Raw genomic sequence first — 72,089 nt, 5'->3', positions numbered from 1 at the left:
CATTCCCGATGCAATTTCTGTGTTTCATCAACACTTTGAAGGTCCACTGATTACAGAATTCCTCCAGATGTGCATCGGAAACTACTACTGGTCTTCCAGGAAACGATAAAAGCATAGAGTGTTGAGACATTACTACCATGGAGGAAAGTGCGCATGGTGACTGTTGTATTCAATCCCGATGTAATTTATGTGTTTCATCATACACTCTGATAGTCCACACATTACAGATGGCCCCCAGGTGTGCATTGGAAACTACTATTGGTCTTGCAGGGAACGATCAATGCGTAGACTGTTTGAGACATTTTTCCCATGGAGGAAAGTGCGCATGGTGAATGTTGTATTGAATCCCGATGCAATTTCAGTGTTTCATCAACACTTTGATGGTCCACAGATTACCGAATGCCTCCAGATAGGCATCGGAAACTACTACTGGTCTTCCAGGAAACGATCAAAGCGTAGACACTTTGAGACATTACTCCCATGGAGGAAAATTGCGCATGGTGACTGTTGTATACAATCCCGATGCAATTTCTGTGTTTCAACAACACGCTGATAGTCCACACATCACAGAATGACACCAGATGTGCATCGGAAACTACTACTGGTCTTCCAGGGAACGATCAAAGCGTAGACTGTTTGAGACATTACTTCCATGGAGGAAAGTGCGCATGGTGACTGTTGTATTCAATCCCGATGCAATTTCAGTGTTTCATCAACACTTCGAAGGTCCACAGATAACCGAGTGCCTCCAGATGTGCATCGGAAACTACTACTGGTCTTCCAATAATCGATCAATGCGTAGATTGTTTGAGACATTACTCCCATGGAGGAAAGTGCGCATGGTGACTGTTGTATTCAATTCCGATGTAATTTATGTGTTTCATCAACACTCTGATAGTCCACACATTACAGAAGGCCCCCAGATGAGCATTGGAAACTACTACTGGTCTTGCAGGGAACGATCAAAGCGTAGACTGTTTGAGACATTTTTCCCATGGAGGAAAGTGCGCATGTTGACTGTTGTATTCAATCCCGATGCAATTTCTGTGTTTCATCAACACTTTGAAGGTCCACAGATTACAGAATGCCTCCAGATGTGCATCGGAAACTACTGCTGGTCTTCCAGGAAACGATCAAAGCATAGAGTGTTGAGACATTACTCCCATGTCGGAAAGTGCGCATGGTGACTGTTGTATTCAATCCCAATGCAATTTCTGTGTTTCATCAACACTCTGATAGTCCACACATTTCAGAATGCCCCCAGATTTGCATCGGAAACTACTACTGGTCTTCCAGGGAACGATCAATGCGTAAACTGTTTGAGACATTACTCCCATGGAGGAAAGTGCGCATGGTGACTGATGTATTCAATGCCGATGCAATTTCTGTGTTTCATCAACACTCTGATAGTCCACAGATTACAGAATGACACCAGATATGCATCGGAAACTACTACTTGTCTTCCAGGAAACGATCAAAGCGTAGACTGTTTGAGACATTACTCCCGTGGAGGAAAGTGCGCATGGTGACTGTTGAATTCAATCCCGTTGCAATTTCTGTGTTTCATCAACACTCTGATAGTCCACAGATTACAGAATGACACCAGATGTGCATCGGAAACTACTACTTGTCTTCCAGGAAACGATCAAAGCGTAGACTGTTTGAGACATTTCTCCCATGGAGGAGAGTGCGCATGGTGACTGTTGTATTCAATCCCGATGCCATTTCTGTGTTTAATCAACACTCTGATAGTCCACAGATTACAGAATGCTCCCGGATGTGCATCGGTAACTACTTCTGGTCTTCCAGGGAACGATCAAAGCGTAAACTGTTTGAGACACTACTCCCGAGAAGGAAAGTGCGCATGGTGACTGTTGTTTTCAATCCCGATGCAATATCTGTGTTTCATCAACACTCTGATAGTCCACAGATTACAGAATGACAATAGATGTGCATCGGAAACTACTACTTGTCTTCCAGGAAACGATCAAAGCGTAGACTGTTTGAGACATTACTCCCATGGAGTAAAGTGCGCATGGTGACTGTTGTATTCAATCCGGATGCACTTTCTGTGTTTCATCAACACTCTGATAGTCCACACATTACAGAATGCTCCCGGATATGCATCGGAAACTACTACTTGTCTTCCAGGGAACGATCAAAGCGTAAACTGTTTGAGACATTACTCCCGTGGAGGAAAGTGCGCATGGTGACTGTTGTATTCAATCCCGATGCAATTTCTGTGTTTCATCAACACTTAGATCATCCACAGATTACAGAATGACACCAGATGTGCATCGGAAACCACTACTTGTCTTCCATTAAACGATCAAAGCGTAGACTGTTTGAGACATTACTCCCATGGAGGAAAGTGCGCATGGTGACTTTTGTATTCATTCCCGTTGCAATTTCTGTGTTTCATCAATACTTTGAAGGTACACATATTACAGAATGCGTCCAGATGTGCATCGGAAACTACTACTGGTCTTCCAGGAAACGATCAAAGCGTAGAGTGTGTGAGACATTACTCCCATGGAGGAAAGTGCGCATGGTGACTGTTGTATTCAGTCCCGATGCAATTTATGTGTTTCATCAACACTCTGATAGTCCACACATTACAGAAGCCCCCAGATGTGCATCGGAAACTACTACTGGTCTTGCAGGGAACGATCAAAGCGTAGACTGTTTGAGACATTACTCCCATGGAGGAAAGTGCGCATGATGACTGTTGTATTCAATCCCGTTGCAATATCTGTATTTCATCAACACTCTGATAGTCCACAGATTACAGAATGCTTCTGGATGTGCATCGGAAACTACTACTGGTCTTCCAGGGAACGATCAATGCGTAAACTGTTTGAGACATTACTGCCATGGAGGAAAGTGCGCATGGTGACTGTTGTATTCAATCCCGATGCAATTTCTGTGTTTCATCAACACTCTGATAATCCACAGATTTAATAATGCCTCCAGAAGTGCATCGGAAACTACTACTGGTCTTCCAGGGAACGATCAAAGCGTAAACTGTTTGAGACATTACTCCCGTGGAGGAAAGTGCGCATGGTGAATGTTGTATTCAATCCCGATGCACTTTCTGTGTTTCATCAACACTCTGATAGTCCACACATTACAGAATGCCCCCAGATGTGCATCGGAAACTACTACTGGTCTTCCAGGGAACGATCAAAGCGTAAATGTTTAAGACATTACTGCCATGGAGGAAAGTGCACATGGTGACTGCTGTATTCAATCCCGATGCAATTTCTTTGTTTCATGAACACTCTGATAATCCACAGATTTAATAATGCCTCCAGAAGTGCATCGGAAACTACTACTGGTCTTCCAGGGAACGATCAAAGCGTAAACTGTTTGAGACATTACTCCCGTGGGGGAAAGTGCGCATGGTGACTGTTGTATTTAATCCCGATGCAATTTCTGTGTTTCATCAACAATCTGATAGTCCACAGATTACAGAATGACAATAGATGTGCATCGGAAACTACTACTCGACTTCCAGGAAACGATCAAAGCGTAGACTGTTTGAAACATTACTCCAATGAAGGAATGTGCGCATGGTGACTGTTGTATTCATTCCCGATGCAATTTCTGTGTTTCATCAACACATTGAAGGTCCACAGATTACAGAATGCATCCAGATGTGCATCGGAAACTACTACTGGTCTTCCAGGAAACGATCAAAGCATAGAGTGTTGAGACATTACTCCCTTGGAGGAAAGTGCGCATGGTGACTGATGTATTCAATCCCGATACAATTCCTGTGTTTCATCAACACTCTGATAGTCCACAGATTACAGAATGCTCCCGGATGTGCATCGGAAACTACTACTTGTCTTCCAGAGAACGATCAAAGCGTAAACTGTTTGAGACAATACTCCCGTGGAGGAAAGTGCGCATGGTGACTGTTGTATTCAATCCCGATGCAATTTCTGTGTTTCATCAACACTTAGATAATCCACAGATTACAGAATGACACCAGATGTGCATCGGAAACCACTACTTGTCTTCCATTAAACGATCAAATCGTAGACTGTTTGAGACATTACTCCCATGGAGGAAAGTGCGCATGGTGACTTTTGTATTCATTCCCGATGCAATTTCTGTGTTTCATCAATACTTTGAAGGTACACATATTACAGAATGCGTCCAGATGTGCATCGTAAACTACTACTGGTCTTCCAGGAAACGATCAAAGCGTAGAGTGTGTGAGACATTACTCCCATGGAGGAAAGTGCGCATGGTGACTGTTGTATTCAATCCCGTTGCAATTTCTGTATTTCATCAACACTGTGATAGTCCACAGATTACAGAATGCTTCTGGATGTGCATCGGAAACTACTACTGGTCTTCCAGGGAACGATCAATGCGTAAACTGTTTGAGACATTAGTGCCATGGAGGAAAGTGCGCATGGTGACTGTTGTATTCAATCCCGTTGCAATTTCTGTATTTCATCAACACATTGAAGGTCCACAGATTACAGAATGCCTCCAGATGTGCATCGGAAACTACTACTGGTCTTCCAGGGAACGATCAAAGCGTAGACTGCTTGAGACATTACTCCCATGGAGGAAAGTGCGCATGGTGACTGTTGTATTCAATCCAGATGCAATTTGTTTGTTGCATCAACACTCTGATAGTCCACACATTACAGAATGCTCCCAGATGTTCATCAGAAACTACTATTGGTCTTCCAGGGAACGATCAAAGCGAAAATGTTTGAGACATTACTCCCATGGTGGAAAGGGCGCATGGTGACTGTTGTATTCAATCCTGATGCAATTTCATTGTTTCATCAACACTCTGATATTCCACACATTACAGAATGCCCCCAGATGTGCAACGGAAACAACTACTGGTCTTCCAGGAAACGATCATAGCGTAAACTGTTTGAGACGTTGCTGCCAAGGAGGAAAGTGCGCATGGTGACTGTTGTATGCAATCCCGATGCAATTTCTGTGTTTAATCAACACTCTGATAGTCCACAGATTTCAGAATGCCTCCAGATGTGCATCGGAAACTACTACTGGTCTTCCAGGGAACGATCAAAGCGTAAATGTTTAAGACATTACTGCCATGGAGGAAAGTGCGCATGGTGACTGCTGTATTCAATCCCGATGCAATGTCTGTCTTTTAATGAACACTCTGATAGTCCACAGATTTCAGAATGCCTCCAGATGTGCATCGGAAACTACTACTGGTCTTCCAGGAAACGATCAAAGCATAGAGTGTTGAGACATTACTCCCTTGGAGGAAAGTGCGCATGGTGACTGTTGTATTCCATCCCGATGCAATTTCTGTGTTTCATCAACACTCTGATAGTCCACAAATTACAGAAGGCCCCCAGATGTGCATCGGAAACTACTATTGGTCTTCCAGGGAACGATCAAAGCGTAAAATGTTTGAGATATTACTCCCATCGAGGAAAGTGCGCATGGTGACTGTTGTATTCAATCCCGATGCAATTCCTGTGTTTCATCAACACTCTGATAGTCCACAGATTACAGAATGCTCCCGGATGTGCATCGGAAACTACTACTTGTCTTCCAGGGAACGATCAAAGCGTAAACTGTTTGAGACATTACTCCCGTGGAGGAAAGTGCGCATGGTGGCTGTTGTATTCAATCCCGATGCAATTTCTGTGTTTCATCAACACTTTGAAGTTCCACAGGTTTCACAATGCCTCCAGATGTGCATCGGAAACTACTACTGGTCTTCCAGGGAACGATCAAAGCGTAGACTGTTTGAGAAATTACTCCCATGGAGGAAAGTGCGCATGGTGACTGTTGTATTCAATCCCGATGCAATTTCTTTGTTTCATCAACACTCTGATAGTCCACACATTACAGAATGCTCCCAGATGTTCATCGGAATCTACTATTGGTCTTCCAGGGAACGATCAAAGCGTAAATGTTTGAGACATTACTCCCATGGAGGAAAGGTCGCATGGTGACTGTTGTATTCAATCCTGATGCAATTTCATTGTTTCATCAACACTCTGATAGTCCACACATTACAGAAGGCCCCAAGGTGTGCATTGGAAACTACTACTGGTCTTGCAGGGAACGATCAAAGCGTAAACTGTTTGAGACATTTCACCCATGGAGGAAAGTCCGCTTCGTGACTGTTTTATTCAATCCCGATGCAATTTCTGTGTTTCATCAACACTCTGATAGTCCACACATTACAGAATGCCCCCAGATTTGCATCGGAAACTACTACTGGTCTTCCCGGGAACGATCAATGCGTAAACTGTTTGAGACATTACTCCCATGGAGGAAAGTGCGCATGGTGACTGTTGTATTCAATCCCGATGCAATTTCTCTGTTACATCAACACTCTGATAGTCCACAGATTACAGAATGATACCAGATGTGCATCGGAAACTACTACTTGTCTTCCAGGAAACGATCAAAGCGTAGACTGTTTGTGACATTGCTACCATGGAGGAAAGTGCGCATGGTGACTGTTGTATTCAATCCGGATGCAATTTCTATGTTTCATCAACAATCTGATAGTCCACAGATTACAGAATGACAATAGATGTGCATCGGAAACTACTACTTGTCTTCCAGGAAACGATCAAAGCGTAGACTGTTTGAGACATTACTCCCATGGAGGAATGTGCGCATGGTGGCTGTTGTATTCATTCCCGATGCAATTTCTGTGTTTCATCAACACATTGAAGGTCCACAGATTACAGAATGCCTCCAGATGTGCATCGGAAACTACTACTGGTCTTCCAGGGAAAGATCAAAGCGTAGACTGTTTGAGACATTACTCCCAAGGAGGAAAGTGCGCATGGTGACTGTTGTATTCAATCCAGATGCAATTTCTTTGTTTCATCAACACTCTGATAGTCCACACATTACAGAATGCTCCCAGATGTTCATCAGAAACTACTATTGGTCTTCCAGGGAACGATCAAAGCGAAAATGTTTGAGACATTACTCCCATGGAGGAAAGGGCGCATGGTGACTGTTGTATTCAATCCTGATGCAATTTCATTGTTTCATCAACACTCTGATATTCCACACATTACAGAATGCCCCCAGATGTGCAACGGAAACAAATACTGGTCTTCCAGGGAACGATCATAGCGTAAACTGTTTGAGACGTTGCTGCCAAGGAGGAAAGTGCGCATGGTGACTGTTGTATGCAATCCCGATGCAATTTCTGTGTTTCATCAACACTCTGATAGTCCACAGATTTCAGAATGCCTCCAGATGTGCATCGGAAACTACTACTCGTTTTCCAGGGAACGATCAAAGCGTAGACTGTTTGAGACATTACTCCCATGGAGGAAAGTGCGCATGGTGAATGTTGTATTCAATCCCGATGCACTTTCTGTGTTTCATCAACACTCTGATAGTCCACACATTACAGAATGCCCCCAGATGTGCATCGGAAACTACTACTGTTCTTCCAGGGAACGATCAAAGCGTAAATGTTTAAGACATTACTGCCATGGAGGAAAGTGCGCATGGTGACTGCTGTATTCAATCCCGATGCAATTTCTGTGTTTCATGAACACTCTGATAGTCCACACATTACAGAAGCCCCCAGATGTGCATCGGAAACTACTACTGGTCTTGCAGGGAACGATCAAAGCGTAGACTGTTTGAGACATTACTCCCATGGAGGAAAGTGCGCATGGTGACTGTTGTATTCAATCCCGATGCAATTTCTGTATTTCATCAACACTCTGATAGTCCACAGATTACAGAATGCTCCTGGATGAGCATCGGAAACTACTACTGGTCTTCCAGGGAACGATCAAAGTGTAAACAATTTGAGACATTACTGCCATGGAGGAAAGTGCGCATGGTGACTGTTGTATACAATCCCGATGCAGTTTCTGTGTTTCATCAACACTCTGATAGTCCACAGATTTCATAATGTCTCCAGATGTGCATCGGAAACTACTACTGGTCTTCCAGGGAACGATCAAATCGTAAACTGTTTGAGACATTACTCCCGTGGGGGAAAGTGCGAATGGTGACTGTTGTATTCAATCCCGATGCAATTTCTGTGTTTCATCAACAATCTGATAGTCCACAAATTACAGAATGACAATAGATGTGCATCGGAAACTACTACTTGACTTCCAGGAAACGATCAAAGCGTAGACTGTTTGAGACATTACTCCCATGGAGGAATGTGCGCATGGTGACTGTTGTATTCATTCCCGATGCAATTTCTGTGTTTCATCAACACATTGAAGGTCCACAGATTACAGAATGCCTCCAGATGTGCATCGGAAACTACTACTGGTCTTCCAGGAAACGATCAAAGCATAGAGTGTTGAGACATTACTCCCTTGGAGGAAAGTGCGCATGGTGACTGTTGTATTCCATCCCGATGCAATTTCTGTGTTTCATCAACACTCTGATAGTCCACAAATTACAGAAGGCCCCCAGATGTGCATCGGAAACTACTATTGGTCTTCCAGGGAACGATCAAAGCGTAAAATGTTTGAGATATTACTCCCATCGAGGAAAGTGCGCATGGTGACTGTTGTATTCAATCCCGATGCAATTCCTGTGTTTCATCAACACTCTGATAGTCCACAGATTACAGAATGCTCCAGGATGTGCATCGGAAACTACTACTTGTCTTCCAGGGAACGATCAAAGCGTAAACTGTTTGAGACATTACTCCCGTGGAGGAAAGTGAGCATGGTGGCTGTTGTATTCATTCCCGATGCAATTTCTGTGTTTCATCAACACTTTGTAGTCCACAGATTACAGAATACCTCCAGATGTGCATCGGAAATTACTACTGGTCTTCCAGGAAATTTTCAAAGCATAGAGTGTTGAGACATTACTCCCTTGGAGGAAAGTGCGCATGGTGACAGTTGTATTCAATCCCGATGCAATTTCTGTGTTTCATCAACACTCTGATAGTCCACAGGTTTCAGAATGCCTCCAGATGTGCATCGCAAACTACTACTGGTCTTCCAGGGAACGATCAAAGCGTAGACTGTTTGAGTCATTACTCCCATGGAGGAAAGTGCGCATGGTGACTGTTGTATTCAATCCCGATGCAATTTCTTTGTTTCATCAACACTCTGATAGTCCACACATTACAGAATGCTCCCAGATGTTCATCGGAAACTACTATTGGTCTTCCAGGGAACGATCAAAGCGTAAATGTTTGAGACATTACTCCCATGGAGGAAAGGGCGCATGGTGACTGTTGTATTCAATCCTGATACAATTTCATTGTTTCATCAACACTCTGATAGTCCACACATTACAGAAGGCCCCAAGGTGTGCATTGGAAACTACTACTGGTCTTGCAGGGAACGATCAAATCGTAGACTGTTTGAGACATTTCTCCCATGGAGGGAAGTGCGCATGGTGACTGTTTTATTCAATCCCGATGCAATTTCTGTGTTTCATCAACATTCTGATAGTCCACACATTACAGAATGCCCCCAGATTTGCATCGGAAACTACTACTGGTCTTCCAGGGAACGATCAATGCGTAAACTGTTTGAGACATTACTCCCATGGAGGAAAGTGCGCATGGTGACTGTTGTATTCAATCCTGATGCAATTTCTCTGTTACATCAACACTCTGATAGTCCACAGATTACAGAATGATACCAGATGTGCATCGGAAACTACTACTTGTCTTCCAGGAAACAATCAAAGCGTAGACTGTTTGAGACATTACTACCGTGGAGGAAAGTGCGCATGGTGACTGTTGTATTCAATCCGGATGCAATTTCTGTGTTTCATCAACACTCTGATAGTCCACAGATTACAGGATGACACCAGATGTGCATCGGAAACTACTACTTGTCTTCCAGGAAACGATCAAAGCGTAGACTGTTTGAGACATCACTCCCATGGAGGAAAGTGCGCATGGTGACTGTTGTATTCATTCCCGATGCAATTTCTGTGTTTCATCAACACTTTGAAGGTCCACAGATTACAGAATTACTCCAGATGTGCATCGGAAACTACTACTGGTCTTCCAGGAAACGATCAAAGCATAGAGTGTTGAGACATTACTCGCATGGAGGAAAGTGCCCATAGTGACTGTTGTATTCAATCCTGATGCAATATCTGTGTTTCACCAACACTCTGATAGTCCACAGATTTCAGAATGCCTCCAGATGTGCATCGGAAACTACTACTTTTATTCCAGGGAACGATCAAAGCGTAGACTGTTTGAGACATTACTCCAATGGAGGAAAGTGCGCATGGTGACTGTTCTATTCAATCCCGATGCAATTTATGTGTTTCATCAACACACTGATAGTCCACAGATTACAGAATGCTCCCGGATGTGAATCGGAAACTACTACTGCTATTCCAGGAAACGATCAAAAGCGTTGACTGTTTGAGACATTACTGCCATGGAGGAAAGTGCGCATGATGACTGTTGTATTCATTCCCGATGGAATTTCTGTGTTTCATCAACACTTTGAAGTTCCACAGATTACAGAATGCCTCCAGATGTGCATCGGAAACTACTGCTGGTCTGCCAGGAAACGATCAAAGCATAGAGTATTGAGACTTTACTCCCATGGAGGAAAGTGCGCATGGTGACTGTTGTATTCAATCCCGATGCAATTTCTGTGTTTCATCAACACTCTGATAGTCCACACATTACAGAATGCCCCCAGATTTGCATCGGAAACTACTACTGGTCTTCCAGGGAACGATCAAAGCGTGGACTGTTTGAGACATTACTCCCATGGAGGAAAGTGCGCATGGTGACTGTTATATTCAATCCCGATGCAATTTCTGTATTTCATCAACCCTCTGATAGTCCACAGATTACAGAATGCTCCTGGATGAGCATCGGAAACTAATACTGGTCTTCCAGGGAACGATCAAAGCGTGGACTGTTTGAGACATTACTGCCATGGAGGAAAGTGCGCATGGTGACTGTTGTATACATTCCCGATGCAGTTTCTGTGTTTCATCAACACTCTGATAGTCCACAGATTTCATAATGTCTCCAGATGTGCATTGGAAACTACTACTGGTCTTCCAGGGAACGATCAAAGCGTAAACTGTTTGAGACATTACTCCCGTGGGGGAAAGTGCGCATGGTGACTGTTGTATTCAATCCCGATGCAATTTCTGTGTTTCATCAACAATCTGATAGCCCACAGATTACAGAATGACAATAGATGTGCATCGGAAACTACTACTTGTCTTCCAGGAAACGATCAAAGCGTAGACTGTTTGAGACATTACTCCCATGGAGGAATGTGCGCATGGTGACTGTTGTATTCATTCCCGATGCAATTTCTGTGTTTCATCAACACATTGAAGGTCCACAGATTACAGAATGCCTCCAGATGTGCATCGGAAACTACTACTGGTCTTCCAGGAAACGATCAAAGCATAGAGTGTTGAGACATTACTCCCTTGGAGGAAAGTGCGCATGGTGACTGTTGTATTCCATCCCGATGCAATTTCTGTGTTTCATCAACACTCTGATAGTCCACACATTACAGAAGGCTCCCAGATGTGTATCGGAAGCTACTACTGGTCTTGCAAGGAACGATCAAAGCGTAGACTGATTGAGTCATTTCTCCCATGGAGGGAAGTGCGCATGGTGACTGTTGTATTCAATCCCGATGCAATTCCTGTGTTTCATCAACACTCTGATAGTCCACAGATTACAGAATGCTCCCGGATGTGCATCGGAAACTACTACTTGTCTTCCAGGGAACGATCAAAGCGTAAACTGTTTGAGACATTTCTCCCGTGGAGGAAAGTGCGCATGGTGACTGTTGTATTCAATCCCGATGCAATTTCTGTGTTTCATCAACTCTTAGATAATCCACAGATTACAGAATGACACCAGATGTGCATCGGAAACCACTACTTGTCTTCCATTAAACGATCAAAGCGTAGACTGTTTGAGACATTACTCCCATGGAGAAAAGTGCGCATGGTGACTTTTGTATTCATTCCCGATGCAATTTCTGTGTTTCATCAATACTTTGATAGTACACATGTTACAGAATGCGTCCAGATGTGCATCGGAAACTACTACTGGTCTTCCAGGAAACGATCAAAGCGTAGAGTGTGTGAGACATTACTCCCATGGAGTAAAGTGCGCATGGTGACAGTTGTATTCAGTCCCGATGCAATTTATGTGTTTCATCAACACTATGATAGTCCACACATTACAGAAGCCCACAGATGTGCATCGGAAACTACTACTGGTCTTGCAGGGAACGATCAAAGCGTAGACTGTTTGAGACATTACTCCCATGGAGGAAAGTGCGCATGGTGACTGTTGTATTCAATCCCGTTGCAATTTCTGTATTTCATCAACACTCTGATAGTCCACAGATTACAGAATGCTTCTGGATGTGCATCGGAAACTACTACTGGTCTTCCAGGGAACGATCAAAGCGTAAACTGTTTGAGACATTACTAACATGGAGGAAAGTGCGCATGGTGACTGTTGTATTCAATCCCGATGCAATTTCTGTGTTTCATCAACAATCTGATAGTCCACACATTACAGAATGACAATAGATGTGCATCGGAAACTACTACTTGTCTTCCAGGAAACGATCAAAGCGTAGACTGTTTGAGACATTACTCCCATGGAGGAATGTGCGCATGGTGGCTGATGTATTCATTCCCGATGCAATTTCTGTGTTTCATCAACACTTTGTAGTCCACAGATTACAGAATACCTCCAGATGTGCATCGGAAACTACTACTGGTCTTCCAGGAAACGATTAAAGCATAGAGTGTTGAGACATTACTCCCATGGAGGAAAGTGCGCATGGTGACTGTTGTATTCATTCCCGATGCAATTTCTGTGTTTCATCAACACTTTGAAGGTCCACAGATTACAGAATGCCCCCAGATGTGCATCGGAAACTACTATTGGTCTTCCAGGGAACGATCAAAGCGTAAAATGTTTGAGATATTACTCCCATCGAGGAAAGTGCGCATGGTGACTGTTGTATTCAATCCCGATGCAATTCCTGTGTTTCATCAACACTCTGATAGTCCACAGATTACAGAATGCTCCAGGATGTGCATCGGAAACTACTACTTGTCTTCCAGGGAACGATCAAAGCGTAAACTGTTTGAGACATTACTCCCGTGGAGGAAAGTGAGCATGGTGGCTGTTGTATTCATTCCCGATGCAATTTCTGTGTTTCATCAACACTTTGTAGTCCACAGATTACAGAATACCTCCAGATGTGCATCGGAAATTACTACTGGTCTTCCAGGAAATTTTCAAAGCATAGAGTGTTGAGACATTACTCCCTTGGAGGAAAGTGCGCATGGTGACAGTTGTATTCAATCCCGATGCAATTTCTGTGTTTCATCAACACTCTGATAGTCCACAGATTACAGGATGACACCAGATGTGCATCGGAAACTACTACTTGTCTTCCAGGAAACGATCAAAGCGTAGACTGTTTGAGACATCACTCCCATGGAGGAAAGTGCGCATGGTGACTGTTGTATTCATTCCCGATGCAATTTCTGTGTTTCATCAACACTTTGAAGGTCCACAGATTACAGAATTACTCCAGATGTGCCACGGAAACTACTACTGGTCTTCCAGGAAACGATCAAAGCATAGAGTGTTGAGACATTACTCGCATGGAGGAAAGTGCCCATAGTGACTGTTGTATTCAATCCTGATGCAATTTCTGTGTTTCACCAACACTCTGATAGTCCACAGATTTCAGAATGCCTCCAGATGTGCATCGGAAACTACTACTTTTCCTCCAGGGAACGATCAAAGCGTAGACTGTTTGAGACATTACTCCAATGGAGGAAAGTGCGCGTGGTGACTGTTCTATTCAATCCCGATGCAATTTATGTGTTTCATCAACACACTGATAGTCCACAGATTACAGAATGCTCCCGGATGTGAATCGGAAACTACTACTGCTATTCCAGGAAACGATCAAAAGCGTTGACTGTTTGAGACATTACTGCCATGGAGGAAAGTGCGCATGATGACTGTTGTATTCATTCCCGATGGAATTTCTGTGTTTCATCAACACTTTGAAGTTCCACAGATTACAGAATGCCTCCAGATGTGCATCGGAAACTACTGCTGGTCTGCCAGGAAACGATCAAAGCATAGAGTATTGAGACTTTACTCCCATGCAGGAAAGTGCGCATGGTGACTGTTGTATTCAATCCCGATGCAATTTCTGTGTTTCATCAACACTCTGATAGTCCACACATTACAGAATGCCCCCAGATTTGCATCGGAAACTACTACTGGTCTTCCAGGGAACGATCAAAGCGTGGACTGTTTGAGACATTACTCCCATGGAGGAAAGTGCGCATGGTGACTGTTATATTCAATCCCGATGCAATTTCTGTATTTCATCAACCCTCTGATAGTCCACAGATTACAGAATGCTCCTGGATGAGCATCGGAAACTAATACTGGTCTTCCAGGGAACGATCAAAGCGTGGACTGTTTGAGACATTACTGCCATGGAGGAAAGTGCGCATGGTGACTGTTGTATACATTCCCGATGCAGTTTCTGTGTTTCATCAACACTCTGATAGTCCACAGATTTCATAATGTCTCCAGATGTGCATTGGAAACTACTACTGGTCTTCCAGGGAACGATCAAAGCGTAAACTGTTTGAGACATTACTCCCGTGGGGGAAAGTGCGCATGGTGACTGTTGTATTCAATCCCGATGCAATTTCTGTGTTTCATCAACAATCTGATAGCCCACAGATTACAGAATGACAATAGATGTGCATCGGAAACTACTACTTGTCTTCCAGGAAACGATCAAAGCGTAGACTGTTTGAGACATTACTCCCATGGAGGAATGTGCGCATGGTGACTGTTGTATTCATTCCCGATGCAATTTCTGTGTTTCATCAACACATTGAAGGTCCACAGATTACAGAATGCCTCCAGATGTGCATCGGAAACTACTACTGGTCTTCCAGGAAACGATCAAAGCATAGAGTGTTGAGACATTACTCCCTTGGAGGAAAGTGCGCATGGTGACTGTTGTATTCCATCCCGATGCAATTTCTGTGTTTCATCAACACTCTGATAGTCCACACATTACAGAAGGCTCCCAGATGTGTATCGGAAGCTACTACTGGTCTTGCAGGGAACGATCAAAGCGTAGACTGATTGAGTCATTTCTCCCATGGAGGGAAGTGCGCATGGTGACTGTTCTATTCAATCCCGATGCAATTCCTGTGTTTCATCAACACTCTGATAGTCCACAGATTACAGAATGCTCCCGGATGTGCATCGGAAACTACTACTTGTCTTCCAGGGAACGATCAAAGCGTAAACTGTTTGAGACATTTCTCCCGTGGAGGAAAGTGCGCATGGTGACTGTTGTATTCAATCCCGATGCAATTTCTGTGTTTCATCAACTCTTAGATAATCCACAGATTACAGAATGACACCAGATGTGCATCGGAAACCACTACTTGTCTTCCATTAAACGATCAAAGCGTAGACTGTTTGAGACATTACTCCCATGGAGAAAAGTGCGCATGGTGACTTTTGTATTCATTCCCGATGCAATTTCTGTGTTTCATCAATACTTTGATAGTACACATGTTACAGAATGCGTCCAGATGTGCATCGGAAACTACTACTGGTCTTCCAGGAAACGATCAAAGCGTAGAGTGTGTGAGACATTACTCCCATGGAGTAAAGTGCGCATGGTGACAGTTGTATTCAGTCCCGATGCAATTTATGTGTTTCATCAACACTATGATAGTCCACACATTACAGAAGCCCACAGATGTGCATCGGAAACTACTACTGGTCTTGCAGGGAACGATCAAAGCGTAGACTGTTTGAGACATTACTCCCATGGAGGAAAGTGCGCATGGTGACTGTTGTATTCAATCCCGTTGCAATTTCTGTATTTCATCAACACTCTGATAGTCCACAGATTACAGAATGCTTCTGGATGTGCATCGGAAACTACTACTGGTCTTCCAGGGAACGATCAAAGCGTAAACTGTTTGAGACATTACTAACATGGAGGAAAGTGCGCATGGTGACTGTTGTATTCAATCCCGATGCAATTTCTGTGTTTCATCAACAATCTGATAGTCCACACATTACAGAATGACAATAGATGTGCATCGGAAACTACTACTTGTCTTCCAGGAAACGATCAAAGCGTAGACTGTTTGAGACATTACTCCCATGGAGGAATGTGCGCAAGGTGGCTGATGTATTCATTCCCGATGCAATTTCTGTGTTTCATCAACACTTTGTAGTCCACAGATTACAGAATACCTCCAGATGTGCATCGGAAACTACTACTGGTCTTCCAGGAAACGATTAAAGCATAGAGTGTTGAGACATTACTCCCTTGGAGGAGAGTGCGCATGGTGACTGTTGTATTCAATCCCGATGCAATTTCTGTGTTTCATCAACACTCTGATAGTCCACAGGTTTCAGAATGCCTCCAGATGTGCATCGGAAACTACTACTGGTCTTCCCGGGAACGATCAAAGCGTAGACTGTTTGAGACATTACTCCCATGGAGGAAAGTGCGCATGGTGACTGTTTTATTCAATCCCGATGCAATTTCTGTGTTACATCAACACTCTGATAGTCCACAGATTACAGAATGATACCAGATGTGCATCGGAAACTACTACTGGTCTTCCAGGAAACGATCAAAGCATAGAGTGTTGAGACATTAATCGCATGGAGGAAAGTGCGCGTGGTGACTGTAGTATTCAATCCCGATGCAATTTCTGTGTTTCATCAACACAATGATTGTCCACAGATTACAGAATGCTCCCGGATGTGAATCGGAAACTACTACTGCTCTTCCAGGAAACGATCAAAAGCGTTGACTGTTTGAGACATTACTGCCATGGAGGAAAGTGCGCATGGTGTCTGTTGTATTCAATCCCGATGCAATTTCTGTGTTTCATCAACAATTTGATAGTCCACACATTACAGAATGCCTCCAGATAGGCATCGGAAACTACTACTGGTCTTCCAGGGAACGATCAAAGCGTAGACTGTTTGAGACATTACTCCCATGGAGGAAAGTGCAAATGGTGACTGGTGTATTCAATCCCGATGCAATTTCAGTGTTTCATCAACACTTTGAATGTCCACAGATTACCGAATGCCTCCAGATGTGCATCGGAAACTACTACTGGCCTTCCAGGAATCGATCAAAGCGTAGACTGTTTGAGACATTACTCCCATGGAGGAAAGTGCGCATGGTGACTGTTGTATTCAATCCAGATGTAATTTATGTGTTTCATCAACACTCTGATAGTCCACACATTACAGAATGCCCCCAGATGTGCATCGGAAGCTACTACTGGTCTTCCAGGGAACGATCAAAGTGTAAACTGTTTGAGACATTACTCCTATTGAGGAAAGTGCGCATGGTGACTGTTGTATTCATTCCCGATGCAATTTCTGTGTTTCATCAACACTCTGATAGTCCACACATTACAGAATGCCCCCAGACGTGCATCGGAAACTACTACTGGTCTTCCAGGGAACTATCAAAGCGTAGACTGTTTGAGACATTACTTCCATGGAGGAAAGTGCGCATGGTGACTGTTGTATTCAGTCCCGATGTAATTTATGTGTTTCATCAACACTCTGATAGTCCACACATTACAGAAGGCCCCCAGATGTGCATTGGAAACTTTTCCGGTTCTTGCAGGGAACGATCAAAGCGTAGACTGTTTGAGACATTTCTCCCATGGAGGAAAGTGCGCATGGTGACTGTTGTATTCAATCCCGATGCAATTTCTGTGTTTCATCAACACTCTGATAGTCCACAGATTACAGAATGCTCACGGATGTGCATCGAAAACTACTACTGGTCTTCCAGGAAACGATCAAAGCGTAGACTGTTTGAGACATTACTCCCATGGAGGAAAGTGCGCATGGTGACTGTTGTAATCATTCCCGATGCAATTTCTGTGTTTCATCCACACTTTGAAGGTCCACAGATTGCAGAATGCCTCCAGATGTGCATCGGAAACTACTGCTTGTCTTCCAGGAAACGATCAAAGCATGGAGTGTTAAGACATTACTCCCATGGAGGAAAGTGCGCATGGTGACTGTTGTATTCAATCCCGATGCAATTTCTGTGTTTCATCAACACTCCGATAGTCCACAAATTGCAGAATGCCCCCAGATTTGCATCGGAAACTACTACTGGTCTTCCAGGGAACGATCAATGCGTAAACTGTTTGAGACATTACTCCATGGAGGAAAGTGCGCATGGTGACTGTTGCATTCAATCCCGATGCAATTTCTGTGTTTCATCAACACTCTGATAGTCCACAGATTACAGAATGACACCAGATGTGCATTGGAAACTACTACTTGTCTTCCAGGAAACGATCAAAGCATAGAGTGTTGAGACATTACTCGCATGGAGGAAAGTGCGCGTGGTGACTGTTGTATTCAATCCTGATGCAATTTCTGTGTTTCATCAACACTCTGATAGTATACAGATTTCAGAATGCCTCCAGATGTGCATCGGAAACTACTACTTTTCTTCCAGGGAACGATCAAAGCGTAGACTGTTTGAGACATTACTCCCATGGAGGAAAGTGCGCATGGTGACTGTAGTATTCAATCCCGATGCAATTTCTGTGTTTCATCAACACACTGATAGTCCACAGTTTACAGAATGCTCCCGGATGTGAATCGGAAACTACTACTGCTCTTCCAGGAAACGATCAAAAGCGTTGACTGTTTGAGACATTACTGTCATGGAGGAAAGTGCGCATGGTGTCTGTTGTATTCATTCCCGATGGAATTTCTGTGTTTCATCAACACTTTGAAGGTCCACAGATTACAGAATGCCTCCAGATGTGCATCGGAAACTACTGCTGGTCTGCCAGGAAACGATCAAAGCATAGAGTGTTGAGACATTACTCCCATGGAGGAAAGTGCGCATGGTGACTGTTGTATTCAATCCCGATGCAATTTCTGTGTGTCACCAACACTCTGATAGTCCACACATCACAGAATGCCCCCAGATTTGCATCGGAAACTACTACTGGTATTCCAGGGATCGATCAAAGCGTGGACTGTTTGAGACATTACTCCCATGCAGGAAAGTGCGCATGGTGACTGTTGTATTCAATCCCGATGCAATATCTGTGTTTCATCAACACTCTGATAGTCCACAGATTACAGAATGACACCAGATGTGAATCGGAAACTACTACATGTCTTCCAGGAAACGATCAAAGCGTAGACTCTTTGAGACATTACTCCCATGGAGGAAAGTGCGCATGGTGACTGTTGTATTCAATCGCGATGCAATTTCTGTGTTTCATTAACACTCTGATAGTCCACAGATTACAGAATGCCTCCAGATGTGCATCGGAAACTACTACTTGTCTTCCAGGAAACGATCAAAGCGTAGAGTGTTAGAGACATTACTCCCATGGAGGAAAGTGCGCATGGTGACTGTTGTATTCATTCCCGATGCAATTTCTGTGTTTCATCAACACTTTGAAGGTCCACAGATTACAGAATTCCTCCAGATGTGCATCGGAAACTACTACTGGTCTTCCAGGAATCGATCAAAGCGTAGACTGTTTGAGACATTACTCCCATGGAGGAAAGTGCGCATGGTGACTGTTGTATTCAATCCAGATGTAATTTATGTGTTTCATCAACACTCTGATAGTCCACACATTACAAAGGCCCCCAGATGTGCATTGGAAATTACTACTGGTCTTGCAGGGAACGATCAAAGCGTTGACTGTTTGAGACATTTCTCCCATGGAGGAAAGTGCGCATGGTGACTGTTGTATTCAATCCCGAAGCAATTTCTGTGTTTCATCAACACTCTGATAGTCCACAGATTACAGAATGCTCCCGGATGTGCATCGGAAACTACTACTGGTCTTCCAGGAAACGATCAAAGCGTAGACTGTTTGGGACATTACTCCCATGGAGGAAAGTGCGCATGGTGACTGTTGTATTCAATCCCGATGCAATTTCTGTGTTTCATGAACACTTTGAAGGTCCACAGATTACCGAATGCTTCCAGATGTGCATCGGAAACTACTACTTCTCTTCCAGGAAACGATCAAAGCGTAGACTGTATGTGACATTACTCCCATGGAGGAAAGTGCGCATCGAGACTGTTGTATTCAATCCCGATGCAATTTCTGTGTTTCATCAACACTCTGATAGTCCACACATTACAGAATGCCCCCAGATGTGCATCGGAAGCTACTACTGGTCTTCCAGGGAATGATCAAAGAGTAAACTGTTTGAGACATTACTCCCATTGAGGAAAGTGCGCATGGTGACTGTTGTATTCATTCCCGATGCAATTTCTGTGTTTCATCAACACTCTGATAGTCCACACATTACAGAATGCCCCCAGACGTGCATCGGAAACTACTACTGGTCTTCCAGGGAACTATCAAATCGTAGACTGTTTGAGACATTACTCCCATGGAGGAAAGTGCGCATGGTGACTGTTGTATTCAATCCCGATGCAATTTCAGTGTTTCATCAACACTTTGAAGGTCCACAGATTACCGAATGCCTCCAGATGTGCATCGGAAACTACTGCTTGTCTTCCAGGAAACGATCAAAGCATAGAGTGTTGATACATTACTCCCATGGATTAAAGTGCGCATGGTGACAGTTGTATTCAATCCCGATGCAATTTCTGTGTTTCATCAACACTCTGATAGTCCACAAATTACAGAATGCCCCCAGATTTGCATCGGAAACTACTACTGGTCTTCCAGGGAACGATCAATGCGTAAACTGTTTGAGACATTTCTGCCGTGGAGGAAAGTGCGCATGGTGACTGTTGTATTCAATCCAGGTGCAATTTCTGTGTTTCATCAACACTCTGATAGTCCACAGATTACAGAATGACACCAGATGTGCATCGGAAACTACTACTCGTCTTCCAGGAAACGATCAAAGCGTAGACTGTTTGAGACATTACTCCCATGGAGGAAAGTGCGCATGGTGACTGTTGTATTCAATCCCGATGCCATTTCTGTGTTTCATCAACACTCTGATAGTCCACAGATTACAGAATGCTCCCGGATGTGCATCGGAAACTTCTACTGGTCTTCCAGGGAACGATGGAAGTTTAAATGTTTAAGACATTACTGCCATGGAGGAAAGGGCGCATGGTGACTGTTGTATTCAATCACGATGCAATTTCTGTGTTTCATCAACACTCTTATATTCCACACATTACAGAATGCCCTTAGATGTGCATCGGAAACTACTAATGGTCTTCCAGGGAAAGATCAAAGCGTAAACTGTTTCAGAAATTACTCCCATGGAGGAAAGTGCGCATGGTGACTGTTGTATACAATCCCGATGCAATTTCTGTGTTTCATCAACACTCTAATAGTCCACAGATTACAGAATGCTCCCGGATGTGCATCGGAAACTACTACTGGTCTTCCAGGGAACGATGAAAGCGTAAATGTTTAAGACATTACTGCCATGGAGCAAAGGGCGCATGGTGACTGTTGTATTCAATCACGATGCAATTTCTGTGTTTCATCAACACTCTTATATTCCACACATTACAGAATGCCCTTAGATGTGCATCGGAAACTACTACTGGTCTTACAGGGAACGATCAAAGCCTAGAGTGTTGAGACTTTACTCCCTTGGAGGAAAGTGCGCATGGTGACTGTTGTATTCAATCCCGATGCAATTTCTGTGTTTCATCAACACTCTGATAGTCCACTCTTTACAGAATGCCCCCAGATGTGCATCGGAAACTACTTTTGGTCTTCCAGGGAACGATCAAATCGTAAACTGTTTGAGACATTACTCCCATCGAGGAAAGTGCGCATGGTGACCGTTGTATTCAATCCTGATGCAATTTCAGTGTTTCATCAACAATTTGAAAGTCCACAGATTACCGAATGCCCCCAGATTTGCATCGGAAACTACTAGTGGTCTTCCAGGGAACGATCAATGCGTAAACTGTTTGAGACATTACTCCCATGGAGGAAAGTGCGCATGGTGACTGTTGTATTCAATCCCGATGCAATTTCTGTGTTTCATCAACACTCTGATAGTCCACAGATTACAGAATGACACCAGATGTGCATCGGAAACTACTACATGTCTTCCAGGAAACGATCAAAGCGTAGAGTGTTGAGACATTACTCCCATGGAGGAAAGTGCGCATGGTGACTGTTGTATTCAATCCCGATGCAATTTCTGTGTTTCATCAACACTTTGATAGTTCACACATTACAGAATGCCCCCAGATGTGCATCGGAAACTACTACTGGTCTTCCAGGGAACGATCAAATCGTAAACTGTTTGAGACATTACTCCCATTTAGGAAAGTGCGCATGGTGACTGTTGTATTCATTCCCGATGCAATTTCTGTGTTTCAACAACACGCTGATAGTCCACACATTACAGAATGACACCAGATGTGCATCGGAAACTATTACTGATCTTCCAGGGAACGATCAAAGCGTAGATTGTTTGAGACATTACTCCCATGGAGGAAAGTGCGCATGGTGACTGTTGTATTCAATCCCGACGCCATTTCAGTGTTTCATCAACACTTTGAAGGTCCACAGATTACCGAATGCCTCCAGATGTGCATCGGAAACTACTACTGGCTTCCAGGAATCGATCAAAGCGTAGACTGTTTGAGACATTACTCCCATGGAGGAAAGTGCGCATGGTGATTGTTGTATTCAATCCCGATGTAATTTATGTGTTTCATCAACTCTCTGATAGTCCACACATTACAGAATGCCCCCAGATGTGCATCGGAAACTACTACTGTGGTTCCAGGAAACGATCAATGCGTATACTGTTTGAGACATTACTCCCATGGAGGAAAGTGCGCATGGTGACTGTTGTATTCAATCCCGATGCAATTTCTGTGTTTCATCAACACTCTTATAGTCCACAGATTACAGAATGACACCAGATGTGCATCGGAAACTACTACTTGTCTTCCAGGAAACGATCAAAGCGTAGACTGTTTGAGACATTACTCCCATGGAGGAAAGTGCGCATGGTGACTGTTGTATTCAATCCCGATGCACTTTCCGTGTTTCATCAGCACTCTAATAGTCCACACATTACAGAATGCCCCCAGAAGTGCATCGGAAACTACTACTGGTCTTCCAGGAAACGATCAAAGCGTAAATGTCTAAGACATTACTGCCATGGTGGAAAGTGCGCATGGTGACTGTTGTATTCAATCCCGATGCAATTTCTGTGTTTCATCAACACTCTGATATTCCACACATTACAGAATGAACCCAGATGTGCATCAGAAACTACTACTGGTCTTCCAGGGAACGATCAAAGCGTAAACTGTTTCAGACATTACTCCCATGGAGGAAAGTGCGCATGGTGACTGTTGTATACAATCCCGATGCAATTTCTGTGTTTCATCAACACTCTGATAGTCCACAGATATCAGAATACCTCCAGATGTGCATCGGAATCTACTACTGGTCTTCCAGAAATCTATCAAAGCGTAGACTGTTTGAGACATTACTCCCATGGAGGAAAGTGCGCATGGTGACTGTTGTATTCAATCCCGATGCAATATATGTGTTTCATCAACACTCTGATAGTCCACAAATTACAGAAGGCCCGGAGATGTGCATCGGAAACTAATACTGGACTTACAGGGAACTATCAAAGCATAGAGTGTTGAGACACTACTCCCTTGGAGAAAAGTGCGCATGGTGACTGTTGTATTCAATCCCGATGCAATTTCTGTGTTTCATCAACACTCTGATAGTCCACTCATTACAGAATGCCCCCAGATGTGCATCGGAAACTACTATTGGTCTTCCAGGAAACGATCAAAGCGTAGACTGTTTGAGACATTACTCCCATGGAGGAAAGTGCGCATGGTGACTTTTGTATTCATTCCCGATGCAATTTCTGTGTTTCATCAACACGTTGAAGGTCCACATATTACAGAATGCGTCCAGATGTGCATCGGAAAATCCCACTGGTCTTCCAGGAAACGATCAAATCCTCCCATGGAGGAAAGTGCGCATGGTGACTGTTGTATTCAATCCCGATGCAATTTCTGTGTTTCATCAACACTCTGATAGTCCACACATTACAGAAGGCCCCAGATGTGCATCGGAAACTACTACTGGTCTTGCAGGGAACGATCAAAGCGTAGACTGTTTTAGACATTACTCCCATGGAGGAAAGTGCGCATGGTGACTGTTGTATTCAATCCCGTTGCAATTTCTGTATTTCATCAACACTCTGATAGTCCACAGATTACAGAATGCTCCTGGATGTGCATCGGAAACTACTACTGGTCTTCCAGAGAACGATCAAAGCGAAAACTGTTTGAGACATTACTGCCATGGAGGAAAGTGCGCATGGTGACTGTTGTATACAATCCCGATGCAATTTCTGTGTTTCATCAGCACTCTGATGGTCCACAGATTTCATAATGCCTCCAGATGTGCATCGGAATCTACTACTGGTCTTCCAGGGAACGATCAAAGCGTAAACTGTTTGATACATTACTCCCGTGGAGGAAAGTGCGCATGATGACTGTTGTATTCATCCCGATGCAATTTCTGTGATTCATCAACAATCCGATAGTCCTCAGATTACAGAATGACAATAGATGTGCATCGGAAACTACAACTTGTCTTCCAGGAAACGATCAAAGCGTAGACTGTTTGAGACATTACTCCCACGGAGGAATATGCGCATGGTGACTGTTGTATTCATTCCCGATGCAATTTCTGTGTTTCATCAACACTTTGAAGGTCCACAGATTACAGAAAGCCTCCAGATGTGGATCGGAAACTACTACTGGTCTTCCAGGGAACGATCAAAGCATAGAGTGTTGAGACATTACTCCCTTGGAGGAAAGTGCGCATGGTGACTGTTGTATTCAATCCCGATGCAATTTCTGTGTTTCATCAACACTCTGATATTCCACACATTACAGAATGAACCCAGATGTGCATCGGAAACTACTACTGGTCTTCCAGGGAACGATCAAAGCGTAAACTGTTTCAGATATTACTCCTATGGAGGAAAGTGCGCATGGTGACTGTTGTATACAATCCCGATGCAACTTCTGTGTTTCATCAACACTCTGATAGTCCACAGATATCAGAATACCTCCAGATGTGCATCGGAATCTACTACTGGTCTTCCAGAAATCGATCAAAGCGTAGACTGTTTGAGATATTACTCCCATGGAGGAAAGTGCGCATGGTGACTGTTGTATTCAATCCCGATGCAATTTATGTGTTTCATCAACACTCTGATAGTCCACAAATTACAGAAGGCCCGGAGATGTGCATCGGAAACTAATACTGGACTTACAGGGAACGATCAAAGCATACAGTGTTGAGACATTACTCCCTTGGAGGAAAGTGCGCATGGTGACTGTTGTATTCAATCCCGATGCAATTTCTGTGTTTCATCAACACTCTGATAGTCCACTCATTACAGAATGCCCCAGATGTGCATCGGAAACTACTATTGGTCTTCCAGGGAACGATCAAAGCGTAAACTGTTTGAGACATTACTCCCATCGAGGAAAGTGCGCATGGTGACTGTTGTATTCAATCCCGATGCAATTTCAGTGTTTCATCAACACTTTGAAGGTCCACAGATTACCGAATGCCTCCAGATGTGCATCGGAAACTACTACTGGTCTTCCAGGAATCGATCAAAGCGTAGACTGTTTGAGACATTACTCCCATGGAGGAAAGTGCGAATGGTGACTGTTGTATTCAAAACCGATGCAATTTCTGTGTTTCATCAACACTCTGATAGTCCACACATTACAGAAGGCCCCCAGATGTGCATCGTATGCTACTACTGGTCTTTCAGGGAACGATCAAAGCGTAGACTCTTTGAGTCATTTCTCCCATGGAATGAAAAGCGCATGGTGACTGTTGTATTCAATCCCGATGCAATTCCTGTGTTTCATCAACACTCTGATAGTCCACAGGTTACAGAATGCTCCCGGATGTGCATCGGAAACTACTACTGGTCTTCCAGGGAACGATCAAAGCGTAAACAGTTTGAGACATTACTCCCGTGGACGAAAGTACGCATGGTGACTGTGTTATTCAATCACGATGCAATTTCTGTGTTTCATCAACACTCTGATAATCGACAGATTACAGAATGACACCAGTTGTGCATCGGAAACCACAACTTGTCGTCCATTAAACGATCAAAGCGTAGACTGTTTGAGACATTACTCCCATGGAGGAATATGCGCATGGTGACTGTTGTATACATTCCCGATGCAATTTCTGTGTTTCATCAACACTTTGAAGGTCCACAGATTACAGAATGCCTCCAGATGTGCATCGGAAACTACTACTGGTTTCCAGGGAACGATCAAAGCATAGAGTGTTGAGACATTACTCCCTTGGAGGAAAGTGCGCATGGTGACTGTTGTATTTAATCCCGATGCAATTTCTGTGTTTCATCAACACTCTGATAGTCCACTCATTACAGAATGCCCCCAGATGTGCATCGAAACTACTATTGGTCTTCCAGGGAACGATCAAAGCGTAAACTGTTTGAGACATTACTCCCATCGAGGAAAGTGCGCATGGTGACTGTTGTATTCAATCCCGATGCAATTTCAGTGTTTCATCAACACTTTGAAGGTCCAGAGATTACCGAATGCCTCCAGATGTGCATCGGAAACTACTACTGGTCTTCCAGGAATCGATCAAAGCGTAGACTGTTTGAGACATTACTCCCATGGAGGAAAGTGCGCATCGTGACTGTTGTATACAATCCCGATGCAATTTCTGTGTTTCATCAACACTCTGATAGTCCACAGATATCGGAATACCTCCAGATGTGCATCGGAATCTACTACTAATCTTCCAGAAATCGAGCAAAGCGTAAACTGTTTGAGACATTACTCCCATGGAGGAAAGTGCGCATAGTGACTGTTGTATTCAATCCCGATGCAATTTATGTGTTTCATCAACACTCTGATAGTCAGCAAATTGCAGAAGGCCCGGAGATGTGCATCGGAAACTAATACTGGACTTACAGGGAACGATCGAAGCATAGAGTGTTGAGACATTACTCCCTTGGAGGAAGGTGCGCATGGTGACTTGTATTCAATCCCGATGCAATTTCTGTGTTTCATCAACACTCTGATAGTCCACTCATTACAGAATGACCCCAGATGTGCATCGAAACTACTATTGGTCTTCCAGGGAACGATCAAAGCGTAGACTGTTTGAGACATTACTCCCATGGAGGAATATGCGCATGGTGACTGTTGTATTCATTCCCGATGCAATTTCTGTGTTTCATCAACACTTTGAAGGTCCACAGATTACAGAAAGCCTCCAGATGTGGATCGGAAACTACTACTGGTCTTCCAGGGAACGATTAAAGCAAAGAGTGTTGAGACATTACTCCCTTGGAGGAAAGTGCGCATGGGGACTGTTGTATTCAATCCCGATGCAATTTCTGTGTTTCATCAACACTCTGATATTCCACACATTACAGAATGAACCCAGATGTGCATCGGAAACTACTACTGGTCTTCCAGGGAACGATCAAAGCGTAAACTGTTTCAGATATTACTCCCTTGGAGGAAAGTGCGCATGGTGACTGTTGTATTCAATCCCGATGCAATTTCTGTGTTTCATCAACACTCTGATAGTCCACTCATTACAGAATGCCCCCAGATGTGCATCGAAACTACTATTGGTCTTCCAGGGAACGATCAAAGCGTAAACTGTTTGAGACATTACTCCCATCGAGGAAAGTGCGCATGGTGACTGTTGTATTCAATCCCGATGCAATTTCAGTGTTTCATCAACACTTTGAAGGTCCACAGATTACCGAATGCCTCCAGATGTGCATCGGAAACTACTACTGGTCTTCCATGAATCGATCAAAGCGTAGACTGTTTGAGACATTACTCCCATGGAGGAAAGTGCGCATGGTGACTGTTGTATACAATCCCGATGCAATTTCTGTGTTTCATCAACACTCTGATAGTCCACTGATATCGGAATACCTCCAGATGTGCATCGGAATCTACTACTGGTCTTCCAGATCGAGCAAAGCGTAGACTGTTTGAGACATTACTCCCATGGAGGAAAGTGCGCATGGTGACTGTTGTATTCAATCCCGATGCAATTTATGTGTTTCATCAACACTCTGATAGTCAGCAAATTGCAGAAGGCCCGGAGATGTGCATCGGAAACTAATACTGGACTTACAGGGAACGATCGAAGCATAGAGTGTTGAGACATTACTCCCTTGGAGGAAAGTGCGCATGGTGACTTGTATTCAATCCCGATGCAATTTCTGTGTTTCATCAACACTCTGATAGTCCACTCATTACAGAATGCCCCCAGATGTGCATCGAAACTACTATTGGTCTTCCAGGGAACGATCAAAGCGTAAACTGTTTGAGACATTACTCCCATCGAGGAAAGTGCGCATGGTGACTGTTGTATTCAATCCCGATGCAATTTCAGTGTTTCATCAACACTTCGAAGGTCCACAGATTACCGAATGCCTCCAGATGTGCATCGGAAACTACTACTGGTCTTCCAGGAATCGATCAAAGCGTAGACTGTTTGAGACATTACTCCCATGCAGGAAAGTGCGCATGGTGACTGTTGTATTCAATCCCGATGCAATTTCTGTGTTTCATCAACACTCTGATAGTCCACACATTACAGAAGGCCCCCAGATGTGCATCGGAAGCTACTACTGGTCTTGCAGGGAACGATCAAAGCGTAGACTGTTTTAGTCATTTCTCCCATGGAGGGAAGTGCGCATGGTGACTGTTGTATTCAATCCCAATGCAATTCCTGTGTTTCATCAACACTCTGATAGTCCACAGGTTACAGAATGACACCAGTTGTGCATCGGAAACCACAACTTGTCGTCCATTAAACGATCAAAGCGTAGACTGTTTGAGACATTACTCCCATGGAGGAATATGCGCATGGTGACTGTTGTATACATTCCCGATGCAATTTCTGTGTTTCATCAACACTTTGAAGGTCCACAGATTACAGAATGCCTCCAGATGTGCATCGGAAACTACTACTGGTTTCCAGGGAACGATCAAAGCATAGAGTGTTGAGACATTACTCCCTTGGAGGAAAGTGCGCATGGTGACTGTTGTATTCAATCCCGATGGAATTTCTGTGTTTCATCAACACTCTGATAGTCCACTCATTACAGAATGCCCCCAGATGTGCATCGAAACTACTATTGGTCTTCCAGGGAACGATCAAAGCGTAAACTGTTTGAGACATTACTCCCATCGAGGAAAGTGCGCATGGTGACTGTTGTATTCAATCCCGATGCAATTTCTGTGTTTCATCAACACTTTGAAGGTCCACAGATTACCGAATGCCTCCAGATGTGCATCGGAAACTACTACTGGTCTTCCAGGAATCGATCAAAGCGTAGACTGTTTGAGACATTACTCCCATGGAGGAAAGTGCGCATGGTGACTGTTGTATACAATTCCGATGCAATTTCTGTGTTTCATCAACACACTGATAGTCCACAGATATCAGAATACCTCCAGATGTGCATCGGAATCTACTACTGGTCTTCCAGAAATCGAGCAAAGCGTAGACTGTTTGAGACATTACTCCCATGGAGGAAAGTGCGCATGGTGACTGTTGTATTCAATCCCGATGCAATTTATGTGTTTCATCAACACTCTGATAGTCAGCAAATTGCAGAAGGCCCGGAGATGTTCATCGGAAACTAATACTGGACTTACAGGGAACGATCGAAGCATAGAGTGTTGAGACATTACTCCCTTGGAGGAAAGTGCGCATGGTGACTTGTATTCAATCCCGATGCAATTTCTGTGTTTCATCAACACTCTGATAGTCCACTCATTACAGAATGCCCCCAGATGTGCATCGAAACTACTATTGGTCTTCCAGGGAACGATCAAAGCGTAAACTGTTTGAGACATTACTCCCATCGAGGAAAGTGCGCATGGTGACTGTTGTATTCAATCCCGATGCAATTTCAGTGTTTCATCAACACATTGAAGGTCCACAGATTACCGAATGCCTCCAAATGTGCATCGGAAACTACTACTAGTCTTCCAGGAATCGATCAAAGCGTAGACTGTTTGAGACATTACTCCCATGGAGGAAAGTGCGCATGGTGACTCTTGTATTCAATCCCGATGCAATTTCTGTGTTTCATCAACACTCTGATAGTCCACACATTACAGAAGGCCCCCAGATGTGCATCGGAAGCTACTACTGGTCTTGCAGGGAACGATCAAAGCGTAGACTGTTTTAGTCATTTCTCCCATGGAGGGAAGTGCGCATGGTGACTGTTGTATTCAATCCCAATGCAATTCCTGTGTTTCATCAACACTCTGATAGTCCACAGGTTACAGAACGCTCCCTGATGTGCATCGGAAACTACTACTGGTCTTCCAGGAATCGATCAAAGCGTAGACTGTTTGAGACATTACTCCCATGGAGGAAAGTGCGCATGGTGACTGTTGTATACAATCCCGATGCAATTTCTGTGTTTCATCAACACTCTGATAGTCCACTGATATCGGAATACCTCCAGATGTGCATCGGAATCTACTACTGGTCTTCCAGATCGAGCAAAGCGTAGACTGTTTGAGACATTACTCCCATGGAGGAAAGTGCGCATGGTGACTGTTGTATTCAATCCCGATGCAATTTATGTATTTCATCAACACTCTGATAGTCAGCAAATTGCAGAAGGCCCGGAGATGTGCATCGGAAACTAATACTGGACTTACAGGGAACGATCGAAGCATAGAGTGTTGAGACATTACTCCCTTGGAGGAAAGTGCGCATGGTGACTTGTATTCAATCCCGATGCAATTTCTGTGTTTCATCAACACTCTGATAGTCCACTCATTACAGAATGCCCCCAGATGTGCATCGAAACTACTATTGGTCTTCCAGGGAACGATCAAAGCGTAAACTGTTTGAGACATTACTCCCATCGAGGAAAGTGCGCATGGTGACTGTTGTATTCAATCCCGATGCAATTTCAGTGTTTCATCAACACTTCGAAGGTCCACAGATTACCGAATGCCTCCAGATGTGCATCGGAAACTACTACTGGTCTTCCAGGAATCGATCAAAGCGTAGACTGTTTGAGACATTACTCCCATGCAGGAAAGTGCGCATGGTGACTGTTGTATTCAATCCCGATGCAATTTCTGTGTTTCATCAACACTCTGATAGTCCACACATTACAGAAGGCCCCCAGATGTGCATCGGAAGCTACTACTGGTCTTGCAGGGAACGATCAAAGCGTAGACTGTTTTAGTCATTTCTCCCATGGAGGGAAGTGCGCATGGTGACTGTTGTATTCAATCCCAATGCAATTCCTGTGTTTCATCAACACTCTGATAGTCCACAGGTTACAGAATGACACCAGTTGTGCATCGGAAACCACAACTTGTCGTCCATTAAACGATCAAAGCGTAGACTGTTTGAGACATTACTCCCATGGAGGAATATGCGCATGGTGACTGTTGTATACATTCCCGATGCAATTTCTGTGTTTCATCAACACTTTGAAGGTCCACAGATTACAGAATGCCTCCAGATGTGCATCGGAAACTACTACTGGTTTCCAGGGAACGATCAAAGCATAGAGTGTTGAGACATTACTCCCTTGGAGGAAAGTGCGCATGGTGACTGTTGTATTCAATCCCGATGCAATTTCTGTGTTTCATCAACACTCTGATAGTCCACTCATTACAGAATGCCCCCAGATGTGCATCGAAACTACTATTGGTCTTCCAGGGAACGATCAAAGGGTAAACTGTTTGAGACATTACTCCCATCGAGGAAAGTGCGCATGGTGACTGTTGTATTCAATCCCGATGCAATTTCAGAGTTTCATCAACACTTTGAAGGTCCACAGATTACCGAATGCCTCCAGATGTGCATCGGAAACTACTACTGGTCTTCCAGGAATCGATCAAAGCGTAGACTGTTTGAGACATTACTCCCATGGAGGAAAGTGCGCATGGTGACTGTTGTATACAATTCCGATGCAATTTCTGTGTTTCATCAACACACTGATAGTCCACAGATATCAGAATACCTCCAGATGTGCATCGGAATCTACTACTGGTCTTCCAGAAATCTAGCAAAGCGTAGACTGTTTGAGACATTACTCCCATGGAGGAAAGTGCGCATGGTGACTGTTGTATTCAATCCCGATGCAATTTCTGTGTTTCATCAGCACTCTGATAGTCCACACATTACAGAAGCCCCCAGATGTGCATCGGAAACTACTACTGGTCTTGCAGGGAACGATCAAAGCGTAGACTGTTTGAGACATTTCTCCCATGGAGGAAAGTGCGCATGGTGACTGTTGTATTCAATCCCGATGCAATTTCTGTATTTCATCAACACTCTGATAGTCCACAGATTACAGAATGCTCCTGGATGTGCATCGGAAACTACAACTGGTCTTCCAGGGAACGATCAAAGCGAAAACTGGTTGAGACATTACTGCCATGGAGAGAAGTGCGCATGGTGACTGTTGTATACAATCCCGATGCAATTTCTGTTTTTCATCAACACTCTGATAGTCCACAGATTTCATAATGCCTCCAGATGTGCATCGGAAACTACTACTGGTCTTCCATGGAACGATCAAAGCGTAAACTGTTGATACATTACTCCCATGGAGGAAAGTGCGCATGGTGACTGTTGTATTCATCCCGATGCAATTTCTGTGTTTCATTAACAATCTGATAGTCCACAGATTACAGAATGACAATAGATGTGCATCGGAAACTACTACTTGTCTTCCAGGAAACGATCAAAGCGTAGACTGTTTGAGACATTACTCCCATGGAGGAATATGCACATGGTGACTGTTGTATTCATTCCCGATGCAATTTCTGTGTTTCATCAACACTTTGAAGGTCCACAGATTACAGAATGCCTCCAGATGTGCATTGGAAACTACTACTCGTTTCCAGGGAACGATCAAAGCATAGAGTGTTGAGACATTACTCCCTTGGAGGAAAGTGCGCATGGTGACTGTTGTATTCAATCCCGATGCAATTTCTGTGTTTCATCAACACTCTGATATTCCACACATTACAGAATGAACCCAGATGTGCATCGCAAACCACTACTTGTCGTCCATTAAACGATCAAAGCGTAGACTGTTTGGGACATTACTCGCATGGAGGAAAGTGCGCATGGTGAATTTTGTATTCATTCCCGATGCAATTTCTGTGTTTCATCAACACTTTGAAGGTCCACATATTACAGAATGCGTCCAGATGTGCATCGGTAACTACTACTGGTCTTCCAGGAAACGATCAAATCTTAGAGGGTGTGAGACATTACTCCCATGGAGGAAAGTGCGCATGGTGACTGTTGTATTCAATCCCGATGCAATTTCTGTGTTTCATCAACACTCTGATAATCCACAGATTACAGAAGCCCCCAGATGTGCATCGGAAACTACTACTGGTCTTGCAGGGAACCATCAAAGCGTAGACTGTTTGAGACATTACTCCCGTGGACGAAATTACGCATGGTGACTGTTGTATTCAATCACGATGCAATTTCTGTGTTTCATCAACACTCTGATAATCCACAGATTACAGAATGACACCTGTTGTGCATCGGAAACCACTACTTGTCGTCCATTAAACGATCAAAGCGTAGACTGTCTGAGACATTACTCCCATGGAGGAAAGTGCGCATGGTGACTTTTGTATTCATTCCCGATGCAATTTCTGTGTTTCATCAACACTTTGGAGGTCCACATATTACAGAATACGTCCAGATGTGCATCGGAAACTACTACTGGTCTTCCAGGAAACGATCAAATTTTAGAGGGTGTGAGACATTACTCCCATGGAGGAAAGTGCGCATGGTGACTGTTGTATTCAATCCCGATGCAATTTCTATGTTTCATCAGCACTCTGATAGTCCACACATTACAGAAGCCCCCAGATGTGCATCGGAAACTACTACTGGTCTTGCAGGGAACGATCAAAGCGTAGACTGTTTGAGACATTACTCCCATGGAGGAAAGTGCGCATGGTGACTGTTGTATTCAATCCCGATGCAATTTCTGTATTTCATCAACACTCTGATAGTCCACAGATTACAGAATGCTCCTGGATGTGCATCGGAAACTACAACTGGTCTTCCAGGGAACGATCAAAGCGAAAACTGGTTGAGACATTACTGCCATGGAGAAAAGTGCGCATGGTGACTGTTGTATACAATCCCGATGCAATTTCTGTTTTTCATCAACACTCTGATAGTCCACAGATTTCATAATGCCTCCAGATGTGCATCGGAAACTACTACTGGTCTTCCATGGAACGATCAAAGCGTAAACTGTTGATACATTACTCCCGTGGAGGAAAGTGCGCATGGTGACTGTTGTATTCATCCCGATGCAATTTCTGTGTTTCATTAACAATCTGATAGTCCACAGATTACAGAATGACAATAGATGTGCATCGGAAACTACTACTTGTCTTCCAGGAAACGATCAAAGCGTAGACTGTTTGAGACATTACTCCCATGGAGGAATATGCACATGGTGACTGTTGTATTCATTCCCGATGCAATTTCTGTGTTTCATCAACACTTTGAAGGTCCACAGATTACAGAATGCCTCCAGATGTGCATTGGAAACTACTACTCGTTTCCAGGGAACGATCAAAGCATAGAGTGTTGAGACATTACTCCCTTGGAGGAAAGTGCGCATGGTGACTGTTGTATTCAATCCCGATGCAATTTCTGTGTTTCATCAACACTCTGATATTCCACACATTACAGAATGAACCCAGATGTGCATCGGAAACTACTACTGGTCTTCCAGAGAACGATCAAAGCGTAAACTGTTTCAGACATTACTCCTATGGAGGAAAGTGCGCATGGTGACTGTTGTATACAATCTTGATGCAATTTCTGTGTTTCATCAACACTTTGAAGGTCCACAGATTACAGAATGCGTCCAGATGTGCATTGGAAACTACTACTGGTTTCCAGGGAACGATCAAAACATAGAGTGTTGAGACATTACTCCCTTGGAGGAAAGTGCGCATGGTGACTTGTTTTTCAATCCCGATGCAATTTATGTGTTTCATCAACACTCTGATAGACCACAGATTACAGAATGACAATAGATGTGCATCGGAAACTACTACTTGTCTTCCAGGAAACGATCAAAGCGTAGACTGTTTGAGACATTACTCCCATGGAGGAATATGCACATGGTGACTGTTGTATTCATTCCCGATGCAATTTCTGTGTTTCATCAACACTTTGAAGGTCCACAGATTACAGAATGCCTCCAGATGTGCATTGGAAACTACTACTCGTTTCCAGGGAACGATCAAAGCATAGAGTGTTGAGACATTACTCCCTTGGAGGAAAGTGCGCATGGTGACTGTTGTATTCAATCCCGATGCAATTTCTGTGTTTCATCAACACTCTGATATTCCACACATTACAGAATGAACCCAGATGTGCATCGCAAACCACTACTTGTCGTCCATTAAACGATCAAAGCGTAGACTGTTTGGGACATTACTCGCATGGAGGAAAGTGCGCATGGTGAATTTTGTATTCATTCCCGATGCAATTTCTGTGTTTCATCAACACTTTGAAGGTCCACATATTACAGAATGCGTCCAGATGTGCATCGGTAACTACTACTGGTCTTCCAGGAAACGATCAAATCTTAGAGGGTGTGAGACATTACTCCCATGGAGGAAAGTGCGCATGGTGACTGTTGTATTCAATCCCGATGCAATTTCTGTGTTTCATCAACACTCTGATAATCCACAGATTACAGAAGCCCCCAGATGTGCATCGGAAACTACTACTGGTCTTGCAGGGAACCATCAAAGCGTAGACTGTTTGAGACATTACTCCCGTGGACGAAATTACGCATGGTGACTGTTGTATTCAATCACGATGCAATTTCTGTGTTTCATCAACACTCTGATAATCCACAGATTACAGAATGACACCTGTTGTGCATCGGAAACCACTACTTGTCGTCCATTAAACGATCAAAGCGTAGACTGTCTGAGACATTACTCCCATGGAGGAAAGTGCGCATGGTGACTTTTGTATTCATTCCCGATGCAATTTCTGTGTTTCATCAACACTTTGGAGGTCCACATATTACAGAATACGTCCAGATGTGCATCGGAAACTACTACTGGTCTTCCAGGAAACGATCAAATTTTAGAGGGTGTGAGACATTACTCCCATGGAGGAAAGTGCGCATGGTGACTGTTGTATTCAATCCCGATGCAATTTCTATGTTTCATCAGCACTCTGATAGTCCACACATTACAGAAGCCCCCAGATGTGCATCGGAAACTACTACTGGTCTTGCAGGGAACGATCAAAGCGTAGACTGTTTGAGACATTACTCCCATGGAGGAAAGTGCGCATGGTGACTGTTGTATTCAATCCCGATGCAATTTCTGTATTTCATCAACACTCTGATAGTCCACAGATTACAGAATGCTCCTGGATGTGCATCGGAAACTACAACTGGTCTTCCAGGGAACGATCAAAGCGAAAACTGGTTGAGACATTACTGCCATGGAGAAAAGTGCGCATGGTGACTGTTGTATACAATCCCGATGCAATTTCTGTTTTTCATCAACACTCTGATAGTCCACAGATTTCATAATGCCTCCAGATGTGCATCGGAAACTACTACTGGTCTTCCATGGAACGATCAAAGCGTAAACTGTTGATACATTACTCCCGTGGAGGAAAGTGCGCATGGTGACTGTTGTATTCATCCCGATGCAATTTCTGTGTTTCATTAACAATCTGATAGTCCACAGATTACAGAATGACAATAGATGTGCATCGGAAACTACTACTTGTCTTCCAGGAAACGATCAAAGCGTAGACTGTTTGAGACATTACTCCCATGGAGGAATATGCACATGGTGACTGTTGTATTCATTCCCGATGCAATTTCTGTGTTTCATCAACACTTTGAAGGTCCACAGATTACAGAATGCCTCCAGATGTGCATTGGAAACTACTACTCGTTTCCAGGGAACGATCAAAGCATAGAGTGTTGAGACATTACTCCCTTGGAGGAAAGTGCGCATGGTGACTGTTGTATTCAATCCCGATGCAATTTCTGTGTTTCATCAACACTCTGATATTCCACACATTACAGAATGAACCCAGATGTGCATCGGAAACTACTACTGGTCTTCCAGAGAACGATCAAAGCGTAAACTGTTTCAGACATTACTCCTATGGAGGAAAGTGCGCATGGTGACTGTTGTATACAATCTTGATGCAATTTCTGTGTTTCATCAACACTTTGAAGGTCCACAGATTACAGAATGCGTCCAGATGTGCATCGGAAACTACTACTGGTCTTCCAGGGAACGATCAAAGCGTAAACTGTTGGAGACATTACTCCCGTGGAGGAATGTGCGCTTGGTGACTGTTGTGTTCAATTCCGATGCAATTTATGTGTTTCATCAACGCTCTGATGGTCCACACATTACAGAAGGCCCCCATATGTGCATTGGAAACTACTACTGGTCTTGCAGGGAACGATCAAAGCGTAGACTGTTTGAGACATTACTCCCGTGGAGGAACGTGCACATGGTGACTGTTGTATTCAATCCCGATGCAATTTCTGTGTTTCATCAACACTCAGATAGTCCACAGATTACCGAATGACACCAGATGTGCATCGGAAACCACTACTTGTCTTCCATTAAACGATTAAAGTTTAGACTGTTCGAGACATTACTCCCATGGAGGAAAGTGCGCATGGTGACTGTTGTATTCAATCCCGATGCAATTTCAGTGTTTCATCAACACTTTGAAGGTCCACTGAATACCGAATGCCTCCAGATGTGCATCGGAAACTACTACTGGTCTTCCAGGAATCGATAAAAGCGTAGACTGTTTGAGACATTACTCCCATGGAGGAAAGTGCGCATGGTGACTGTTGTATTCAATCCCGATGTAATTTATGTGTTTCATCAACACTATGATAGTCCACACATTACAGAAGGCCCCCAAATGTGCATTGGAAACTACTACTGGTCTTGCAGGGAACGATCAAAGCGTAGACTGTTTGAGACATTTCTCCCATGGGGGAAAGTGCGCATGGTGACTGTTGTATTCAATCCCGATGCAATTTCTGTGTTTCATCAACACTCTGATAGTCCACACATTACAGAACGCCCCCAGATTTGCATCGGAAACTACTACTGGTCTCCCAGGGAACGATCAATGCGTAAACTGTTTGAGACATTCCTCCCATGGAGGAAAGTGGTCATGGTGACTGTTGTATTCAATCCCGCTGCAATTTCTGGTGTTCATTAACACTCTGATAGTCCACAGATTACAGAATGACACCAGATGTGCATCGGAAACTACTACTTGTCTTCCAGGAAACGATCAAAGCGTAGACTGTTTGAGACATTACAACCGTGGAGGAAAGTGCGCATGGTGACTGTTGTATTCAATCCCGATGCAATTGCTGTGTTTCATCAACACTCTGATAGTCCACAGATTACAGAATGACACCAGATGTGCATCGGAAACTAATACATGTCTTCCAGGAAACGATCAAAGCATAGAGTGTTGAGACATTACTCCCATGGAGGGAAGTGCGCATGGTGACTGTTGTATTCAATCCTGATGCAATTTCTGTGTTTCATCAACACACTGATAGTCCACAGATTTCAGAATGCCTCCAGATGCGCATCGGAAACTACTACTGGTCTTCCTGGGAACGATCAAAGCGTAGACTGTTTGAGACATTACCCCAATGGAGGAAAGTGAGCATGGTGACTTTTGTATTCAATCCCGATGCAATTTCAGTGTTTCATCAACACTTTGAAGGTCCACAGATTACCGAATGCCTCCAGATGCGCATCGGAAACTACTACTGGTCTTCCAGGAATCGATCAAAGCGTAGACTGTTTGAGACATTACTCCCATGGAGGAAAGTGCGCATGGTGACTGTTGTATTCAATCCTGATGTAATTTTTGTGTTTCATCAACACTCTGATAATCCACACATTACAGAAGGCCCCCAGATCTGCATTGGAAACTACTACTGGTCTTGCAGTGGACGATCAAAGCGTAGACTGTTTGAGACATTTCCCCCATGGAGGAAAGTGCGCATGGTGACTGTTGTATTCATTCCCGATGCAATTTCTGTGTTTCATCAACACTTTGAAGGTCCACAGATTACAGAATGCCTCCAGATGTGCATCGGAAACTACTGCTGGTCTTCCAGGAAACGATCAAAGCATAGAGTGTTGAGACATTACTCCCATGGAGAAAGTTCGCATGGTGACTGTTGTATTCAATCCAGATGCAATTTCTGTGTTTCATCAACACTCTGATAGTCCACACATTACAGAATGCCCCCAGATTTGCATCGGCAACTATTACTGGTCTTCCAGGGAACGATCAATGCGTAAACTGTTTGAGACATTACTCCCATGGAGGAAAGTGCGCATGGTGACTGTTGTATTCAATCCCGATGCAATTTCTGTGTTTCATCAACACTCTGATAGTCCACAGATTACAGAATGCCTCCAGATGTGCATCGGAAACTACTACTGGTCTTCAGGAAACGATCAAAGCATAGACTGTTGAGACATTACTCCCATGGAGGAAAGTGCGCATGGTGACTGTTGTATTCAATCCTGATGCAATTTCTGTGTTTCATCAACACTCTGATAGTCCACAGATTTCAGAATGCCTCCAGATGCCCATCGGAAACTACTACTGGTCTTCCAGGAAACGATCAAAGCGTAGACTGTTTGAGACATTACTCCCATGGAGGAAAGTGCGCATGGTGACTGTTGTATTCAATCCCGATGCAATTTCTGTGTTTCATCAACACTCTGATAGTCCACATATAACAGAATGACACCAGATGTGCATCGGAAACTACTACTTGTCTTCCAGGAAACGATCAAAGCGTAGACTGTTTGAGACATTACTGCCGTGGAGAAAAGTGCGCATGGTGACTGTTGTATTCATTCCCGATGCAATTTCTGTGTTTCATCAACACTCTGACAGTCCACAGGTTACAGAATTCTCCCGGATGCGCATCAGAAACTACTACTGGTCTTCCAGGGAACGATCAGAGCGTAGACTGTTTGAGACATTACTCCAATGGAGGAAAGTGCGCATGGTGACAGTTGTATTCAATCCCGATGCAATTTCAGTGTTTCATCAATACTTTGAAGGTCCACAGATTACCGAATGCCTCCAGATGTGCATCGGAAACTACTACTGGTCTTCCAGTAATCGATCAAAGCGTAGACTGTTTGAGACATTACTCCCATGGAGGAAAGTGCGCATGGTGACTGTTGTATTCAATCCTGATGTAATTTTTGTGTTTCATCAACACTCTGATAATACACACATTACAGAAGGCCCCCAGATGTGCATTGGAAACTGCTACTGGTGTTGAAGGGGCGATCAAAGCGTAGACTGTTTGAGACATTTCTCCCATGGAGGAAAGTGCGCATGGTGACTGTTGTATTCAATCCCGATGCAATTTCTGTGTTTCATTAACACTGTGATAGTCCACAGATTACAGAATGCTCCCGGATGTGCATCGGAAACTACTACTGGTCTTCCAGGAAACGATCTAAGCGTAGACTGTTTGAGACATTACTCCCATCTAGGAAAGTGCGCATGGTGACTGTTGTATTCATTCCCGTTGCAATTTCTGTGTTTCATCAACACTCTGATAGTCCACACATTACAGAACGCCCCCAGATTTGCATCGGAAACTACTACTGGTCTTCCAGGGAACGATCAATGCGTAAACTGTTTGAGACATTCCTCCCATGGAGGAAAGTGCGCATGGTGACTGTTGTATTCAATCCCGATGCAATTTCTGGTGTTCATTAACACTCTGATAGTCCACAGATTACAGAATGACACCAGATGTGCATCGGAAACTACTACTTGTCTTCCAGGAAACGATCAAAGCGTAGACTGTTTGAGACATTACTACCGTGGAGGAAAGTGCGCATGGTGACTGTTGTATTCAATCCCGAATCAATTGCTGTGTTTAATCAACACTCTGATAGTCCACAGATTACAGAATGACACCAGATGTGCATCGGAAACTACTACTTGTCTTCCAGGAAACGATCAAAGCATAGAGTGTTGAATCATTACTCCCATGGAGGAAAGTGCGCATGGTGACTGTTGTATTCAATCCCGATGCAATTTCTGTGTTTCATCAACACTCTGATAGTCCACAGATTACAGAATGACACCAGATGTGCATCGGAAACTACTACTTGTCTTCCAGGAAACGATCAGAGCGTAGACTGTTTGAGACATTACTGCCGTGGAGGAAAGTGCGCATGGTGACTGTTGTATTCTTTCCCGATGCAATTTCTGTGTTTCATCAACACTCTGACAGTCCACAGGTTACAGAATTCTCCCAGATGTGCATCGGAAACTACTGCTGGTCTTCCAGGAAACGATCAAAGCATAGAGTGTTGAGACATTACTCCCATGGAGGAAAGTGCGCATGGTGACTCTTATATTCAATCCCGATGCAATTTCTGTGTTTCATCAACACTTTGATAGTCCACACATTACAGAATGCCCCCAGATGTGCATCGGAAACTACTACTGGTCTTCCAGGGAACGATCAAACCGTAAACTGTTTGAGACATTACTCCCATTGAGGAAAGTGCGCATGGTGACTGTTGTATTCAATCCCGATGCTATTTCTGTGTTTCATCAACACTTTTAAGGTCCGCAGATTACCAAATGCCTCCAGATGTGCATCGGAAACTACTACTGGTTTTGCAGGGAACGATCAAAGCGTAGACTGTTTGAGACATTACTCCCATGGAGGAAAGTCCGCGTGGTGACTGTTGTATTCATTCCCGATGCAATTTCTGTGTTTCATCAACACTTTGAAGGTCCATAGATTACAGAATGCCTCCAGATGTGCATCGGAAACTACTACTGGTCTTCCAGGAAACGATCAAAGCATAGACTGTTGAGACATTACTCTCATGGAGGAAAGTGCGCTTGGTGACTGTTGTATTCAATCTTGATGCAATTTCTGTGTTTCATCAACACTCTGATAGTCCACAGATTTCAGAATGCCTCCAGATGCGCATCAGAAACTACTACTGGTATTCCAGGGAACGATCAAAGCGTAGACTGTTTGAGACATTACTCCAATGGAGGAAAGTGCGCATGGTGACTGTTGTATTCAATCCCGATGCAATTTCAGTGTTTCATCAACACTTTGAAGGTCCACAGATTACCGAATGCCTCCAGATGTGCATCGGAAACTACTACTGGTCTTCCAGGAATCGATCAAATCGTAGACTGTTTGAGACATTACTCCCATGGAGGAAAGTGCGCATGGTGACTGTTGTATTCAATCCTGATGTAATTTTTGTGTTTCATCAACACTCTGATAGTCCACACATTACAGAACGCCCCCAGATTTGCATCGGAAACTACTACTGGTCTTCCAGGGAACGATCAATGCGTAAACTGTTTGGGACATTCCTCCCATGAAGGAAAGTGCGCATGGTGACTGTTGTATTCAATCCCGATGCAAATTCTGGTGTTCAATAACACTCTGATAGTCCACAGATTACAGAATGACACCAGATGTGCATCGGAAACTACTACTTGTCTTCCAGGAAACGATCAAAGCGTAGACTGTTTGAGACATTACTACCGTGGAGGAAAGTGCGCATGGTGACTGTTGTATTCAATCCTGATGCAATTTCTGTGTTTCATCAACACACTGATAGTCCACAGATTTCAGAATGCCTCCAGATGCGCATCGGAAACTACTACTGGTCTTCCAGCGAACGATCAAAGCGTAGACTCTTTGAGACATTACTCCAATGGAGGGAAGTGCGCATGGTGACTTTTGTATTCAATCCCGATGCAATTTCAGTGTTTCATCAACACTTTGAAGGTCCACAGATTCCCGAATGATTCCAGATGTGCATCGGAAACTACTACTGGTCTTCCAGGAATCGATCAAAGCGTAGACTGTTTGAGACATTACTCCCATGGAGGAAAGTGCGCATGGTGACTGTTGTATTCAATCCTGATGTAATTTTTGTGTTTCATCAACACTCTGATAATCCACACATTACAGAAGGCAACCAGATGTGCATTGGAAACTACTACTGGTCTTGCTGTGGACGATCAAAGCGTAGACTGTTTGAGACATTTCTCCCATGGAGGAAAGTGCGCATGGTGACTGTTGTATTCATTCCCGATGCAATTTCTGTGTTTCATTAACACTCTGATAGTCCACAGATTACAGAATGCTCCCGGATGTGCATCGGAAACTACTACTGCTCTTCCAGGAAACGATCTAAGCGTAGACTGTTTGAGACATTACTCCCATGGAGGAAAGTGCGCATGGTGACTGTTGTAATCATTCCCGATGAAATTTCTGTGCTTCATCAACACTTTGAAGGTCCACAGATTACAGAATGCCTCCAGATGTGCATCGGAAACTACTGCTGGTCTTCCAGGAAACGACCAAGGCATAGAGTGTTGAGACAGTACTTCCATGGAGAAAAGTGCGCATGGTGACTGTTGTATTCAATCCCGATGCAATTTCTGTGTTTCATCAACACTCTGATAGTTCACACATTACAGAATGCCCCCAGATTTGCATCGGCAACTACTAGTGGTTTTCCAGGGAACGATCAATGCGTAAACTGTTTGAGACATTACTCCCATGGAGGAAAGTGCGCATGGTGACTGTTGTATTCAATCCCGATGCAATTTCTGTGTTTCATCAACACTCTGATAGTCCACAGATTACAGAATGACACCAGATGTGCATCGGAAACTACTACTTGTCTTCCACGAAACGATCAAAGCGTAGACTGTTTGAGACATTACTCCAATGGAGGGAAGTGCGCATGGTGACTTTTGTATTCAATCCCGATGCAATTTCAGTGTTTCATCAACACTTTGAAGGTCCACAGATTCCCGAATGCCTCCAGATGTGCATCGGAAACTACTACTGGTCTTCCAGGAATCGATCAAAGCGTAGACTGTTTGAGACATTACTCCCATGGAGGAAAATGCGCATGGTGACTGTTGCATTCAATCCTGAGGTAGTTTTTGTGTTTCATCAACACTCTGATAATCCACACATTACAGAAGGCAACCAGATGTGCATTGGAAACTACTACTGGTCTTGCAGTGGACGATCAAAGCGTAGACTGTTTGAGACATTTCTCCCATGGAGGAAAGTGCGCATGGTGACTGTTGTATTCATTCCCGATGCAATTTCTGTGTTTCATTAACACTCTGATAGTCCTCAGATTACAGAATGCTCCCGGATGTGCATCGGAAACTACTACTGGTCTTCCAGGAAACGATCTAAGCGTAGACTGTTTGAGACATTACTCCCATGGAAGAAAGTGCGCATGGTAACTGTTGTAATCATTCCCGATGCAATTTCTGTGTTTCATCAACACTTTGAAGGTCCACAGATTACAGAATGCCTCCAGATGTGCATCGGAAACTACTGCTGGTCTTCCAGGAAACGACCAAAGCATAGAGTGTTGAGACATTACTCCCATGGAGTAAAGTGCGCATGGTGACTGTTGTATTCAATCCCGATGCAATTTCTGTGTTTCATCAACACTCTGATAGTCCACACATTACAGAATGCCCCCAGATTTGCATCGGTAACTACTAGTGGTCTTCCAGGGAACGATCAATGCGTAAACTGTTTGAGACATTACTCCCATGGAGGAAAGTGCGCATGGTGACTGTTGTATTCAATCCCGATGCCATTTCTGTGTTTCATCAACACTCTGATAGTCCACAGATTACAGAATGACACCAGATGTGCATCGGAAACTACTACTTGTCTTCCAGGAAACGATCAAAGCGTAGACTGTTTGAGACATTACTCCAATGGAGGGAAGTGCGCATGGTGACTTTTGTATTCAATCCCGATGCAATTTCAGTGTTTCATCAACACTTTGAAGGTCCACAGGTTCCCGAATGCCTCCAGATGTGCATCGGAAACTACTACTGGTCTTCCAGGAATCGATTAAAGCGTAGACTGTTTGAGACATTACTCCCATGGAGGAAAGTGCGCATGGTGACTGTTGTATTCAATCCTGATGTAATTTTTGTGTTTCATCAACACTCTGATAATCCACACATTACAGAAGGCAACCAGATGTGCATTGGAAACTACTACTGGTGTTGCAGTGGACGATCAAAGCGTAGACTGTTTGAGACATTTCTCCCATGGAGGAAAGTGCGCATGGTGACTGTTGTATTCAATCCCGATGCAATTTCTGTGTTTCATCAACACTGTGATAGTCCACACATTACAGAATGCCCCCAGATTTGCATCGGCAACTACTAGTGGTCTTCCAGGGAACGATCAATGCGTAAACTGTTTGAGACATTACTCCCATGGAGGAAAGTGCGCATGGTGACTGTTGTATTCAATCCCGATGGAATTTCTGTGTTTCATCAACACTCTGAGAGTCCACAGATTACAGAATGACACCAGATGTGCATCGGAAACTACTACTTGTCTTCCAGGAAACGATCAAAGCGTAGACTGTTTGAGACATTACTCCCGTGGAGGAAAGTGCGCATGGTGACTGTTGTATTCAATCCCGATGCAATTTCTGTGTTTCATCAACACTCTGATAGTCCACAGATTACAGAATGCCTCCAGATGTGCATCGGAAGCTTCTACTTGTCTTCCAGGAAACGATCAAAGCGTAGACTGTTTGAGACATTACTCCCATGGAGGAAAGTGGGCATGGTGATTGTTGTATTCATTCCCGATGCAATTTCTGTGTTTCATCAACACTTTGAAGGTCCACAGATTACAGAATGCCTCCAGATTTGCATCGGAAACTACTACTGGTCTTCCAGGAAACGATAAAAGCATAGACTGTTGAGACATTACTTTCATGGAGGAAAGTGCCCATGGTGACTGTTGTATTCAATCCTGATGCATTTTCTGTGTTTTATCAACACTCTGATATTCCACAGATTTCAGAATGCCTCCAGATGCGCATCGGAAACTACTACTGGTCTTCCAGGAAACGATCAAAGCGTAGACTGTTTGAGACATTACTCCCATGGAGGAAAGTGCGCATGGTGACTGTTGTATTCAATCCCGATGCAATGTCAGTGTTTCATCAACACTCTGATAATCCACACATTACAGAAGGCCCCCAGATATGCATTGGAAACTGCTACTGGTGTTGCAGGGGACGATCAAAGCGTAGACTGTTTGAGACATTTCTCCCATGGAGGAAAGTGCGCATGGTGACTGTTGTATTCAATCCCGATACAATTTCTGTGTTTCATTAACACTCTGATTGTCCACAGATAACAGAATGTTCCCGGATGTGCATCGGAAACTACTACTGGTCTTCCAGGAAACGATCTAAGCGTAGACTGTTTGAGACATTACTCCCATGGAGGAAAGTGCGCATGGCGACTGTTGTATTCATTCCCGATGCAATTTCTGTGTTTCATCAACACTTTGAAGGTCCACAGATTACAGAATGCCTCCAGATGTGCATCGGAAACTACTGCTGGTCTTCCAGGAAACGATCAAATCATAGTGTGTTGAGACATTACTCCCATGGAGGAAAGTGTGCATGGTGACTGTTGTATTCAATCCCGATGCAATTTCTGTGTTTCATCAACACTCTGATAGTCCACACATTACAGAATGCCCCAAGATTTGCATCGGAAACTACTACTTGTCTTCCAGGAAACGATCAAAGCGTAGACTGTTTGAGACATTACTCCCGTGGAGGAAAGTGCGCATGGTGACTGTTGTATTCAATCCCGATGCAATTTCTGTGTTTCATCAACACTCTGATAGTCCACAGATTACAGAATGACACCAGATGTGCATCGGAAACTAATACTTGTCTTCCAGGAAACGATCAAAGCGTAGACTGTTTGAGACATTACTCCTATGGAGGAAGGTGCGCATGGTGACTGTTGTATTCATTCCCGATGCAATTTCTGTGTTTCATCAACACTTTGAAGGTCCACAGATTACAAAATTCAGCCAGATGTGCATCGGAAACTACTACTGGTCTTCCAGGAAACGATCAAAGCGTAGAGTGTTGAGACATTACTCCCATGGAGGAAAGTGCGCTTGGTGACTCTTTGTATTCAATCCCGATGCAATTTCTTTGTTTCATCAACACTTTGATAGTCCACACATTACAGAATGCCCCCAGATGTGCATCGGAAACTACTACTGGTCTTCCAGGGAACGATCAAAGCGTAAACTGTTTGAGACATTACTCCCATTGAGGAAAGTGCGCATGGTGACTGTTATATTCATTCCCGATGCAATTTCTGTGTTTCATCAACACGCTGATAGTCCACACATTACAGAATGCAACCAGATGTGCATCGGAAACTACTACAGGTCTTCAGGGAACGATCAAAGCGTAGACTGTTTGAGACATTACTCCCATGGACGAAAGTGCGCATGGTGACTGTTGTATTCAATCCCGATGCAATATCAGTGTTTCATCAACACTTTGAAGGTCCACACATTACCGAATGCCTCCAGATAGGCATCGGAAACTACTACTGGTCTTCCAGGAAACGATCAAAGCATAGAGTGTTGAGACATTACTCCCATGGAGCAAAGTGCGCATGGTGACTGTTGTATACAATCCCGATGCAATTTCTGTGTTTCAATAAAACGCTGATAGTCCACACGTTACAGAATGACACCAGATGTGCATCGGAAACTACTACTAGTCCTTCAGGGAACGATCAAAGCGTAGACTGTTTGAGACATTACTCCCATGGATTAAAGTGCGCATGGTGACTGTTGTATTCAATATCGATGCAATTTCAGTGTTTCATCAACAGTTTGAAGGTCCACAGATTACCGAATGACTCCAGATGAGCATTGGAAACTACTACTGGTCTTCCAGGAATCGATCAAAGTGTAGACTGTTTGAGACAAAACTCCCATGGAGGAAAGTGCGCAAGGAGACTCTTGTATTCAATCCCAATGTAATTTTTGTGTTTCATCAACACTCTGATAGTCCACACATTACAGAAGGCCCCCAGATGTGCATTGGAAACTACTACTGGTCTTCCAGGAAACGATCAAAGCGTAGACTGTTTGAGACATTTCTCCCACGGGGGAAAGTGCGCATGGTGACTGTTGTATTCAATCCCGATGCAATTTCTGTGTTTCATCAACACTCTGATAGTGTACAGATTACAAAATGACACCAGATGTGCATCGGAAACTACTACTTGTCTTCCAGGAAACGATCAAAGCGTAGACTGTTTGAGACATTACTACCGTGGAGGAAAGTGCGCATGGTGACTGTTGTATTCAATCCCGATGCAATTGCTGTGTTTCATCAACACTCTGATAGTCCACAGATTACAGAATGACACCAGATGTGCATCGGAAACTACTACTTGTCTTCCAGAAAACGATCAAAGCGTAGACTGTTTGAGACATTACTCCCATGGAGGAAAGTGCGCATGGTGACTGTTGTATTCATTCCCGATGCAATTTCTGTGTTTCATCAACACTTTGAAGGTCCACAGATTACAGAATTCCTCCAGATGTGCATCGGAAACTACTACTTGTCTTCCTGGAATCGATCAATGCGTAGACTGTTTGAGACATTACTCCCATGGAGGAAAGTGCGCATGGTGACTGATGTATTCAATCCTGATGTAACTTTTGTGTTTCATCTACACTCTGATAGTCCACACATTACAGAAGGCCACCAGATGTGCAGTGGAAACTACTACTGGTCTTGCAGGGGACGATCAAAGCGTAGACTGTTTGAGACATTTCTCCCATGGAGGAAAGTGCGCAAGGTGACTGTTGTATTCAATCCCGATGCAATTTCTGTGTTTCATTAACACTCTGATAGTCCACAGGCTACAGAATGCTCCCGGATTAGCATCGGAAACTACTACTGGTCTTCCAGGAAACGATCAAAGCGTAGACTGTTTGAGACATTACTCCCATGGAGGAAAGTGCGCATGGTGACTGTTGTATTCTTTCCCGATGCAATTTCTGTGTTTCATCAACACTTTGAAGGTCCACAGATTACAGAATGCCTCCAGATGTGCATCGGAAACTACTGCTGGTCTTCCAGGAAACGATCAAAGCATAGAGTGTTGAGACATTACTCCCATGGAGGAAAGTGCGCATGGTGACTGTTGTATTCAATCCCGATGCAATTTCTGTGTTTCATCAACACTCTGATAGTCCACACATTACTGAATGCCCCCAGATGTGCATCGGAAACTACTACTGGTCTTCCAGGGAACGATCAAAGCGTAAACTGTTTGAGACATTACTCCCATGTAGGAAAGTGCGCATGGTGACTGTTGTAATCAATCCCGATGCAATTTATGTGTTTCATCAAAGCTCTGATAGTCCACACATTACAGAATGCTCCCAGATGTGCATCGGAAACTACTACTGGTCTTCCAGGGAACGATCAAAGCGTAAAACTATTTGAGACATTACTGCCATGGAGGAAAGTGCGCATGGTGACTGTTGTATGCAATCCCGATGCAATTTCTGTGTTTCATCAACACTCTGATAGTCCACAGATTTCAGAATGCCCCCAGATGTGCACTGGAAACTACTACTGGTCTTCCAGGTAACGATCAAAGCGTAGACTGTTTGAGACATTACTCCCATGGAGGAAAGTGCGCATGGTGACTGTTGTATTCAATCCCGATGCAATTTCTGTGTTTCATCAACACTCTGATAGTGCACAGATTTCAGAATGCCCTCAGATGTGCATCGAAAACTACTACTGGTCTTCCAGGAAACGATCAAAGCGTAGACTGTTTGAGACATTACTCCCGTGGAGGAAAGTGCGCATGGTGACTGTTGTATTCAATCCCGATGCAATTTCAGTGTTTCATCAACAGTTTGAAGATCCACAGATTACCGAATGCCTCCAGATGTGCATTGGAAACTACTACTGGTCTTCCAGGAATCGATCAAAGTGTAGACTGTTTGAGACATTACTCCCACGGAGGAAAGTGCGCAAGGAGACTCTTGTATTCAATCCCAATGTAATTTATGTGTTTCATCAACACTCTGATAGTCCACACATTACAGAAGGCCCCCAGATGTGCATTGGAAACTACTACTGGTCTTCCAGGAAACGATCAAAGCGTAGACTGTTTGAGACATTTCTCCCACGGGGGAAAGTGCGCATGGTGACTGTTGTATTCAATCCCGATGCAATTTCTGTGTTTCATCAACACTCTGATAGTCCACAGTTTACAAAATGACACCAGATGTGCATCGGAAACTACTACTTGTCTTCCAGGAAACGATCAAAGCGTAGACTGTTTGAAACATTACTACCGTGGAGGAAAGTGCGCATGGTGACTGTTGTATTCAATCCCGATGCAATTGCTGTGTTTCATCAACACTCTGATAGTCCACAGATTACAGAATGACACCAGATGTGCATCGGAAACTACTACTTGTCTTCCAGGAAACGATCAAATCGTAGACTGTTTGAGACATTACTCCCATGGAGGAAAGTGCGCATGGTGACTGTTGTATTCATTCACGATGCAATTTCTGTGTTTCATCAACACTTTGAAGGACCACAGATTACAGAATTCCTCCAGATGTGCATCGGAAACTACTACTGGTCTTCCAGGTAACGATCAAAGCATAGAGTGTTGAGACATTACTCCCATGGAGGAAAGTGCGCATGGTGACTGTTGTATTCAATACCGATGCAATTTCTGTGTTTCATCAACACTCTGATGGTCCACAGATTTCAGAATGCCTCCAGATGTGCATCGGAAACTACTACTGGTCTTCCAGGGAACGATCAAAGCGTAGACTGTTTGAGACATTACTCCAATGGAGGAAAGTGCGCATGGTGACTGTTGTATTCAATCCCGATGCAATTTCAGTGTTTCATGAACACTTTGAAGGTCCACAGATTACCGAATGACTCCAGATGTGCATCGGAAACTACTACTGGTCTTCCAGGAATCGATCAAATCGTAGACTGTTTGAGACATTACTCCCATGGAGGAAAGTGCGCATGGTGACTGTTGTATTCATTCACGATGCAATTTCTGTGTTTCATCAACAGTTTGAAGGTCCACAGATTACAGAATTCCTCCAGATGTGCATCGGAAACTACTACTGGTCTTCCAGGAAACGATCAAAGCATAGATGTTGAGACATTACTCCCATGGAGGAAAGTGCGCATGGTGACTGTTGTATTCAATCCCGATGCAATTTCTGTGTTTCATCAACACTCTGATAGTCCACAGATTACAGAATGACACCAGATGTGCATCGGAAACTACTACTTGTCTTCCAGGAAACGATCAAAGCGTAGACTGTTTGAGACATTACTCCCGTGGAGGAAAGTGCGCATGGTGACTGTTGTATTCAATCCCGATGCAATTTCTGTGTTTCATCAACACTCTGATAGTCCACAGATTACAGAATGACACCAGATGTGCATCGGAAACTACTACTTGTCTTCCAGGAAACGATCAAAGCGTATACTGTTTGAGACATTACTCCCATGGAGGAAGGTGCGCATGGTGACTGTTGTATTCATTCCCGATGCAATTTCTGTGTTTCATCAACACTTTGAAGGTCCACAGATTACAGAATTCAGCCAGATGTGCATCGGAAACTACTACTGGTCTTCCAGGAAGCGATCAAAGCGTAGAGTGTTGAGACATTACTCCCATGGAAGAAAGTGCGCTTGGTGACTCTTTGTATTCAATCCCGATGCAATTTCTTTGTTTCATCAACACTTTGATAGTCCACACATTACAGAATGCCCCCAGATGTGCATCGGAAACTACTACTGGTCTTCCAGGGAACGATCAAAGCGTAAACTGTTTGAGACATTACTCCCGTGGAGGAAAGTGCGCATGGTGACTGTTATATTCATTCCCGATGCAATTTCTGTGTTTCATCAACACGCTGATAGTCCACACATTACAGAATGCAACCAGATGTGCATCGGAAACTACTACAGGTCTTCAGGGAACGATCAAAGCGTAGACTGTTTGAGACATTACTCCCATGGAGGAAAGTGCGCATGGTGACTGTTGTATTCAATCCCGATGCAATATCAGTGTTTCATCAACACTTTGAAGGTCCACACATTGCCGAATGCCTCCAGATAGGCATCGGAAACTACTACTGGTCTTCCAGGAAACGATCAAAGCATAGAGTGTTGAGACATTACTCCCATGGAGCAAAGTGCGCATGGTGACTGTTGTATACAATCCCGATGCAATTTCTGTGTTTCAATAAAACGCTGATAGTCCACACGTTACAGAATGACACCAGATGTGCATCGGAAACTACTACTGGTCCTTCAGGGAACGATCAAAGCGTAGACTGTTTGAGACATTACTCCCATGGAGGAAAGTGCGCATGGTGACTGTTGTATTCAATATCGATGCAATTTCAGTGTTTCATCAACAGTTTGAAGGTCCACAGATTACCGAATGCCTCCAGATGAGCATTGGAAACTACTACTGGTCTTCCAGGAATCGATCAAAGTGTAGACTGTTTGAGACAAAACTCCCATGGAGGAAAGTGCGCAAGGAGACTCTTGTATTCAATCCCAATGTAATTTATGTGTTTCATCAACACTCTGATAGTCCACACATTACAGAAGGCCCCCAGATGTGCATTGGAAACTACTACTGGTCTTCCAGGAAACGATCAAAGCGTAGACTGTTTGAGACATTTCTCCCACGGGGGAAAGTGCGCATGGTGACTGTTGTATTCAATCCCGATGCAATTTCTGTGTTTCATCAACACTCTGATAGTGTACAGATTACAAAATGACACCAGATGTGCATCGGAAACTACTACTTGTCTTCCAGGAAACGATCAAAGCGTAGACTGTTTGAGACATTACTACCGTGGAGGAAAGTGCGCATGGTGACTGATGTATTCAATCCTGATGTAACTTTTGTGTTTCATCTACACTCTGATAGTCCACACATTACAGAAGGCCACCAGATGTGCAGTGGAAACTACTACTGGTCTTGCAGGGGACGATCAAAGCGTAGACTGTTTGAGACATTTCTCCCATGGAGGAAAGTGCGCAAGGTGACTGTTGTATTCAATCCCGATGCAATTTCTGTGTTTCATTAACACTCTGATAGTCCACAGGCTACAGAATGCTCCCGGATTAGCATCGGAAACTACTACTGGTCTTCCAGGAAACGATCAAAGCGTAGAGTGTTGAGACATTACTCCCATGGAGGAAAGTGCGCATGGTGACTGTTGTATTCAATCCCGATGCAATTTCTGTGTTTCATCAACACTCTGATAGTCCACACATTACTGAATGCCCCCAGATGTGAATCGGAAACTACTACTGGTCTTCCAGGGAACGATCAAAGCGTAAACTGTTTGAGACATTACTCCCATGTAGGAAAGTGCGCATGGTGACTGTTGTAATCAATCCCGATGCAATTTATGTGTTTAATCAAAGCTCTGATAGTCCACACATTACAGAATGCTCCCAGATGTGCATCGGAAACTACTACTGGTCTTCCAGGGAACGATCAAAGCGTAAACTATTTGAGACTTTACTGCCATGGAGGAAAGTGCGCATGGTGACTGTTGTATGCAATCCCGATGCAATTTCTGTGTTTCATCAACACTCTGATAGTCCACAGATTTCAGAATGCCCCCAGATGTGCACTGGAAACTACTACTGGTCTTCCAGGTAACGATCAAAGCGTAGACTGTTTGAGACATTACTCCCATGGAGGAAAGTGCGCATGGTGACTGTTGTATTCAATCCCGATGCAATTTCTGTGTTTCATCAACACTCTGATAGTGCACAGATTTCAGAATGCCCTCAGATGTGCATCGAAAACTACTACTGGTCTTCCAGGAAACGATCAAAGCGTAGACTGTTTGAGACATTACTCCCGTGGAGGAAAGTGCGCATGGTGACTGTTGTATTCAATCCCGATGCAATTTCAGTGTTTCATCAACAGTTTGAAGGTCCACAGATTACCGAATGCCTCCAGATGTGCATTGGAAACTACTACTGGTCTTCCAGGAATCGATCAAAGTGTAGACTGTTTGAGACATTACTCCCATGGAGGAAAGTGCGCAAGGAGACTCTTGTATTCAATCCCAATGTAATTTATGTGTTTCATCAACACTCTGATAGTCCACACATTACAGAAGGCCCCCAGATGTGCATTGGAAACTACTACTGGTCTTCCAGGAAACGATCAAAGCGTAGACTGTTTGAGACATTTCTCCCACGGGGGAAAGTGCGCATGGTGACTGTTGTATTCAATCCCGATGCAATTTCTGTGTTTCATCAACACTCTGATAGTCCACAGTTTACAAAATGACACCAGATGTGCATCGGAAACTACTACTTGTCTTCCAGGAAACGATCAAAGCGTAGACTGTTTGAGACATTACTACCGTGGAGGAAAGTGCGCATGGTGACTGTTGTATTCAATCCCGATGCAATTGCTGTGTTTCATCAACACTCTGATAGTCCACAGATTACAGAATGACACCAGATGTGCATCGGAAACTACTACTTGTCTTCCAGGAAACGATCAAATCGTAGACTGTTTGAAACATTACTCCCATGGAGGAAAGTGCGCACGGTGACTGTTGTATTCATTCACGATGCAATTTCTGTGTTTCATCAACACTTTGAAGGTCCACAGATTACAGAATTCCTCCAGATGTGCATCGGAAACTACTACTGGTCTTCCAGGAAACGATCAAAGCATAGAGTGTTGAGACATTACTCCCATGGAGGAAAGTGCGCATGGTGACTGTTGTATTCAATACCGATGCAATTGCTGTGTTTCATCAACACTCTGATGGTCCACAGATTTCAGAATGCCTCCAGATGTGCATCGGAAACTACTGCTGGTCTTCCAGGAAACGATCAAAACATACAGTGTTGAGACATTACTCCCATGGAGGAAAGTGGGCATGGTGACTGTTGTATTCAATCCCGATGCAATTTCTGTGTTTCATCAACACTCTGATAGTCCACACATTACTGAATGCCCCCAGATGTGCATCGGAAACTACTACTGGTCTTCCAGGGAACGATCAAAGCGTAAACTGTTTGAGACATTACTCCCATGTAGGAAAGTGCGCATGGTGACTGTTGTAATCAATCCCGATGCAATTTATGTGTTTCATCAGAGCTCTGATAGTCCACACATTACAGAATGCTCCCAGATGTGCATCGGAAACTACTACTGGTCTTCCAGGGAACGATCAAAGCGTAAACTATTTGAGACATTACTGCCATGGAGGAAAGTGCGCATGGTGACTGTTGTATGCAATCCCGATGCAATTTCTGTGTTTCATCAACACTCTGATAGTCCACAGATTTCAGAATGCCCCCAGATGTGCACTGGAAACTACTACTGGTCTTCCAGGTAACGATCAAAGCGTAGACTGTTTGAGACATTACTCCCATGGAGGAAAGTGCGCATGGTGACTGTTGTATTCAATCCCGATGCAATTTCAGTGTTTCATCAACACTTTGAAGGTCCACAGATTACCGAATGACTCCAGATGTGCATCGGAAACTACTACTGGTCTTCCAGGAATCGATCAAAGCGTAGACAGTTTGAGACATTACTCCCATGGAGGAAAGTGCGCATGGTGACTGTTGTATTCATTCCCGATGCAATTTCTGTGTTTCATCAACACTTTGAAGGTCCACAGATTACAGAATGCCTCCAGATGTGCATCGGAAACTACTGCTGGTCTTCCAGGAAACGATCAAAACATACAGTGTTGAGACATTACTCCCATGGAGGAAAGTGGGCATGGTGACTGTTGTATTCAATCCCGATGCAATTTCTGTGTTTCATCAACACTCTGATAGTCCACACATTACTGAATGCCCCCAGATGTGCATCGGAAACTACTACTGGTCTTCCAGGGAACGATCAAAGCGTAAACTGTTTGAGACATTACTCCCATGTAGGAAAGTGCGCATGGTGACTGTTGTAATCAATCCCGATGCAATTTATGTGTTTCATCAGAGCTCTGATAGTCCACACATTACAGAATGCTCCCAGATGTGCATCGGAAACTACTACTGGTCTTCCAGGGAACGATCAAAGCGTAAACTATTTGAGACATTACTGCCATGGAGGAAAGTGCGCATGGTGACTGTTGTATGCAATCCCGATGCAATTTCTGTGTTTCATCAACACTCTGATAGTCCACAGATTTCAGAATGCCCCCAGATGTGCACTGGAAACTACTACTGGTCTTCCAGGTAACGATCAAAGCGTAGACTGTTTGAGACATTACTCCCATGGAGGAAAGTGCGCATAGTGACTGTTGTATTCAATCCCGATGCAATTTCTGTGTTTCATCAACACTCTGATAGTGCACAGATTTCAGAATGACCTCAGATGTGCATCGAAAACTACTACTGGTCTTCCAGGAAACGATCAAAGCGTAGACTGTTTGAGACATTACTCCCGTGGAGGAAAGTGCGCATGGTGACTGTTGTATTCAATCCCGATGCAATTTCAGTGTTTCATCAACAGTTTGAAGGTCCACAGATTACCGAATGCCTCCAGATGTGCATTGGAAACTACTACTGGTCTTCCAGGAATCGATCAAAGTGTAGCCTGTTTGAGACATTACTCCCATGGAGGAAAGTGCGCAAGGAGACTCTTGTATTCAATCCCAATGTAATTTATGTGTTTCATCAACACTCTGATAGTCCACACATTAGAGAAGGTCCCCAGATGTGCATTGGAAACTACTACTGGTCTTCCAGGAAACGATCAAAGCGTAGACTGTTTGAGACATTTCTCCCACGGGGGAAAGTGCGCATGGTGACTGTTGTATTCAATCCCGATGCAATTTCTGTGTTTCATCAACACTCTGGTAGTGTACAGATTACAAAATGACACCAGATGTGCATCGGAAACTACTAGTTGTCTTCCAGGAAACGATCAAAGCGTAGACTGTTTGAGACATTACTACCGTGGAGGAAAGTGCGCATGGTGACTGTTGTATTCAATCCCGATGCAATTGCTGTGTTTCATCAACACTCTGATAGTCCACAGATTACAGAATGACACCAGATGTGCATCGGAAACTACTACTTGTCTTCCAGGAAACGATCAAAGCGTAGACTGTTTGAGACATTACTCCCATGGAGGAAAGTGCGCATGGTGACTGTTGTATTCATTCCCGATGCAATTTCTGTGTTTCATCAACACTTTGAAGGTCCACAGATTACAGAATTCCTCCAGATGTGCATCGGAAACTACTACTTGTCTTCCTGGAATCGATCAATGCGTAGACTGTTTGAGACATTACTCCCATGGAGGAAAGTGCGCATGGTGACTGATGTATTCAATCCTGATGTATTTTTTGTGTTTCATCTACACTCTGATAGTCCACACATTACAGAAGGCCACCAGATGTGCAGTGGAAACTACTACTGGTCTTGCAGGGGACGATCAAAGCGTAGACTGTTTGAGACATTTCTCCCATGGAGGAAACTGCGCAAGGTGACTGTTGTATTCAATCCCGATGCAATTTCTGTGTTTCATTAACACTCTGATAGTCCACAGGCTACAGAATGCTCCCGGATTAGCATCGGAAACTACTACTGGTCTTCCAGGAAACGATCAAAGCGTAGACTGTTTGAGACATTACTCCCATGGAGGAAAGTGCGCATGGTGACTGTTGTATTCATTCCCGATGCAATTTCTGTGTTTCATCAACACTTTGAAGGTCCACAGATTACAGAATGCCTCCAGATGTGCATCGGAAACTACTGCTGGTCTTCCAGGAAACGATCAAAGCATAGAGTGTTGAGACATTACTCCCATGGAGGAAAGTGCGCATGGTGACTGTTGTATTCAATCCCGATGCAATTTCTGTGTTTCATCAACACTCTGATAGTCCACACATTACTGAATGCCCCCAGATGTGCATCGGAAACTACTACTGGTCTTCCATGGAACGATCAAAGCGTAAACTGTTTGAGACATTACTCCCATGTAGGAAAGTGCGCATGGTGACTGTTGTAATCAATCCCGATGCAATTTATGTGTTTCATCAAAGCTCTGATAGTCCACACATTACAGAATGCTCCCAGATGTGCATCGGAAACTACTACTGGTCTTCCAGGGAACGATCAAAGCGTAAACTATTTGAGACATTACTGCCATGGAGGAAAGTGCGCATGGTGACTGTTGTATGCAATCCCGATGCAATTTCTGTGTTTCATCAACACTCTGATAGTCCACAGATTTCAGAATGACCCCAGATGTGCACTGGAAACTACTACTGGTCTTCCAGGTAACGATCAAAGCGTAGACTGTTTGAGACATTACTCCCATGGAGGAAAGTGCGCATGGTGACTGTTGTATTCAATCCCGATGCAATTTCTGTGTTTCATCAACACTCTGATAGTGCACAGATTTCAGAATGCCCTCAGATGTGCATCGAAAACTACTACTGGTCTTCCAGGAAACGATCAAAGCGTAGACTGTTTGAGACATTACTCCCGTGGAGGAAAGTGCGCATGGTGACTGTTGTATTCAATCCCGATGCAATTTCAGTGTTTCATCAACAGTTTGAAGGTCCACAGATTACCGAATGCCTCCAGATGTGCATTGGAAACTACTACTGGTCTTCCAGGAATCGATCAAAGTGTAGACTGTTTGAGACATTACTCCCATGGAGGAAAGTGCGCAAGGAGACTCTTGTATTCAATCCCAATGTAATTTATGTGTTTCATCAACACTCTGATAGTCCACACATTACAGAAGGCCCCCAGATGTGCATTGGAAACTACTACTGGTCTTCCAGGAAACGATCAAAGCGTAGACTGTTTGAGACATTTCTCCCACGGGGGAAAGTGCGCATGGTGACTGTTGTATTCAATCCCGATGCAATTTCTGTGTTTCATCAACACTCTGATAGTCCACAGTTTACAAAATGACACCAGATATGCATCGGAAACTACTACTTGTCTTCCAGGAAACGATCAAAGCGTAGACTGTTTGAGACATTACTACCGTGGAGGAAAGTGCGCATGGTGACTGTTGTATTCAATCCCGATGCAATTGCTGTGTTTCATCAACACTCTGATAGTCCACAGATTACAGAATGACACCAGATGTGCATCGGAAACTACTACTTGTCTTCCAGGAAACGATCAAATCGTAGACTGTTTGAGACATTACTCCCATGGAGGAAAGTGCGCATGGTGACTGTTGTATTCATTCACGATGCAATTTCTGTGTTTCATCAACACTTTGAAGGTCCACAGATTACAGAATTCCTCCAGATGTGCATCGGAAACTACTACTGGTCTTCCAGGAAACGATCAAAGCATAGAGTGTTGAGACATTACTCCCATGGAGGAAAGTGCGCATGGTGACTGTTGTATTCAATACCGATGCAATTTCTGTGTTTCATCAACACTCTGATGGTCCACAGATTTCAGAATGCCTCCAGATGTGCATCGGAAACTACTACTGGTCTTCCAGGGAACGATCAAAGCGTAGACTGTTTGAGACATTACTCCAATGGAGGAAAGTGCGCATGGTGACTATTGTATTCAATCCCGATGCAATTTCAGTGTTTCATCAACACTTTGAAGGTCCACAGATTACCGAATGACTCCAGATGTGCATCGGAAACTACTACTGGTCTTCCAGGAATCGATCAAAGCGTAGACAGTTTGAGACATTACTCCCATGGAGGAAAGTGCGCATGGTGACTGATGTATTCAATCCTGATGTAATTCTTGTGTTTCATCTACACTCTGATAGTCCACACATTACAGAAGGCCACCAGATGTGCAGTGGAAACTACTACTGGTCTTGCAGTGGACGATCAAATCGTAGACTGTTTGAGACATTTCTCCCATGGAGGAAACTGCGCAAGGTGACTGTTGTATTCAATCCAGATGCAATTTCTGTGTTTCATTAACACTCTGATAGTCCACAGGTTACAGAATACTCCCGGATGTGCATCGGAAACTACTACTGGTCTTCCAGGAAACGATCAAAGCGTAGACTGTTTGAGACATTACTCCCATGGAGGAAAGTGCTCATGGTGACTGTTGTATTCATTTCCGATGCAATTTCTGTGTTTCATCAACACTTTGAAGGTCCACAGATTACAGAATGCCGCCAGATGTGCATCGGAAACTACTGCTGGTCTTCCAGGAAACGATCAAAGCATAGAGTGTTGAGACATTACTCCCATGGAGGAAAGTGCGCATAGTGACTGTTGTATTCAATCCCGATGCAATTTCTGTGTTTCATCAACACTCTGATAGTCCACACATTACTGAATGCCCCCAGATGTGCATCGGAAACTACTACTGGTCTTCCAGTGAACGATCAAAGCGTAAACTGTTTGAGACATTACTCCCATGGAGGAAAGTGCGCAAGGTGACTGTTGTAATCAATCCCGATGCAATTTATGTGTTTCATCAACACTCTGATAGTCCACACATTACAGAATGCTCCCAGATGTGCATCGGAAACTACTACTGGTCTTCCAGGGAACGATCAAAGCGTAAACTATTTTTAGACATTACTGCCATGGAGGAAAGTGCGCATGGTGACTGTTGTATGCAATCCCGATGCAATTTCTGTGTTTCATCAACACTCTGATAGTCCACAGATTTCAGAATGCCCTCAGATGTGCACTGGAAACTACTACTGGTCTTCCAGGGAACGATCAAAGCGTAGACTGTTTGAGACATTACTCCCATGGAGGAAAGTGCGCATGGTGACTGTTGTATTCAATCCCGATGCAATTTCTGTGTTTCATCAACCCTCTGATAGTGCACAGATTTCAGAATGCCCTCAGATGTGCATCGAAAACTACTACTGCTCTTCCAGGAAACGATCAAAGCGTAGACTGTTTGAGACATTACTCCCGTGGAGGAAAGTGCGCAAGGTGACTGTTGTATTCAATCCCGATGCAGTTTCTGTGTTTCATTAACACTCTGATAGTCCACAGGTTACAGAATGCTCCCGGATGTGCATTGGAAACTACTACTGGTCTTCCAGGAAACGATCAAAGCGTAGACTGTTTGAGACATTACTCCCATGGAGGAAAGTGCGCATGGTGACTGTTGTATTCATACCCGATGCAATTTCTGTGTTTCATCAACACTTTGAAGGTCCACAGATTACAGAATGCCTCCAGATGTGCATCGGAAACTACTGCTGGTCTTCCAGGAAACGATCAAAGCATAGAGTGTTGAGACATTACTCCCATGGAGGAAAGTGCGCATGGTGACTGTTGTATTCAATCCCGATGCAATTTCTGTGTTTCATCAACACTCTGATAGTCCACACATTACTGAATGCCCCCAGATGTGCATCGGAAACTACTACTGGTCTTCCAGGGAACGATCAAAGCGTAAACTGTTTGAGACATTACTCCAATGGAGGAAAGTGCGCATGGTGACTATTGTATTCAATCCCGATGCAATTTCAGTGTTTCATCAACACTTTGAAGGTCCACAGATTACCGAATGACTCCAGATGTGCATCGGAAACTACTACTGGTCTTCCAGGAATCGATCAAAGCGTAGACAGTTTGAGACATTACTCCCATGGAGGAAAGTGCGCATGGTGACTGATGTATTCAATCCTGATGTAATTCTTGTGTTTCATCTACACTCTGATAGTCCACACATTACAGAAGGCCACCAGATGTGCAGTGGAAACTACTACTGGTCTTGCAGGGGACGATCAAAGCGTAGACTGTTTGAGACATTTCTCCCATGGAGGAAACTGCGCAAGGTGACTGTTGTAATCAATCCCGATGCAATTTCTGTGTTTCATTAACACTCTGATAGTCCACAGGTTACAGAATACTCCCGGATGTGCATCGGAAACTACTACTGGTCTTCCAGGAAACGATCAAAGCGTAGACTGTTTGAGACATTACTCCCATGGAGGAAAGTGCGCATGGTGACTGTTGTATTCATTCCCGATGCAATTTCTGTGTTTCATCAACACTTTGAAGGTCCACAGATTACAGAATGCCTCCAGATGTGCATCGGAAACTACTGGTGGTCTTCCAGGAAACGATCAAAGCATAGAGTGTTGTGACATTACTCCCATGGAGGAAAGTGCGCATAGTGACTGTTGTATTCAATCCCGATGCAATTTCTGTGTTTCATCAACACTCTGATAGTCCACACATTACTGAATGCCCCCAGATGTGCATCGGAAACTACTACTGGTCTTCCAGTTTACGATCAAAGCGTAAACTGTTTGAGACATTACTCCCATGGAGGAAAGTGCGCATGGTGACTGTTGTAATCAATCCCGATGCAATTTATGTGTTTCATCAACACTCTGATAGTCCACACATTACAGAATGCTCCCAGATGTGCATCGGAAACTACTACTGGTCTTCCAGGGAACGATCAAAGCGTAAACTATTTTTAGACATTACTGCCATGGAGGAAAGTGCGCATGGTGACTGTTGTATGCAATCCCGATGCAATTTCTGTGTTTCATCAACACTCTGATAGTCCACAGATTTCAGAATGCCCTCAGATGTGCACTGGAAACTACTACTGGTCTTCCAGGGAACGATCAAAGCGTAGACTGTTTGAGACATTACTCCCATGGAGGAAAGTGCGCATGGTGACTGTTGTATTCAATCCCGATGCAATTTCTGTGTTTCATCAACACTCTGATAGTGCACAGATTTCAGAATGCCCTCAGATGTGCATCGAAAACTACTACTGGTCTTCCAGGAAACGATCAAAGCGTAGACTGTTTGAGACATTACTCCCGTGGAGGAAAGTGCGCAAGGTGACTGTTGTATTCAATCCCGATGCAATTTCTGTGTTTCATTAACACTCTGATAGTCCACAGGTTACAGAATGCTCCCGGATGTGCTTTGGAAACTACTACTGGTCTTCCAGGAAACGATCAAAGCGTAGACTGTTTGAGACATTACTCCCATGGAGGAAAGTGCGCATGGTGACTGTTGTATTCATTCCCGATGCAATTTCTGTGTTTCATCAACACTTTGAAGGTCCACAGATTACAGAATGCCTCCAGATGTGCATCGGAAACTACTGCTGGTCTTCCAGGAAACGATCAAAGCATAGAGTGTTGAGACATTACTCCCATGGAGGAAAGTGCGCATGGTGACTGTTGTATTCAATCCCGATGCAATTTCTGTGTTTCATCAACACTCTGATAGTCCACACATTACTGAATGCCCCCAGATGTGCATCGGAAACTACTACTGGTCTTCCAGGGAACGATCAAAGCGTAAACTGTTTGAGACATTACTCCCATGGCGGAAAGTGCGCATGGTGACTGTTGTAATCAATCCCGATGCAATTTATGTGTTTCATCAACACTCTGATAGTCCACACATTACAGAATGCTCCCAAATGTGCATCGGAAACTACTACTGGTCTTCCAGGGAACGATCAAAGCGTAAACTATTTGAGACATTACTGCCATGGAGGAAAGTGCGCATGGTGACTGTTGTATGCAATCCCGATGCAATTTCTGTGTTTCATCAACACTCTGATAGTCCACAGATTTCAGAATGCCCTCAGATGTGCACTGGAAACTACTACTGGTCTTCCAGGGAACGATCAAAGCGTAGACTGTTTGAGACATTACTCCCATGGAGGAAAGTGCGCATGGTGACTGTTGTATTCAATCCCGATGCGATAGCTGTGTTTCATCAACACTCTGATAGTCCACAGATAACAGAATGACACCAGATGTGCATCGGAAACTACTACTTGTCTTCCAGGAAACGATCAAAGCGTAGACTGTTTGAGACATTACTCCCATGGAGGAAAGTGCGCATGGGGACTGTTGTATTCATTCCCGATGCAATTTCTGTGCTTTATCAACACTTTGAAGGTCCACAGATTACAGAATTCCTCCAGATGTGCATCGGAAACTAATGCTGGTCTTCCAGGAAACGATCAAAGCGTAGAGTGTTGAGACATTACTCCCATGGAAGAAAGTGCTCATGGTGACTCTTTGTATTCAATCCCGATGCAATTTCAGTGTTTCATCAACACTTTGATAGTCCATACATTACAGAATGCCCCCAGATGTGCATCGGAAACTACTACTGGTCTTCCAGGGAACGATCAAAGCGTAAACTGTTTGAGACATTACTCCCATGGAGGAAAGTGCGCATGGTGACTGTTGTATTCAATCCTGATGTAATTTTTGTGTTTCATCAACACTCTGATAGTCCACAGATTACAGAATGCTCCCGGATGTGCATCGGAAACTACTACTGGTCTTCCAGGAAACGATCAAAGCGTAGACTGTTTGAGACATTACTCCCATGGAGGAAAGTGCGCATGGTGACTTTTGTATTCATTCCCGATGCAATATCTGTGTTTCATCAACACTTTGAAGGTCCACAGATTACAGAATGCCTCCAGATTTACATCGGAAACTACTGCTGGTCTTCCAGGAAACGATCAAAGCATAGAGTGTTGAGACATTACTCCCTTGGAGGAAAGTGCGCATGGTGACTTTTGTATTCAATCCCGATGCAATTTCTGTGTTTCATCAACACTCTGATAGTCCACAGATTACAGAATGACACCAAATGTGCATCGGAAACTACTACTTGTCTTCCAGGAAACGATCAAAGCGTAGACTGTTTGAGACATTACTCCCATGGAGGAAAGTGCGCATGGTGACTGTTGTATTCATTCCCGATGCAATTTCTGTGTTTCATCAACACTTTGAATGTCCACAGATTACAGAATTCCTCCAGATGTGCATCGGAAACTACTACTGTTCTTCCAGGGAACGATCAAAGCGTAAACTGTTTGAGACATTACTCCCATGGAGGAAAGTGCGCATGGTGACTCTTTGTATTCAATCCCGATGCAATTTCTGTGTTTCATCAACACTCTGATAGTCCACACATTACAGAATGCCGCCAGATTTGCATCGGAAACTACAACTGGTCATCCAGGGAACGATCAATGCGTAAACTGTTTGAGACATTACTCCCATGGAGGAAAGTGCGCATGGTGACTGTTGTATTCAATCCCGATGCAATTTCTGTGTTTCATCAACACTTTGAAGGTCCACTGATTACAGAATGAAACCAGATGTGCATCGGCAACTACTACTTGTCTTCCAGTAAACGATCAAATCGTAGACTGATTGAGACATTACTCCCGTGGAGGAAAGTGCGCATGGTGACTGTTGTACTAAACCCCGGTGCAATTTCTGTGTTTCATCAACACCCTGATGGTCCACAGATTACAGAATGACACCAGATGTGTATCGGAAACTACTACAGGTCTTCCAGGGAACGATCAAAGGGTAAACTGTTTCAGACATTACTCCCATGGAGGAAAGTGGGCATGGTGACTGTTGTATTCAATCCCGATGCAATTTCAGTGTTTCATCAACACTTTGAAGGTCCACAGATTACCGAATGCCTCCAGATGTGCATTGGAAACTACTACTGGTCTTCCAGGAATCGATCAAAGCGTAGACTGTTTGAGACATTACTCCCATGGAGGAAAGTGCGCATTGAGACTTCTGTATTCAATCCCAATGTAATTTATGTGTTTCATCAACACTCTGATAGTCCACACATTACAGAAGGCCCCCAGATGTGCATTGGAAACTACTACTGGTCTTGCAGGGAACGATTAAAGCGTAGACTGTTTGAGACATTTCTCCCATCTAGGAAAGTGCGCATGGTGACTGTTGTATTCAATCCCGATGTAATTTCTGTGTTTCATCAACACTCAGATAGTCCACAGATTACAGAATGCTCCCGGATGTGCATCGGAAACTACTGCTGGTCTTCCAGGAAACGATCAAAGCATAGAGTGTTGAGACATTACTCCCATTTAGGAAAGTGCGCATGGTGAATGTTGTATTCAATCCCGAAGCAATTTCAGAGTTTCATCAACACTCTGATAGTCCACACATTACAGAATGCCGCCAGATTTGCATCGGAAACTACAACTGGTCTTCCAGGGAACGATCAATGCGTAAACTGTTTGAGACATTACTCCCATGGAGGAAAGTGCGCATGGTGACTGTTGTATTCAATCCCGATGCAATTTCTGTGTTTCATCAACACTCTGATAGTCCACAGATTACAGAATGAAACCAGATGTGCATCGGCAACTACTACTTGTCTTCCAGTAAACGATCAAAGCGTAGACTGTTTGAGACATTACTCCCATGGAGGAAAGTGCGCATGGTGACTGTTGTATTCAATCCCGGTGCAATTTCTGTGTTTCATCAACACTTTGAATGTCCACAGATTACAGAATTCCTCCAGATGTGCATCGGAAACTACTACTGGTCTTCCAGGGAACGATCAAAGCGTAAACTGTTTGAGACATTACTCCCATGGAGGAAAGTGCGCATGGTGACTGTTGTATTCAATCCCGATGCAATTTCTGTGTTTCATCAACACTTTGAAGGTCCACAGATTACAGAATGAAACCAGATGTGCATCGGCAACTACTTCTTGTCTTCCAGTAAACGATCACAGCGTAGACTGTTTGAGACATTACTGCCGTGGAGGAAAGTGCGCATGGTGACTGTTGTACTCAATCCCGGTGCAATTTCTGTGTTTCATCAACACTCTGATAGTCCACAGATTACAGAATGACACCAGATGTGTATCGGAAACTACTACAGGTCTTCCAGGGAACGATCAAAGGGTAAACTGTTTCAGACATTACTCCCATGGAGGAAAGTGCGCATGGTGACTGTTGTATTCAATCCCGATGAAATTTCAGTGTTTCATCAACACTTTGAAGGTCCACACATTACCGAATGCCTTCTGATAGACATCGGAAACTACTACTGGTCTTCCAGGAAACGATCAAAGCGTAGACACTTTGAGACATTACTCCCATGGAGGAAAATTGCGCATGGTGACTGTTGTATACAATCCCGATGCAATTTCTGTGTTTCAATAACACGCTGAGAGTCCACAAATTACAGAATGACACCAGATGTGCATCAGAAACTACTACTGGTCTTCCAGGGAACGATCAAAGCGTAGACTGTTTGAGACATTACTCCCGTGGAGGAAAGTGCGCATGGTGACTGTTGTATTCAATCCCGATGCAATTTCAGTGTTTCATCAACACTTTGAAGGTCCACACATTACCGAATGCCTCCTGATAGACATCGGAAACTACTACTGGTCTTCCAGGAAACGATCAAAGCGTAGACACTTTGAGACATTACTCCCATGGAGTAAAATTGCGCATGGTGACTGTTGTATACAATCCCGATGCAATTTCTGTGTTTCAATAACACGCTGATAGTCCACAAATTACAGAATGACACCAGATGTGCATCGGAAACTACTGCTGGTCTTCCAGGAAACTATCAAAGCATAGAGTGTTGAGACATTACTCCCATGTAGGAAAGTGTGAATGGTGACTGTTGTATTCAATCCCGATGCAATTTCTGTGTTTCATCAACACTCTGATAGTCCACGCATTACAGAATGCCCCCAGATTTGCATCGGAAACTACAACTGGTCTTCCAGGGAACGATCAATGCGTAAACTGTTTGAGACATTACTCCCATGGAGGAAAGTGCGCATGGTGACTGTTGTATTCAATCCCGATGCAATTTCTGTGTTTCATCAACACTCTGATAGTCCACGGATTACAGAATGAAACCAGATGTGCATCGGCAACTACTACTTGTCTTCCAGTAAACGATCAAAGCGTAAACTGTTTGAGACATTACTCCCGTGGAGGAAAGTGCGCATGGTGACTGTTGTATTCAATCCCGGTGCAATTTCTGTGTTTCATCAACACTCTGATAGTCCACAGATTACAGAATGACACTAGATGTGTATCGGAAACTACTACAGGCCTTCCAGGGAACGATCAAAGGGTAAACTGTTTCAGACATTACTCCCATGGAGGAAAGTGCGCATGGTGACTCTTTGTATTCAATCCCGATGCAATTTCTGTGTTTCATCAACACTCTGATAGTCCACACATTACAGAATGCCGCCAGATTTGCATCGGAAACTACAACTGGTCATCCAGGGAACGATCAATGCGTAAACTGTTTGAGACATTACTCCCATGGAGGAAAGTGCGCATGGTGACTGTTGTATTCAATCCCGATGCAATTTCTGTGTTTCATCAACACTTTGAAGGTCCACTGATTACAGAATGAAACCAGATGTGCATCGGCAACTACTACTTGTCTTCCAGTAAACGATCAAATCGTAGACTGATTGAGACATTACTCCCGTGGAGGAAAGTGCGCATGGTGACTGTTGTACTCAATCCCGGTGCAATTTCTGTGTTTCATCAACACCCTGATAGTCCACAGATTACAGAATGACACCAGATGTGTATCGGAAACTACTACAGGTCTTCCAGGGAACGATCAAAGGGTAAACTGTTTCAGACATTACTCCCATGGAGGAAAGTGCGCATGGTGACTGTTGTATTCAATCCCGATGCAATTTCAGTGTTTCATCAACACTTTGAAGGTCCACAGATTACCGAATGCCTCCAGATGTGCATTGGAAACTACTACTGGTCTTCCAGGAATCGATCAAAGCGTAGACTGTTTGAGACATTACTCCCATGGAGGAAAGTGCGCAGTGAGACTTCTGTATTCAATCCCAATGTAATTTATGTGTTTCATCAACACTCTGATAGTCCACACATTACAGAAGGCCCCCAGATGTGCATTGGAAACTACTACTGGTCTTGCAGGGAACGATTAAAGCGTAGACTGTTTGAGACATTTCTCCCATCTAGGAAAGTGCGCATGGTGACTGTTGTATTCAATCCCGATGTAATTTCTGTGTTTCATCAACACTCAGATAGTCCACAGATTACAGAATGCTCCCGGATGTGCATCGGAAACTACTGCTGGTCTTCCAGGAAACGATCAAAGCATAGAGTGTTGAGACATTACTCCCATGTAGGAAAGTGCGCATGGTGAATGTTGTATTCAATCCCGATGCAATTTCAGAGTTTCAACAACACTCTGATAGTCCACACATTACAGAATGCCGCCAGATTTGCATCGGAAACTACAACTGGTCTTCCAGGGAACGATCAATGCGTAAACTGTTTGAGACATTACTCCCATGGAGGAAAGTGCGCATGGTGACTGTTGTATTCAATCCCGATGCAATTTCTGTGTTTCATCAACACTCTGATAGTCCACAGATTACAGAATGAAACCAGATGTGCATCGGCAACTACTACTTGTCTTCCAGTAAACGATCAAAGCGTAGACTGTTTGAGACATTACTCCCATGGAGGAAAGTGCGCATGGTGACTGTTGTATTCAATCCCGGTGCAATTTCTGTGTTTCATCAACACTTTGAATGTCCACAGATTACAGAATTCCTCCAGATGTGCATCGGAAACTACTACTGGTCTTCCAGGGAACGATCAAAGCGTAAACTGTTTGAGACATTACTCCCATGGAGGAAAGTGCGCATGGTGACTGTTGTATTCAATCCCGATGCAATTTCTGTGTTTCATCAACACTTTGAAGGTCCACAGATTACAGAATGAAACCAGATGTGCATCGGCAACTACTTCTTGTCTTCCAGTAAACGATCAAAGCGTAGACTGTTTGAGACATTACTGCCGTGGAGGAAAGTGCGCATGGTGACTGTTGTACTCAATCCCGGTGCAATTTCTGTGTTTCATCAACACTCTGATAGTCCACAGATTACAGAATGACACCAGATGTGTATCGGAAACTACTACAGGTCTTCCAGGGAACGATCAAAGGGTAAACTGTTTCAGACATTACTCCCATGGAGGAAAGTGCGCATGGTGACTGTTGTATTCAATCCCGATGAAATTTCAGTGTTTCATCAACACTTTGAAGGTCCACACATTACCGAATGCCTTCTGATAGACATCGGAAACTACTACTGGTCTTCCAGGACACGATCAAAGCGTAGACACTTTGAGACATTACTCCCATGGAGGAAAATTGCGCATGGTGACTGTTGTATACAATCCCGATGCAATTTCTGTGTTTCAATAACACGCTGAGAGTCCACAAATTACAGAATGACACCAGATGTGCATCAGAAACTACTACTGGTCTTCCAGGGAACGATCAAAGCGTAGACTGTTTGAGACATTACTCCCGTGGAGGAAAGTGCGCATGGTGACTGTTGTATTCAATCCCGATGCAATTTCAGTGTTTCATCAACACTTTGAAGGTCCACACATTACCGAATGCCTCCTGATAGACATCGGAAACTACTACTGGTCTTCCAGGAAACGATCAAAGCGTAGACACTTTGAGACATTACTCCCATGGAGTAAAATTGCGCATGGTGACTGTTGTATACAATCCCGATGCAATTTCTGTGTTTCAATAACACGCTGATAGTCCACAAATTACAGAATGACACCAGATGTGCATCGGAAACTACTGCTGGTCTTCCAGGAAACTATCAAAGCATAGAGTGTTGAGACATTACTCCCATGTAGGAAAGTGTGAATGGTGACTGTTGTATTCAATCCCGATGCAATTTCTGTGTTTCATCAACACTCTGATAGTCCACACATTACAGAATGCCCCCAGATTTGCATCGGAAACTACAACTGGTCTTCCAGGGAACGATCAATGCGTAAACTGTTTGAGACATTACTCCCATGGAGGAAAGTGCGCATGGTGACTGTTGTATTCAATCCCGATGCAATTTCTGTGTTTCATCAACACTCTGATAGTCCACAGATTACAGAATGACACCAGATGTGTATCGGAAACTACTACAGGCCTTCCAGGGAACGATCAAAGGGTAAACTGTTTCAGACATTACTCCCATGGTGGAAAGTGCGCATCGTGACTGTTGTATTTAATCCCGATGCAATTTCAGCGTTTCTTCAACACTTTGAAGGTCCACAGATTACCGAATGCCTCCAGATGTGCATCGGAAACTACTACTGGTCTTCCAGGAATCGATCAAAGCGTAGACACTTTGAGACATTACTCCCATGGAGGAAAGTGCGCATGGTGACTGTTGTATTTAATCCCGATTCAATTTCTGTGCTTCACCAACACTCTGATAGTCAACACATTACAGAATGCCCCCAGATGTGCATCGGAAACTATTACTGGTCTTGCAGGGAACGATCAAATCGTAGACTGTTTGAGTCATTTGTCCCATGGAGGAAAGTGCGCATGGTGACTGTTGTATTCAATCCCGATGCAATTTCAGTGTTTCATCAACACTTTTAAGGTCCACAGATTACCGAATGCCTCCAGATGAGCATCGGAAACTACTACTGGTCTTCCAGGAATCGATCAAACCGTAGACTGTTTGAGACATTACTCCCATGGAGGAAAGTGCGCATGGTGACTGTTGTATTTAATCCCGATGCAATTTATGTGTTTCATCAACACTCTGATAGTCCACACACTTCAGAAGGCCCCCAGATGTTAATCGGAAACTACTACTGGTCTTGCAGTTAACGATCAAAGCGTAGACTGTATGAGACATTTCTCCATGGAGGGAAGTGCGCATGGTGATTGTTGTATTCAATCCCGATGCAATTCCTGTGTTTTATCAACACTCTGATAGTCCACAGTTTACAGAATGCTCCCGGATGTGCATCGGAAACAACTACTGGTCTTCCAGGGAACGATCAATGCGTAAACTGTTTGAGACATTACTCCCGTGGAGGAAAGTGAGCATGGTGACTGTTGTATTCAATCCCGATGCAATTTCTGTGTTTCATCAACACTCTGATAGTCCACAGATTACAGAATGACACCAGATGTGCATCGGAAACTACTACTTGTCTTACATTAAACGATCAAAACGTAGACTGTTTGAGACATTACTCCGATGGAGGAAAGTGCCCATGGTGACTGTTGTATTCAATCCCGATGCAATTTCAGTGTTTCATCAACACTTTGAAGGTCCACAGATTACCGAATGCCTCCAGATG

Source organism: Schistocerca gregaria, chromosome 1, assembly GCF_023897955.1.
Source record: "Schistocerca gregaria isolate iqSchGreg1 chromosome 1, iqSchGreg1.2, whole genome shotgun sequence".
Classification (NCBI taxonomy): domain Eukaryota; kingdom Metazoa; phylum Arthropoda; class Insecta; order Orthoptera; family Acrididae; genus Schistocerca; species Schistocerca gregaria.
Note: the sequence above shows the minus strand (reverse complement) of the source record.